This window comes from Choloepus didactylus, chromosome Y, assembly GCF_015220235.1.
Source record: "Choloepus didactylus isolate mChoDid1 chromosome Y, mChoDid1.pri, whole genome shotgun sequence".
NCBI classification, from domain to species: domain Eukaryota; kingdom Metazoa; phylum Chordata; class Mammalia; order Pilosa; family Megalonychidae; genus Choloepus; species Choloepus didactylus.
The window spans coordinates 5,628,521-5,700,609 of record NC_051335.1 but is presented as its reverse complement, the minus strand read 5'-3'; the positions used below and the strand labels follow the sequence as shown (position 1 = coordinate 5,700,609).

At 36.2% G+C, this 72,089-nt stretch overlaps 1 long non-coding RNA gene across 2 annotated transcripts; it reads left to right on the top strand.

Moving 5' to 3' along the window:
• The first annotated feature begins 39,787 nt into the window (after positions 1–39,787).
• On the top strand, positions 39,788–45,549 carry LOC119524200. 2 transcript variants are annotated; one of them, XR_005214767.1, is made up of 5 exons: positions 39,788–39,853; positions 41,486–41,591; positions 42,275–42,352; positions 42,507–42,637; positions 45,282–45,549. It is a non-coding gene; the product is annotated as an uncharacterized LOC119524200 (long non-coding RNA). The 2 variants fall into 2 exon arrangements; XR_005214766.1 differs by having other exon boundaries at positions 45,295–45,547.
• The last annotated feature ends 26,540 nt before the right edge of the window (positions 45,550–72,089 follow it).

The following is a 72,089-nucleotide window of genomic DNA, read 5'->3' as shown; positions in this document are numbered from 1 at the left end:
ATCATGTACTGCATTTAATTGTCACTGACTTTTTAGGTGCCCCTTTTTAAGAAACTGTGGAAACTTAGAAACAATATAAACTTCCCTGTCTCAATCACTCCCAGCATACCATTCAGTGGGATTAATTACATTCACAATGTTATATTACCTTCACCATCATCTATCATCAGAACCTTCCCATATCCCCAAACAGAAACTCTATATCCATTATCCTTTGCCCGTTTTTCAACCAGATTGTTTGTTTATTTTTTTTGTTGTTGATGATGAGTTGTAGCTATTTTTTGTATATTCTAGATATTAAACCCTTCTCAGATATATAGTTTCAAAATATGTTCTCTAATTCTGTAGGCTATCATTTCACATTCTTGATAATGTCCTTTGAGGTACAATAGTTTCATAAATTTTGATGAAGTCCAATTTATCTGTTTTCTTTTGTTGTTTGTACTTTTGGTATAAAGTCTAAAAACTCATTGCTTAATACAAGGTTCTGAAGATATTTCCCTATGTTTTATTCTAAGATATTTATAGTTTTAGCTCTTTTTTTCAGGTCATTGATCTGTTTGGGGTTGATTTCATATTTGGTGTGGGGTAGAGGTCCACTGCCATTCTTTTGCAAGTGGATGTCCAGTTTTCCTAGCACCATTTGTTGAAGAGACTCTTCTTTCCCATTGAGTGGACTTGGCACCTTTGTAAAAAAATTGACTGTAGATGTCTGGGTTTATTTCTGAACTCTCAATTCTATTCTATTGGTCTATATGTCTGTCCTGTGCCAGTCCTGTTTAGATTACAACTTTGTGGTGAGTTTTGAAATTAGGAAATGTGCAACCTCCAACCTTCTTGTTCTTTTTCAAGATTCTTTTGGTTACTCAGAGCCCTTTGCACTTCCATGTGAATTTGATGACTAGCCTTTCCATTTCTACAAAGAAGGCTCTTGGAATTTTGATTGGGACTGTGTTGAACCTGTAAATCACTTTGGGTACCATTGACATCTTAACCATATTACATCTTCCAATCCATGAATATGGGATATGTTTCCATTTCTGAGGACTTTAATTTCTTTCAGCAATGATTTGTAGTTTTCCTTGCATAAGTTCTTTACATCTTTGGTTACATTTATTCCTAGATATTTTATTCTTTTAGTTGCTATTGTAAACAGAATTGTTTTCTTGATTTCCTTTCTGATTGTTCATTGCTAGTGTAGCAATACCACTGATTTTTGTTGATCTTGTACCACACCACCTTATTGAATTCAGTTATTAGCTCTAGTAACCTTCTTATAGATGCTTCCAGATTGTTATTCATTCTTTTGACAATTATTTGAGTGTCTATCACGTGCCAGACTTTGACAAGTACATGAATATCTACCACATGCCAGAGACAGTTCTAGACCCTCAGGATACAAAAATAAACGGGGTGGGGGGATAAAACTACAATTCCCAGAACGTCTTGTTCTGCTCCTCTTTCCTACTGGGTGCTTCTTTCCACTAGTCTCTTCCCAAGATTCCAGTTGTGCAGAGAAGCCCCATCCCCTCACCTGCCATTTCCTGTTCTCTCCTTAGAAGATGTATACTACAACTCCCACAATGCCCTCGTAGGGCACCCTATAAAGGGGCCGTCTCCCTCTAGGCCTTGCCTAGGACGACTACAGTTCCCTGAATGCCCCTCTTCTCCTCTTGGGTGTTATTGCTCCTTTTCCCGTTCGGGACGCGGTAAAAGCCAGCAAGAGTGCCAGGCTTAGGGTCGTCTGTGTCCTTCCCCGGGGCAGAGACGAGGCGGTGACTTGCCACTTGGTCGCTGAGCCCGGGAAGGAGCGTAAAGGCCGCCGTCCCTCCTGTCCGGTTCACCTCACCATTCCTTCCTGTCCTACTCTTCCCGCGGCCGCCTGGACGGCTTCGGGACTGACTGTCTGGGGCAGGGGCGAGGCCACGGCCCTCGGGGCGGCAGTAGCGGTGTCAGCGCTGGGGAAGAGGAGGGAAATGGCGTCGGAGCTGGAGCCGGAGGTGCAAGCCATTGACCGGAGTTTGCTGGAATATTCGGCTGAGGAGACCGCGGGGGTGAGTACCGGGACCTGGGCGTGTAGGTCGGGCCCTCGCTGGTGGTGCCGGGAGGGAGGAATCGACTCCTGGATATCCCAGAGCAGCCCGGCCCTGACTTGGTGTAACGACCGCTCCGGCCTCTTCGGCCTCCTTAGTGTTGTCTTGTGGAGTAACGGCCCGAGGAGGCCACCGACCCTTACCCTCTCCTTCCTTTCCTTTTAATCCTTAAATGGGCCCAGAGATGCATAGTGCTCCAGCCACTTTTACTTTCCCCTTCTGCCCAGGCCAACAAAGAGCTCTTGCAGTATTCTTCCTTTCCCCGAGCTTCCCATTAAGTCGCCAACACACGGGCCTTTGCCCTTTATTCCAGCTCCTGGAAGATGGGAGGGAAAGAGACGATTCCTAGTGATTTGGTGTAAATGCCCTACTTTGACTTCCTGATTCCTTTTCCTGAGGTAAATGGAGCAGTGCCTCCTCCGCTAAAACATGCCACATTAAGCGGGCCCCTCCTCTTTTTTTTCTGGGGCTGCCCTTGGTAGGCACCAAGGATGCAAGCGACACTGTTCTCCCTCATTTTTCTCTACTGTGCGTTTTTGTACCTGTTTGGTCAGCCGACAGTGTCCTTGAAGGTTTGGGAAGTAGTATCTGGACACATTTACTGATTGTGTGAAACTAGTAGTGGAGGCTAGGAGATTTAAAAAATAATTTCTCTAGAATTTTGGGGTAGTTGGATGGAGAAAAAGTGCTAAATAACTTTGAGCGAGTAGCCTTCAACAAATAGAAGCTAACAGTGAGAGGGTTGGCCACAGCATAGTAGTAGTTATGCCCCAAACTTAAACCATTCAAATCAAGAATTGTACTGAAATTTGAAATATGCTAAATATAACCAGCAGAATTGTAAAATGATTACTTTGATAAAATTCAGTGACATCTTTCCCCAAAAAGGACAGGGAACACCTATTAGAAAAGATTGTCTAGAATGTTTTTGAATGGACCAAAACAACTTAGGCCACACTCCTAAGGCCTGCAATTTAGAAAGCTTCTAGGAAGGGAGTGACCTCTGAACACAAGTCAATAATCTTAATGTTATGAACAAAATTTGAGGGGAGGTACAGTGGGGTTATTGGTCAGTGACAAGCTGTCTTAGGTGAATTAATGACACTAAAGTCATGGGGGAAATAAAAGACAGTAGGAGTAGAGGTGAAAAGTGTAAAGAAATAGACTGCCAGTTCAATGATGATGATTTTTCTTTAACCATGTCCTGACATACATGTTTAGTCCAGCTCTGTTTTCATTTACTTTCTGTGTAATATTGTAACAGCTCAAGGATTTTCAGCCCCCATCTGCCTTTCATTTACTAGAAAAATTTGAAAAAGGAAATGAAAACCGTGTTACAGGTAAACCGTAAAGTAATAATAACAGCCATTCCTTATCCATGATCTCTTCTATTGACATCTAATCATTTACCTCAGAGTTTTTTGGTGTGTTTTCACTCTCACTGAATTTTGTGGCGTCTGTTGGCCCAGTGGTGTAGGATACTTACTCTATTATAACTAGTCTAAAAGTGCTAATTATTGAGTGAAGAGAGCTTCTCCAACTTGTTGAGGATCCTGAGGAAACCAGTTATAAAGCCAGGGCTGAATGCCAACACTCCTGGTTTTTGTGCAGTGACATTCTCAAGCAGATGCAGTGGGGAAAATAAAGGAAATGTAATAACAGTTTATTAATTTGGACTTTAAAATTTGAGTCTGTGAAGATCAACAAACTGATACACATTTGATGTTTGTTTACTTTTTAAAATGGCTTTCTGAACAATAACATAAAGGAAGAAAAATGTTTAGTCTGAAGGCCAACAAATTCCTTCAAATAAAGAACAGACAAACTAATATTAAAATATAAGGTCTCCTCACCCAGGGGAGTGAATCTCCCTGGCAACATGGAATATGATTCCCAGGGAGGAATCTAGACCTAACATTGGGGGTGAAGAACATCTTCTTGACCAAAGAGGGGATGTGAAAGGAAATGAAATAAGCTACAGTGGCAGAGAGATTCCAAAAGGAGCCGAGAGGTCACTCTGGTGGGTACTTTTACGCACAATATTGACAACCCTTTTTAGGTTCTAGTGAATTGGAGTAGCTAGCAGTAAATACCTGAAACTGTCAAACTACAACCCAGAACCCATGAATCTTGAAGACGATTGTATAAAAATGTAGCTCATGAGGGGTGACAACGGTATTGGCAAACCGTAAGGACCATACTCCCCTTTGTCTAGTTTATGGATGGATGAGTAGAAAAATGAGGGAAGGAAAACAAACAAACAAACAAAGGCACCCAGTGTTCTTTTTTACTTTAATTGCTCTTTTTCACTTTCATTTTTATTCTTGTTATTTGTGTGTGTGTGGTAATGAACATGTCAGGGATTGATTTTGGTGATGAATGCACAACTATGTAATGGTACTGTGAACAAGTGAATGTATGCTTTGTTTTGTATGACTGCATGGTATGTGAATATATCTCAATAAAATGAATTAAAAAAAAAAGGTCTCCTCCTCGGCTAATGTAACCTGTCTTTACTTTGTGAAGAGTTTACTGTCTGTATCGAGTTATGATAGCATAACACTTAGAACTAAACTCTCAGCTTAGGTTCCAGGACTGCCCTTTTCACAAATAAAGATGAATTAACAAAGTTTCCCTCTCAGGTTGAAAGTAAATTTTAGAGAAGGTAAACAAGTAAAGAAAACAGTTATTGCAGCCGTTAAACCTCTGTTACAGATAATTTGTTGGGATCACATCCGTTTAAAATTGAGCACTAGTGTTGTTTTTCCAAACTTTATTTACATAGTGTCTTATTTCTAGTATGAAGAGGAAGGACTTTTTGTGATCCTATCTCTCCTAACTAGTATGCTTCGGAGATAAAAAGCTTCTAAGCTTTGGATATTGTGGAGGTTTGGATGCATTATGTCCCCCAAAATGCCATGTTCTTTAATGAAATCTTGTGGAGACAGATGGATTAGTGTTGATTAGGTTGGAATCTTTGGATTAGGTTGTTTCCATGGAGATGTGACCTACCCAACTGTGGGTAATATCTTTGATTAGATTATTTCTATGGAGGTGTGGCCTACTCATTCAGCATGGGTCTTAATTAAATCTCTGGAGCCCTGTAAGTGCTCAGACAGGAGCTCGGTACTGTAGCCAAGAGAGACATTTTGAAGATGGCCACTGAAAATAGATTTTTGCTAGTCCAGAGTTTGCCTTGGAGAAACCAAGAGAACACCCCCAGATGCCTAGAGAGAAACATCCTGGGAGAAAACCATTTTGAAATGCAACCTGGGAGCAAGCAGATGCCAGCCACATGCCTTCCGAGCTAACGGAGCTGTGCCCCTCTTCTTGGGACACAGCTGTCTTCTAGTATTCTGAGCTCAGCCATTTCTAAAAGCCTCTTTTTATTCATTTATGTAGTTTTTTTTTTCTTTCAGCTCCACCTCCTCTCTGCCAGGAGCGACCTCAGGGTACTTCCCTGCTTGCTCTAGGTTTATCTGTGCTTGTAGCTTGTATTCACTAGTCCACATTTGTTAATTAAAACTGCATTTGGAGCTTGATTGAACTACATTCCCTTGCTCTGACAGGGACCACTTTTTTCTCCCATAGCAAAGTTTTGCAACTCAGCCTGCCATGCCAGTAGGGAAGGGGCAGGGGCTCCAGCTTCACAGTTTGGGGAGCTTTACTTATAGTTGTATGCTGCGATCTCAGCTGTTCCACCCATTCCAGACTGGTGTATGATGTGTGCTCAGTAACGGATGTCCCCCAACAGTTGTTCCAGACTATTTACTAGTTGTTCCTGGCTATTTACTAGTTGCTCTAGAGGACTAACTAAATTCCACATGTCTCTATGCCGCCATCTTTCCCTGCCTCTTCTTGTATCTGCTTTTACGTTAGAAATTTGTTTCTCCATGTACTTTCTTAAATTTAAGGTTAAGGACTTTCTTTTCCTTGTTACTGTGCCTACCTCAATCTTCCCTTTTGCTTTTAAGTCTTACCAAGCTTGTTAAATTGTATTTATAATTAAGGATGAACACAAGCTGGAGTGGCGGTCTGCAGGTCATGTGGTGGTGTTTCTTTTTTGCTTTCTCAGCAGTGTTCAGTTGAGTTAGGTGCTTTTTGAATAAATGAGTTGTTACTGTATCTCCCTTTTGCAAATGTTGAAAGTGACTTAGTGCCTCATGTGCTTGTGGCCATAGAGAATAGAATAGTTTTGTTTTTCTGTCCTGTTGCAGGTTCAGGGCCTCTGGCATGGAAGGAAAAACAATCTAACTTGCTTTTCTTATAATGTTTCCCATTTTAGGAAATGGCATTCTGTCTACTCAGAAACCTGAATCACCCATACCCATTTAGATACTAAGTCCAGCTGGTTTGCCCTCTTATAAACCTATCAAATCATTCTACTTCTGCTCATCTCCATTACAACTACCCTAGTTCAAATGACCTTGATTTCATCCCCTGACCTCCTAACTGGGCTCCCATATCCATTCTCACCCCTTCTGATTCATTCTCTAAATGGTAGCTGAAGTGAGCTTTGAGGCAAATCTAATCATATCTCCTATTTTGGAGCCTTGATTGCCCCTAGGATGACAAAAACCAAAATCCATTATGAGGTCTTCAAGATTTCTGTCTACCTCTCTAAGCTGATCTCATACCAGTCTCCTCTTTCTCCCTGTGCTTTAGCTCTTGTTAATTACCTTTTCCACGTCTGGGCCATTGCTTTCATCTTCCTCTAACCTAGAGTTTCTCAACCTCAGTGCTATTGGCATTTTGGGCCAGAAAAATTCTTATATTCTAGAGGCTGTCTGGTGCATTATAGAATGTTGAGGAACATCCCTGGCCTCTACCCAGAACCCAGCCACCACCCACCCAACCACCAGGTGGTGATAACCCAAACTATCTCCAGACATTGTCTAATGGTCCTCAGGTGGGGAAGGGAGCCCAAATCACCCCCAGTTGGAGCTACTGATAGCCAGTTCTGACTTTGGATCTCAGGTTACTTCTCCAGCAATTCTTCTGAACTCCTTGATCTGTTATTCCCTGCTTTAGCACCCTGCTCTTCTTGATAAAAGCTAAGGCACATAGAATTTATGTCCAATATCTGTCTGCTGCACCCGACTGTAGCACCATAGAGCACAGGGATCATGGATGACTTCTTTACAAATATGTGCCCTGTTCCTAGCATGTTGCCTAGAACAAAGTGTAGGCTCTTAATAAAAATTAAAAGTGCATAAAGTAAGAAAATGTGCACATAGACAATCCAATATATAATTAATGTTTTATCCCACAGAGAGAAGAGTGATACTTACTATTGAATGCTGTTTAATGATGAGGTTCACACCTATGAACAAGTTATTTATACTCTTCAGAAAGCTGTTAACTGTACACAGAAAGAAGCTATTGGCTTTGCAATTACAGTAGATCGAGATGTAAGTAATTTCATCATATTGATAATGTGTAATAAATCAAACTTTATCACATATAAAGTATCCCAGAAAATTGAGTTACAGGCATGTATATCTAGGCTATTTTTAAATTTCATTTCAATATTGACCCAAATGTATATTTAGTATAATTGTAAGCTGTTGCCAGATAGAAAGTTTAAGAGGAAATATAGATTCAGTTGCCCATGTTGTACTCAGTGATTAAAAATATTCAGTTATGAAAATGTAAATTATATCAGCCTAGAAAATAAATGTGGAATTCAAGGAAATATACTTACTAATGGCTTGAAAGAGTTAAGATAGCTTTGAAGGAAAATATTTTAATTTACTTTTCATTGATGAATAGGATGAATGTTGTAAATATTAAAAATTGAGCAGAGTTGTTATATGCTCAAGTTTGTTTAGTAGTTTAAAACTTATTAATATTGAATGCATTATTTTTACAAATTGATTTTAAATATCTTTATTTACAGGGACATAGGTCTGTTCTATATGGAGACTTCCAGTATTGTGAACAAGCAAAATCAGTAATTGTGGTAAATAATTTTAAAACATGCCGTTATTATTTTTTATTATTTGAAAACTTACTTCCATATTTTGGCATCTGTGAGCCCATTTTTCTGCCTTCATGAATGTAAAGCCAGTATCAACCAAAAATCATATTTAAAGATGTTTCCTGAGCATTGCATTATTGAGTTACCTAGTTTTTTAAGCTGTGTAAGATTGTTAAAGAAAATTAATGTTTATATAAGACATATTCTTTGTCTTTCTGTTTCCGTATCAGAGAAGTTTTAGGTTTTTGCTTTTTGTTTCATTTTGTTTTTAATTGATAGGGTTCACATTACTTTTTATGAATTAAATTGGTCTTTAGCACCAAGATTAGAATTCATGGGAAGCTAGAATTAATGAGATAACTACTCTCATTAATTCATTTTTTCATTTCCATGTGTGCTTTTATACTTTATATATACTATATATTAAGTATCTGTCAACATTATATATATCCTTGGTACCTTATAACAAGGTATATAACATATCCTTGTAGCATTTAGAGGATTATTTCTCTAAAAGAGAACTGTTCCTCACATTTACACTTACTGTGGTGTTAGAATTTATTATTTTTACTGTTCCATGTAACTGAATTTTATGTAAAATGTTCCTTTTAAAAATAATTTTATGTATTGTGAATTATTTTAAATATACAGACAAGAATAGAGATAACACAATGAATGACACCTGTGTGCCCACAATATACCTTATTTTCTTCATATTTATTTTAAATGAATAAAATAATACAGAGACCCATGTATTATCTCTTCTTAATCCAATTCCTTTTCCTCCTTCCCTAGAGATAACTACTCTCATTAATTCATTTTTTCGTTTCCATGCATGATTTTATACTTTATATATACTATATATTAAATATCTGTCAACATTATATATATTGATTTGGAGGTTTTTGAATTATGTAACGATTCATATGAATATATTGTACTGAAATTTGCCTTTTCATTTCAGTGTTTTACATTTAGTTATGTTCATACATGTAGTTATAGTGGTAGTGTTTGCATAGAAATGGACAGATATCTTATTGAAACAGACTAAAGTCTAGAAATAGATGCTATGAATAATAGGAGATTACGGTTGCATTCTGAGAGAGAAGAGCATCTAAACCAAGACTAGAACTTCAGGAGTTAGAAAAGAAATCATGCACATTTTTTGGCTACATAAAAAAGCTGCATAGCAAAATATATAAAACAGTCAATAGACAAATAGTATATTTGGAAAGCTATTTCTGACACAGAGGATAGTTAATATTTATGATAAACAGAGGGCTCTTACAGATTATTTAGTAAGGAATAAACAACAAAATAGAAAAATAGACAAAGGATATGAGAAGGCAGATCACAACAGACAATCCAGGTGGCCAATATTCATGAAAAGAGGCTCTAATTCACCAGTAATCAGTAAAATAACGATCTACTACTCCTAACAATTTACTGCATAGAAATATAAATACCAGTAACTATAAAAGTATATTTACAAAGATATTCAATGTTGCTTTAGTTACAGAAAATTAGAAACTGATTATGAATGCCCTTCTCCAGAGAATGTTTGAATAAATCCATACTACAGAATATAATATAGCCATGAATAGCAATGAGAAAATTAAAGCTGTATGGGATGGTTTAGGAGTATGGTTATGTATTGTATGTTTTGTTAGTTGAGAAAAGCAAGATACTAAAAATGTGTATAATATCCCATTTTGTAAACCAAATTGATAAAATAAAAATTTTTATAAATGTGTACCTATTTAACATATATATGGAGAAAGTTTGGAAAGATGAGCTTGGTTAACATGGGTTAGGGAGTGGAGAGAGGATCCAAGCAACAAATGTAAAGGGGAAAACAGAAAGTATTCATACATGATCTCATCTATAAATGGGATAAATATTTAAATAATTTTATTGTAATTGCACTAAGGAATTAGTTTAAAGACAGAGCACATTTAGCATTTAAAAATCTATAGTTGTGATGAATAAAAAAATAAATAAAAATAAATTTTAAAAAATCTGTAGTTGATAGAGCAGATTTTCAAAATGGAACCAAAGATTCAGGTTATTCATAAACAGTCTTCTTAATTTTTTGTAAGAATCCTAAGAAATAGTTACAGCCTTTTCTTCTTGTTATTTTTTTTAATTTAATAAATTTTATTTTGAAATAAATTCAATCTTACAGAACAGTTGCAAAAACAGTACAAACCCCATACATAGAATTCCATCATACCCTGACCCCACCCCCACCGATACTCTGATCCACCACCTTTAACATCCTGTCACACCACCATTTCTTTCTTCCCCTCCCTCTCTCCCCCTCTCCCTTCCTCCCTATCTGTCAACCATCATCTATTGCTCTGTCCTCTGAACCTATGAGAACAAGCTGCACATATCTTTGAACAAAAATATAATTCACATTTACCTTTCCCATGGACAAGAACATTCTTTTCTGCAGTCTCATTAAGCGCAGCTAAGAAGTTCAAGAAATTCAACATTGATATAAAGCTTACATTCTATATTTCCTTTTTTTTTTTTACTTGTTTCCCATCTGTGTCCCTTTGAGCCTCCTCTCCTCCATCCTCAGATCCCATCCAGGATCATCCTTGGCATTTAACTGTCATCTATTTAGACTTTTTCTTTTTCAATTGTGGAAACATATATATAGCCTAAATCTTCCCATTCTACCCCCTCCCTAGCATTCCATTAGTGGGATTAATCACATTTAGAATGTTGCAATGCTGTCATCTTCCCACCATCCATTTCTGGAAGTTTCCCTTCACCCCAAACAGAAACCCTACTCTTATCTCTTAACTCCCCATTACCCCTTCCCCCACTTCTCAGAACTCCTACTCTGATTTTCATCTCTATGGTCATATTTTCTGATACTTTCTTTGTGTTTACCATGAGGCTTAAATTTAACGTCTTAAATCTACAACAATCTTGTTTTTCTTTGATACCAACTTAATTTGAATATGACACATAAACAATGTTCCTATACTCCATCATTCCCCCACCTTTATGTAGTTCTTGTCAAAAATTACCTATTTTACACTGAGTCCAAAACCACTGATTTATCATTACAGTTTATGTATTTTAGATCCTGTAGGAAGTAAATAGTGGAGTTATAAATAAAAAATACAGTAGTATTGGTATTTATATTTACCATGTGGTCTTTACTGGAAATCTTTATTTCTTCATGTAGTTTCAGTCAATTGTTTAGTGTCCCTTCCTTTCAGCCTGCTCAACTACCTTTAGCATTTCTTGTAGTCCTGATTACTGGTGATGAAGTCCCTCAGCTTTTGATTATCCGTGTTTTCATCACCTCCTCATTTTTATCCTCCAGGTGTTTGTGAATTCTCCAAGTCTCTGATGGTAATTGACTTCTATTTGTATTCCATTGTGGTCAGAGAATGTGCTTTGAACAAACTCATTTTTTTTTAAATTTTATTGAGGCTCATTTTTATGTCCCAGCATACGGTCCATTCTGGAGAAAGATTCGTCATCACTAGAAAAGAATGTGTGTCCCAGTGACCTGGGATGTAATATTCTATATATGTCTGTTAAAATTCTCTCTCTCCTTTCTTTGTTTCTATGTCGGTAGGGCTGACTTTAGTATCTGAAGTAGAGCAGGTCTTTTATTAGCAAAATCTCTCAGCGTTTGTTTGTCTGTGAAAAATTTAAGCTCTTCCTCAAATTTGAAGGAGAGTTTTGCTGGATAAAGTATTCTTGGTTGGAAATTTTTCTCTCTCAGAATTTTAAATATGTCATGCCTCTGCCTTCTCGCCTCCATGGTGGCCGCTGAGTAGTCACTACTTAGTCTTATGTTTCCTTTGTATGTGGTGAATTGCTTTTCTCTTGCTGCTTTCAGAACTTGCTCCTTCTCTTCAGTATTTGCCAGTCTGATCAGAATATGTCTTGGAATGGGTTTATTTGGATTTATTCTATTTGGAGTTCACTGGGCATTTATGCTTTGTGTATTTGCATTGTGTAGAAGTTTGTGTATTTGCATTGGGAAGTTTTCCGCAACAATTTCTTTGAATACTCTTTCTAGACCTTTACCCTTTTCTTCCCCTTCTGGGACACCAATGATTCTTAAATTTGGATGTTTTGTTTTATCTATCATATCCCTGAGATCTGTTTCTATTTTTTTTTTATTTTTTTCTCCATTCTTTCTTTTGTTCTTTCATTTTCTGTTCTTAGTTCCTCAAGGAGGCTGAGTTGTTGTTCAACTTCCTCTAATCTTGTGTTATGAGTATCCAGAGTCTTTTTAATTTGGCCTACAGTTTCTTTAATTTCCATAAGGTCTTCTATTTTTTTATTTACTCTTGCAATATCTTCTTTATGCTCTTCTAGGTTCTTCTTTATGTCTTTTATATCCTGTGCCATGCTCTTCTTCATGTCCTTTATATCCTGTGCTGTGCTCTCATTGCCTGTCTAGTTTTTTGATTAATTGCGCCAAGTACTGTGTCTCTTCTAATCTTTTGATTTGGGTGTTTGGGTTTGGGTTCTCCATAGTGTCTGGTTTTATCATATGCATTAAGATTTTCTGTTGTTTTTGACCTCTTGGCATTTGCTTTACTTGATCTTTAATTTGTCAGAATTGCAGCTTGGTGGCATACACTTTCTCTAATTAACCAACAGATGGCTTCCGTGAGTTACCTATTCCCCTCAAGTCAGTTCTCCCCAACTTTGTCTTTGTGGTGTGTGGTGATCTGATTCTTGTGGGGTCCAGTTGGTGCACACAATTTGGGTGTGTTGTTGGTGCTGTACGCCCTGAATGAGGGGCATGTGTCTGAGCAGTTAGGGAGGAAGTGCAGCTTTAATAATCAGACCTCCCAGGTATTCCCGGAGATTTAAGGCTGTTCTCTGCCACTGACCCAAAAGTCCTTGGTATTGGCATAGGTTCCCTGGGATTTCCGAATGGTTCCGCCTTCCCTGCTGTGCTCTTTCAGGACCTCTGCTGAGGGAGGGAGGGCCGTGCAATGTCACAGGTGTGCGCTGGCCTCCAGGGAAGCCCTGGGACGCCAGGTCATGCAGGGGCATTCCCACCCCACTTCAAAGATGATTGAATGGGACACGTTTACTTCCCCCTTTCCACACAGCTCCTCCCTCCCAGCTCCAGGACAACCATCCGTGGGTGTACGAAAGGCCACTGTCCACGGCGGATATTGTGGCATGTGCACGGTGCTGCAGGAAAGACTCCCTGTCACACTGGGTTTCTTGGCACAGCTCTGTACTGTGGATTCAGCCCGAGGCAAGAGTGCCCCCACCTGCCGGGGAGATGGCTGCAGGTCATGTGTTTTTTTCTCCTTTTGGCTCCCCTTTGCTTCCCTGGGCCCGAGACAGTCAGCAGTGGGTGTGGGAAAGGGTATCCTCCACACCAGACACCGGGGTGTTAGCCCAGCCTGCTCCCGTCATATCTGCAGCTGCTCCTGGACTTTTTTTTTTTTTTTTTAAAGAACTAGTCTGTCTCCAAATGCCAACCCACTGTTTCCCCACACCACAGCATGGCTGAGGGACTTTCAGCCGACTCACTCACTCATTTCAGAATACAGACTCCTGGTTTCACCAAATGCATGGTCCCTGTAGATTTAGCAGACCTTGTCTGGCAGGTGCTGCTCTGGAAGTGGTGTTCTGGGTCACTTTCTGGTTTTTATCTAGTCTTTTTCATGGAGGTGTTTTTTTGCCCTGTCTCACCTAGCCACCATCTTAAGTTCTCCTCAGTTATAGCCTTTTATAGGATCTATAACAAGTAAGGCAAGACAAGTGATGTTTTCCTTACACACATGCATGAAAAACTCTTCAATGATGGTGATGATGTGTTTATATTAAATTAAAATGTAAGTTTTTTTCCTGCCAATAAAATAGACTTTTTAGGTTGTTTTTTCATCCTGCCATTTCTTTTTAAGAGTAATACCAGTCGGCAGACAAAGCCACTCAAAATTCAAGTTATGCATTCATCTATTGTTGCACACCAGAATTTTGGTTTGAAATTTTTGTCTTGGCTGGGAAGTATTATTGGATATTCAGGTATGTTCACAAAAGCTGGTGATGATATTGACTGTTCAGAGATGTTTGCTGCCTTTCAGATGTTTTTGTAGTTATTTTTCCTGGTTCCCTTTTTTTTAGTTTTGGTGTTTTCCATTGGGCACATGGTTGCCAAGTACAGTATTAATGAATGGAATCATGGAAGCAGTTTTCTACCGAAAATTTTCTTTAGGATACTTACCACCAATAATTTAAAGAATTTAGCATCTATTCTTTAATACTTATGTATGTAAGCTTTTTCTTTAGTTTTTAAATGATTACTGTTTGGTGGCCTAATTAAATTTAAGTTATTCCTTTTTTTTCTGATTGTTTTGTATGCTTGAAGAAGACTTAAATAGTGATTTAAATTATAAAGTATGGAATACAAAGTTATTAATGTTTTGGTCATTTTAATGCTTATATTAATATTTGAAGAACTTCTTTTCAAGTTTAGCATTTGGAAGATAGAGGAACTTGTCTTCCAGGGCTCTCAAGTGATTGGTGCTTAGTGAATTTTTGTTTATGAATAAAGAACATTTAGCATAGCATTAAGAAAGTACACTGGTAAATATCATAGTAAAGAGGTCATGTATTCTTTCTTTTGACTTTTAGCACGATTTTATATCATACTTACCTTTTGTTATCATGAGATATATAGTAATTTACAATAATCTGGTTTAATTAGCAAAAGTACTTAGAGAAAGATATTTATTTCAATGGTTTTGGGTGCTTTCCTCTTTAATTATATTCTTTAAAGATGAGAGGCCATCACTTTTCTGATAGGCATATATTTCAGCATTCTGGAGGAAGATTTGGTGTGTAATGCAAGATTTTTCTTTTTTTCTGAAAATATTAATAAATAGTAAAATATTTTTTGTGAAGAAATTTGACCTTTAATAAAACATGTAAAACTCTATAGACCAAATAGAATCACTATATTTTAATTTTGAAGTTGCTATTTCATGACTACTTTTCTTCCTGTTCTAAGATGGTCTTCGCTGGATTTTGTGTCAGGTTGGTTTACAAGAAGGGCCAGATGGTGAAAGCTCTTCTCTTGTGGATAGACTAATGCTTAGTGATTCCAAACTGTGGAACGGTGAATCCTTTAACTACTTTTAAGATATGTGGGAACCTATTTAGGTAATTGTGATGTTAAATTTTTTTGTTGTTTTATGTTTGTTTTTGGGGGGAGATATTAAATAAATATATTTATGTTTTCAAAAATTAACAAAGTTATTGTGTCAAATATGTATAAGTAGCATATATTATTTCAAAAGTTAGCAATCTCATTCTTTGAAAAAAATTTTGGGGGTCCAAGAACTTAAATAACCTTTAAGGGTAAGACATGTAACAAAGTGAATGTATTTCATGTTTTTCTTTCATATTTTGTTAGGAGATTATATTTTTTAAAAAAACGATTTTATACGTATACAGACTGCAAATATTTTATACTAAGAACACTGAAATATTTCCTCTTGAGACTTAAAATATAATTGATTTTACAAAAATTTCAGAAATGTAATTTTTTGCTTTTTGGAATATTCCTCTTATATCCTGATCTTTTTCTTAACAGATGCTAGGAGTGTGTATCATCAGTTGTTCATGAGCAGTCTGCTTATGGATTTGAAATACAAGAAACTGTTTGCTATTCGATTTGCAAACGTGTTTTCTCAATTTTGAAGATTAACAAAACGGTTGGTATATTAAGAGGACCTGTAGCCCATGACTGTATCCAGGCTTCATAAAATGAGCAGCTAATAGTAAGGTGTCTTGATTTTAAATTCTAGTAAACTTCGTAAATGACCTTTTATCTTTGATCAATGTCTTGCCCATCACCTCCCGTGATAATATGATCTCCATCTATGCAGCATACATTTCCCTTTATTTCCAAAGGTGACATGAAATGATAATGAACAATTTAAACTATGCTATTATGAAATTATGGTATTGTTCCTATTAAATTTTGTGCAAGGAAAAGATAATCTTATTTAAGCTGACATTTATATATAGATTCCAATTCAGTAATCATGAAACTCTAGGTTGATAATATGGTTGAATTATATTCTTCTCCCTTTGTAGCAGCATGCGATTAAGCAAACTGCTTATTTGCCTGAATTAGAGGTTCTTAACCAAGAAACTATGTGAGAGTCATTTCGGGATCTCTTTCAAAATGCATATGTTTGTGTTGCATTCTCAAGCCTGCTGAAGCACATTCACTAAGAGGAGCCCAAGCATGTACATATTGAAAGAACCACCTATGTGATTCTGATTTGCATCCAGAAGGCTGAAAGTCTGGTTTCATCAGAGACAGTGTAACAGCTCTGGTTTATTCCCTCCAGTGTACGGTGTCATCCCAGGATTTTAGTAGCTGTTACTTCCTATTTGGTCTCCCTAAATTAATGAATATTTATAGAAGATTCCATTGTTAGAAATAATTTCAGTTATTCTTGTCATAGCAGTGTTATCTCATTGACTTCCTCCAGCAGTGACTTTTCATTATAATCCTTAAACATTTGGTCAATGTGGATTAGAGGTGAATCTCCCCTTGTTGTTCAGAATTACCAGCAGTTGCAGAGAGATTTCATGGACGATGATCACGAGCGAGCAGTTTTGGTGACTGCTCTGTCTGTCCAGTTCTTCACCGAACCTACTCTGGTGAGTAGTGCTTGCCTTTTCTTTGTAACTGATAGCTGGCACTCCTTGCCTTTTTTGCCTTCTTAATAGAACTATGAGTGTTTGCAGAGTAATTATGTGACAGATGACCACGACAGAGAGTTTTCAGTCACAGACCTCTCAGTACAGATATTCACAGTTCCTTCACTTTAAGTACTGAAATACTAAGAAGAACTTTTCTTGTTTTCCATTAACAGAAGTAAATAGAGAATAATAAAGAACTAAGATCTGTATATTCCAGAATAGAGTGACATTTCCTTAATGGGCAGTTAGACTTCAGATACCTTCAGCCATGCTAGAAAATATCCTTGAATATCAAAGTAATCTGAGGAAAAATTCCATTTTAGAAAAACAAAAACAACTGGGTAAGGCTTCTTGTTATTAAAACTACTGTTAAAAAGCTCTTAATCCTTACTTTTTCATGATATTTCCCTGAGGTTTTGGACTAAGTTAAAATTAAACTGATTGGTTTAACAAATTCGATCCATGATGTTAGACTCAGCATATTGTATACCATCTCACATATTGAAGAACTACCACTCCACCACCCCCACCCCACCCCCAGGAAGGAAAGAAGTAGCTAAGGCAATTGAATCACAATGATTGAGTAGTCTTTTATACAAATCACTGGTGGCTCCTGAAAGCATCACTATGTTTCAGTACCATACAATAGTTAAAATTCATATTTATGATTTATGATACTGAATGCCTGTTATTTATCGGGCTTCGTTCTAGGCTTTAGGAATGCAATGGTGAATGGAAACAGACATGGACCCTGCCCTCATGGAACATAAAGTAGTGGGAAAGACTTAGGTAAATGAATCTAATATTATAATGAAAACTGAAAAAATAGGGTGATTTAAGAGAATATAATAAGTGCTTCATTCAGGAAATGGAGAGAAGGAAAAGGAGGGGTGTCCATGCATAGGGCCAGTTCTTAAGAAAGTCCTAAAGTAGGGAGGACCACTACCAACATGGGAAACAGCAAGAAAGCCAGTAAGGTTGAAGATCCTCAAACATGGAGTAAAATGAGACCAGAAAAGCAGACAGGGGCCATATCTTATAGGTAAGAGCATTGTACGGTTAAGAGCTCTTAAAACTTACGAACATTAAGTTTTAGTAACAGCTTTAATTTCCAGTTTTTTTGTTTTTTTTTTTAATGACTGGTTTTTCACAAGATTATTTTATGCTCAAGGATGTGTTCTAGTACAGTTGAAGCTGTTTGAAGCCTATTTGCCCATAAATGAAATATTATTATACTCCAAATTAAGGATTTTGGTTTTATCTTAACACAGGAAGTCATTAAAGAGTTTTAAGTAGCACTTATATCATAACTTTTACCATTTTAAAAGATCATACATTTATAATTTGGGGAATGAATTGACAGAAGGTAAAAGTGAAAGTGTGGGGAAGCTAAATAGAAGCTAATACAAAAATCCTGACAATAATTGATGGAACTTTAAACTGGGATGGTGGCAATGGTTCTAAGAGTTGTGAGAGGTATTTAGGTAGTAAAATCTGATCAGGTGTGGGGTTTGAGGGACATAAAATTTGGTGATTGAGTGGATGTTTGGTTTGACAGAGAAGTACAAGGGTAATTCTCAGGTTTCCGTCCTGCAACTGAGTGTGTGTTGTGCCAGTTACAGGTAGTGCTGGAGAATAAGTAAGATTTGTGAAGAGGGAAAGTGGTGTTTTCAAGTTTAGTCAGGATTGAGTTTGAGAAGCATGGGTAGTCGTATTGATCTTTTTGTCCTTTTACATTGCTAGTACCACACTGTTTTAATAATTATAGCTTAGTATTCCATTTTGTTATTTTATAGAGCTAAATCTCCTTTCATTATATTCTTTTCTAAAATTTCTTATTCTTAGGCCCTTTTTTTCTTTAAGATGAACTAAAATCTGTTGATCAATTACCAAAAAACAACAACAACAAAGACCACATTGGGATTTTGACTGGAAAAGCATTGTATTTATAGATTAATTTGGGAAGAACTTTTATCTTTCCAATATTGAATATTGCTATCCAGGGACATAATTCGTCTTCATTTATTCAAGTGTTATTTTATGTTCCTAGTAAAAGCTAATAGTTTTCTTGTTACAAATCTTACACATTTTAAAATTAAGTTTATGTATTTTATATTTTTGATCCTATGGTACATTTTTAAACTGGCTATGGTTAGTATGTAGGAAAGCTACTGATTTTTATATAACCATCTTTTTTTCCCCTATTTATTGTACTAGAAAAGTTGTGGGTTTACAGAACAATCATACATAAAATACTGGATTCTCATTCACCATTCTACTACCAACACCTTTCATTGGTGTGGAACATTTATTACAATTGATGATAGCACTTTTTTTATAATTGTACTTTTTTTTAACAGTAGTTACTTTTGTTATAATTGATGTAATTATTTAAATAGTACTATTAACTATCGTCCATAGTTTACACAGGTGTATTTTTTTCCATATACCACCTTATTATTAACACCTTGTATTAGTGTCATACCTTTGTTATAATTCATGAAGGAACAGTCTTATACTTGTTCTAATAACCATAGTCAATCGTCTACAAGAGGGTCCACTGTGTTATATAGCCCTATGTTTTATCTTTTAATTTTTATTCAGGTAGCATATGCGACCTAAAGTTTCCCCTTTTAGTCTCGTTCACCTATATAATTCATTGCTGTTAATTACACTCACAATAACATGCTACCATCGCCATCATCCATTTCCAAACCTTCGCAATCTATCCCCCAGTAATCTTATGTTCTAGATTCCAATTTTATGAGTTGGCTTATTCTGACTATTTTATATCAGTGAGATCATACAATATTTGTCCTTTTGTGTCTGCCTTATTTCATTCAGCATAATGTCCTCAAGGTTTATCCATGTTGTTGAATGAATGCGTCAGGACTTCATTCCTTTTTACAGCTGAATAATATTCCATTGTGTGTGTATACATGTTATTTATCCATTCATTGGATGCAGGACACTGGGTTGCTTCCATCTTTTGGCAATTGTAAATAGAGCCACTGTGAGCATCAGATTGTAAATATCTGTTTGAGCTCTTGCTTTCAGTTCTTCCGGGTATATACCTAGTGGCTGGATTCCTGGGTCATATGGTTAATCTATACTTAGCTTCTTGAGTAACTGTCTTCTATTGTGGCTGCAACCATTTTACATTCCCACCAGCAGTGAATGAGTTTCCTGTTTCTCCACATCCTCTCCAACAGTTGTAGTTTTCTGTTTTTTTGTTTGTTTATTTGTTTTTGTTTCTGTTTTTAATAGTAGCCATTCTAGTGGGTGTGAAGTGATATTTCATTGTGGTTTTGATTTGCGTTTCTCTAATAGCTGGTGATGTTGAGTATCTTTTCAAGTGCCTTTTTGTCCTCTTTGGAGAAATGTCTCTTCAAGTCTTTTGCCTGTTTTTTAACTGGGTTGTTTGTCTTTTTATTGTTGAGTTGTAGGATTTCTGGTTATTAAACTCTTATCGGATATATGGTTTCCAAATATTTTCTCCCATTGAGTAGGTTGTCTTTTCACTTTCATGACAAAGTCCTTTTTGGCACAAAAGTTTTTAATATTGAGGAGGTCCCATTTATCTGTGTTTTCTTTCATTGCTTGTGCTTTAGGTATAAAGTCTTATATATCCAACTTGTATCTATCTGGTCCTTTTATTAACTTTTCTTTTTAGTTCTCATATTTTGTGTTATTCTCTTTGAATTTCTAGTTACTACACATAATAATTTGTTTTTATAAGTCAAGTGTTAATAAATGCAACAAAGTAGAAAAGCAGGTTAAGGAGATAGGGAGTGGTAGTGGAGGAGTCATATTTTAGATAGGATAGTCAGGGAAGGTCTTTCAGAGAGGTGGTATTTGAGCAGAGACCTGAAGGAAGTGGGAGAGTAAATGATCTGCCTAACTAGTGATAGTCTTCTAGCCAGAGGAAATGGCAAGTGTAAAAGTTCTAAAGTGAATGCACTTGGCATTTTGGTGGAAGGAACCAAAAAAAGGCCAGTATTGCCACCATGAGTGAGACACTACAATAAGTAAGGCAGAGAATGGTCAGTGAGGTCACTGAATTTACAGATAAGGGTGAAGGTGGAGTGGGCAGTGCCAGGCCTCTGGGGCCTTGCAGGCCATTGTAAGAATTTTTTCTTTTATTCTGAATGAAATGGGAGACATTGCTACGTTTCTAGCAGAGGTGTGATATGTGATTTACATTTTTAGAAGGACTGTGTTGAATGACAGCAAATATCCTTGTCCGGTGCCCAATTTGAATGGAAGTCCCCTTTTAGTGTTTCATCTAGGATTAAAAGATATTGCTTTCTTTTGGTTTTAATAAATAATTTATCATACTGAGGATCCTTTTACTACTAGTTCACCAAATACTGTTTTGGTTTTGTAATTTTTTAAGCCTGGATTGGTGTTGATTGTTAGCAGCTTTTTTATTCCATCATGTCTTTTTTTTTTTCTCTATTAATGCAACAAATACATTCATTGATCAAAGAAGGAAAAATTACATCCTTGATCTCTTAATATAACAAATTACATTAGATTTTCTAATTTTGAAGCATCCTGGTATGTTACAAATATTACATGGCAGTGGTGTATTCTTTTAATACATTGCTAAGCCCAGAGTATTATTTAGAATTTTTGCATAGATTGTCATTATTAAGATTGGTCAATGTTTCCTTCTTTTGTGTGTGTGTATGTATGTAATCAGATTTTGGATTTGTAAAATGAATTGAGAGTATTTCTATCTTTTTGCCCTGGAATAGATTAAATAACATAGGAATTATCTATTCTTTAAAGATCTAATTAATTTAAACTTGGAATATTTTGAAAACCATTTAAATCTTTGAAAACCATTCAATTTCTTTTCATCCATTCAGGTTTTGTTCTTGATCTGGTTTTCATATTTTATGTTTTTCTTAATAATCCTTCCCTTCACCTTAATTTGATACCAGCTGCAAACTTAATGAACATACTCTTTCTGTTTCTATAGGGCAGCAGGCATGCTTCCAAATCACCAATGGAACATTTTAAAAGTAGTTTTCTGCTATCCTTACTTGTCTTCTGCCTCCTCCCCTCTTCCCACTCTTCCCAGACTCATAACCTCTAGAGATGGGGCCCAGGCATGTGTAGGTGTGTTTTGTTTTGTTTTATTTTTAACTTTACTGAGGTATAGTATGTACAGAAAAGTGAACACCTGGTAATCAGACAACCCAATGAGTTGTCACATAGTGAACCCACCTCTGTTACTAGCTCCCTAGTGATAGTGTCCGTCCCAATCACTGCTTCTCTCCAAAGTTATACTAATATCCTGTCTGCTAACACCATAGGTTGTTTTGCCTGTTTTTGAACTTTATATGAATAAAATCATATGGTAGACTTTTGTGTCTGGCTTCTTCCACTCAGCTTTATGTTTTTGATATTTACCCATGTTGCATGCACCAGTAAATAATTCCTTCTTATTGCAATATAGTATTAATATACCACCATTTATTTATTGATTTTCCTGTTAATGGGACTTTCCAAATTGTGGCACTTTTGAATAAAGCTGCTTTTAATTTCCTCCAACATATCTTGTAGTAAAAAATAAGTAGTCATGTCATTTGGATACATGCCCAAGAGAGGAATTGTCTAGTTATGGGATATATATTCATTCATTTGGTTGGTTCTGCCAAACTGTTTTCCAGAATGGTTGACCCAATTCATACTCCCATCAGCAATGTATGACTTCCAGTTTAGATCTTCCTCATCCTCACCAACATCTGGTATTATCAGTCTTTTTAAAGTTTATCTATTCTGGCCAGTTGTAGTGGTTTCTCACTGGGGTTTTAATTTGCTTTTCTGTATCTTTTGACCATTTGGATATGGTCAAATCCTCCTTTGTGACTGCCTATTGAATTTTTCTGCTTATTTTCTATTGGATTGGCCTCCTTTGCTTTAGATTTGTAAAGTTTTTAATGTGTTTTGCATATAGATCATTCGTTGATACGTATATTTCAAATACCTTTCTCTAATCTGTGTCTTATGCTTCCCGCTCTCTTAGTAGAGTCTCTTAAGGAGCCAAATTCACAATTTTAATGCATTTGATTTTATCGGTTTTTATGTTATGGTTAGCAGGTTTTGTATCCTGTTTCAGCTATCTTTGCATATGCCATGGTCAGTGTTTAGGTTTGCAAAAGCTGCCGAAATGCAATATACCAAAAATGGACTGGCTTTTAACAAAGGGGATTTATTAGCTTATATATGTACAGTTCTAAGCCATCAAAATGTGTAAATTAAGGCATCAACAGGACGATACCTTCTTTGAAGAAAGGCTGCCGGCATCTGGGACACCTCTGTCACATGGGAAGGCACATGGCTGGCATCTGCTGGTCCTTTTCTCCTGAGTTTCATTGCTTTTAGCTTCTAACTTCAGTGGCTTCCTCTCTCAACTTCTGTGGGGGTGTTCTTGTCTCTCAGCTTCTCTGGGACCTCTCTGAGCAATCTAGGCTTATTCTATGTGTCCTTTTTTTTAAAATACATTTTTTATTATGAAATTTAACATATATATGCAGAGCAATGATAATTTTCAAAGTGCCATTTAAGAAGTAGTTAGCAAATTTCAAAGAATGTTACAGGTTACAATTCCACAATTTCAGTTACTTCTTTATTGTGATATATAACATGTATAGAGTAAAGGTGATAACTTTCAAAGTACAATTTAACAAGTAGTCATATAGGTGATTTCAAAGAATGTTAAGGGTTACATTTCCATGGTTGCAGTTATTCCCTATTGTGAAATATAAGATATATACATAACTTATAATGTATCTTATAATATATAAGATAACTTTCAAAGTACCATTTAATGAGTAGCTATAGAGCAAATTTCAAAGAATGCTATAGGTTACAGTTCCACCATCTTAGTTATTTCTTTCTAACTATTCTAATACCCTAGCATCTAGAAAATATATATTTACATAAAGATTCAGTATTATTAATCCTTTATTAAATCCTATCATGTCTGTTTCTACCCCTTCCTCTTGTTTAATCACTTTCTCAATCTTCAGGGGTGTCCAAGCAGTGACCACTCTAACTTTTTCATATTAAAAAGGGATGTTGACATTATGGGGAAGGGGGTTGTGTGTCCTTTATCCTCTTATAAAGGAATCCAAGGGGATTAAGACCCATCTTGAATGGGATAGGTCACATCTCAATTGACATAACCTAACCAAAGATCCTACCCACAACAGGTCTGCACCCATAAGAATTGGTTGAAAGAAAGTGTCCTTTTCTGGGGTATGTAGCAGCTTCAAACTAACACAGTCATGAAGATACTTTCTCATTTTTTTTTCTAAAAGTTTGCCTTTACATTTTGATTCCCAATCCATCTGTAATTGATTTTTGTGTATAGTATTAACTAGGGGTGTTGATTCTTTTTTTTTCCGCATGGATATCTAAATTGACCCAATACCAGTTATTAAAGAGATCATCCTTTTACCCATTGCACTCAAGGAACACCTTGGTTGTAAGCCAAATTATCTTGATATGTGTGAGTCAGTTTTTTGTTGGTCTGTTTGTTTGGTTATCTATCATTGTACCTGTACTACACTGCCTTAGTTATAGTATAATTTTCTATATAACAGATAACTTTGTTTCTACTGGGACAATACTGGGTCATATTGGTGGAGGTAATTATAGCTGGAGTTTTGGTGACAAAGCATTATCATGGAAAGGATAGTGATTTAGGGAGACGTAGCAGAAGTTTGCTGATTAGGGGAACACTGGCAAAGCATTTAAGGAGAGGAAGGGTCAGTTCATGGTATTATACAATCAGTCTGACTTGCCTCTGTCTGTGCAACAGTATTCCTGGAAAATTGGGTATGGAGAGTTGTGATTACTGCAAATATACTTTTCCATTTTACATAATCATGAGAGTCACCTGGTGGCCTTCCAACCACTCTCTTACATGTGTGTTACATTTAATGAATCATGCTAGCAATGGGGAAATAACTGTGTCTTTTATACTTCCTAAAGTGTGCTAGACTCACAAAATGACATTGAACTATGCTAAAGTATGAATTTTATTCCCATTGGTAAATAAAACAGGAGAAAAAAATGAAATAAGCAAAACCACCCACTTGTGGGGTGCTTAAATGATATATTGAAGCTACAGATAATTTAAATTGTAGGAGAAGAGTATAACTCAATCTTAGACCCACTTAATACACATATATATATTGTATTTATATATATGTATGTATATCTCCTGGAAAAGTTACAAATGGACCCTGCCAAGTTATAGATACACAGTGATTTAATTTCCACATGACAATTCATCTACTTGTGAACAGACCTGTCAGCAACTCCAATCCTTGAACCATTACTACTTTTTTTTTATAGAATTTGTAGATTTAGGGAAATATCATGTAAAGATTACATTATTCTCATATGCATCCTATTGTTGACACTTTGCATTACTGTTGTATCTTTGTTACAGTTGATGAAAGAATATTAAAATAATCGTCTTAACTCTATCCTGTCATTTAAAACAGGGTTCACTGTGTTATACTGTCCTATGTTTTATCTTTTAATTTTTATACTACTAACATATATATGACCTAAAATTTCCTTTTCCAACCATGTTCACATATATATAGTACAGTGCAATTAATTACACTCACAAAAATGTGCTACCATCACCACCTTCATTTCCAAAACTTTACAATTAACCTAAATAATAGAAATCTGTACAAATTAAGCTGTAACTCCCCGTTTTCTATACCTGAACCCCCATCAGGCTCTTAAAGAGTGAATTCAAGTAAACATTTTGTCCTGTTTTCATTGCCCTACAGAAAATAGTGACATCGAGTAGCCTAAACATGAACTTCTGCATAGAATCAGAATAATCAATAAAAAGAAAGCATTCCTTCCTCTGTTTTTATGCATTTTAAATTATGAACTTTAACATATATGCATAACAGTGATAACTTTCAAAGTACAATTTAACAAATAGAGAGAAAATTTCAAAGAATGTTATTGGTTACATCTCCACAATTTCAGTTATTTCCGTTATTGTGAAATGTGACATATATACAGAAAGGTGTTAACTTTTGACATACACTCCAACAGGCAGTTATATAGGTAATTTCAAAAATTGTTATGGGTTACAGTTCCATAGTTTCAGTTCTTTCCTTATTCTGAAATACAGGGTATATACAGAAAGGTGAAAACTTTCAAAGCACAATTCAATGAATAGCTATATAGCAAATTCCAAAGAATATTATAGGTTACAGTTCCACCATTTCAGTTATTTCCTTCTAGCTATTCTAACATCCTAACATCCAATATATACATATATACACATGCACACACGCACATATGTGTATATAAACTTGTATACATGTGTGTGTGTATATATATATATCTGTATGTATATGTTTCAGAATTGGTAATCTTTTGTAAATCCTATCTTGTCTGTTGCTACCCTTTCCTCTTGCTTAATTACTTTCTTGATCTTCAGGGGTGTCTAGGCAGTGAGCACCCTAACTTGTTCATATTGAAAAGGGGTATCGACAGTAGGGGGAAGGGGGCTGCATCTGAAGTTCTTAGAGGCTATTGCCTCTGGGTTTTAGGAATTGTCTGGCATAAGAACACTGGTGGATTTACATTTCTGAGAGATAAAACTTAGTGAGTGAACCTTTTATAGAATATTAGATAAGAACCTAGGTATTTCAGGTCTACTATTGGTAAGGGCATGGCTTTCTCTTATGCAAGCTCCAACTAGAAATCCCAAAGGCCACAGTAAGCCATGCCCTTGTTACTTTTTAACATTTACTTTCTCACCCACAGGATGTCCCCCTTTCAGTGTCCACTAGTCACTTCCTTTCTAAATGTTTAAATAATTTTTTTAAATAAACAAAATATACATTTGTCTCTGTGAGAAATGCCATCTAAAGTTATAACACAAAAATCTCCCCCTTTAAATAGAGATCTCCAGAAGACTATGTCTCTCAGGGAGTAAGTGTTCCACTGAGAAAATTTTGGTGATAAGTAAATGAATTATCCCAGGAAGTATCAAGGTGCAAGTGGGAAAAGGAACTAAAGCATTACACGGGGCTACTTTTCCTGTATTGTGATGAAGGTACGGGCAGGGGTCTGGGAAAAAGCCCCCAGGAAGCACTTCACCCATTATGGGAAATGGAACACTGTGAGATGCTTGGGGTGATTTGCAAAGAAACAGTCCAAGATGTCACCAGCAGACTCCTGTTTTACCACCATCCTCTGAAATTGGGAGGACAGCTCCTGCTTCCTTACCTTAGAGTAAAGATGAAGCAGTGAGCTTTCAGGGGAAGCATAGGATTAGAACCAGTCCAAGTGTCCCTGCGGGAGGTATCAGGTGGAGAGCTCCAGCGGATAGGTGCAGCTCACACAGTGAGGGAAATTCTGATGTGTTTTGGAGGGCAGGGATGTTTCTGAGTAAGGACCATGCCTTTAAAATGGACAGAGAACATCCACCATGTACCCCAATAAAAAGGTGTTTACCACCTAGAGGTATAGCAACACGGACACAGAACTTGTCCAAAGGGTCAGGTCAACATTCCGAGATCCCACTGTGCTGGGAAATACAACTGGAGCTGAGCAATATTTAGGAGAATAAATAAAATGAGTGCTTTAGTTAAGGAGACACACATAGCATATGTTTTAAGTTTCCTAGGATTCTCAAGAAAATACCATGCAATGAGTCAGATTAAGCAATGGGAATTTATTAGCATACGGTTTTTAGTTAAATGAAAGTCCAAATTGAGGCATCATCAGGATGAGGCTTTCTTCCCAAAGACTTGTGTTCTGTGGCTGGCTGCTGGTGATTATTGATACTGAGCTACTTTGTCACATGGCAATGTACAGTGTCCTCTCTTCTCACTTAGGGATTCCATGGATGTTTAGGTCTTTGCTTCTGTGGCTTTCTGTCTGAATTTTATTGTATTACAAAGGAATTCAATAAGAAGATTAAGATCTTTCTTGATGGATTTGGGCCACACCTTAAATGAAGTAGCATCATCCAAAGGTCCTACTTAAAATGGGTTCACACCCACAGGAATCAATTAGTTTTAAGAACCAACAGTTGGCAAAACCCAAGGAATATCAATGACAGATATAATTATGGCAGCAGATAGCTGTGAAAGGAATCTGAAGGGAAAGGTTTCATTTTGCTTCTGGCATTAAAGAGGGGATGCTTTTGGAGTTCTGGTGATTGGCATGAGTGTGAGTAGACATACACGTAGGCAGAAGTATACAGTTGAAAGAGGTTAATTCCAACCCAACACCTAAACTCAGGCTGAAAGACAAGAGCTGGCAAAAACGAATTTGAAAACTGTTGTGCACATTATAGAGCATGCACACACATCACAAATTCTACAGGTATGAAGAGAAAGCTTTCAGTTAGTTTGTATTCTCAAAGTCCACAACTTTGAAATGGGAGTATGTTTTAAAACTATGTGACCAAATTGAGGATAGAAGAATGAGAAAATATTTATAGTCCTTTACCTATTAAAGACTTTGGATATAGTCTTCTGGAGGTCTACCATAAAGTGGTTGGCACACTCAGGAAATGCATCAGTATTTAACCAGACAGCTGTGAACAAAATACAAAATGTAGGTGATATGAATTGACTGACTATAAAGTTTCTTCAGGTCCAGAAGCTTTCAGTACTGAGTTCTGTCAGACATTCAAGGAAGAGAAACCACCAAACTTTGACTAGGTTTTCAGAAAGGGGATAAAGGAACTCTGCCTGACTCATTGTATCAGGCAAGTATAGCTTTAATCCCCAAGTATGGCAAAAACATGTCTAGGTACATGCACACATAAGTTAATATTAAAATATTTCCCATGAAAACTTTCTCTTGCTGCCCCTTGCCAGAATTGAGTACTCTGACACTTTGGTATACATTTTTCATTATAAGTGCACATGGATTTTCATAAGGTATATGAATAACAATATAATAGAATATAATATTTGTTTTAAACATGCACCAAATGAGGTATATAAGATAAATAGAATCATTTCTGTTCTATTTCAGTTAATGATATTTTACAGATTATTCATTTGTCTATGCAAAGAGATCTTATATATCGTAATTATTTATATTAGCTATTTTGAATGTATCACAGCTACAACGTTTTAAATATCTTTAAATGTTTTTATAGCTCAAACTACAAACCAATGAGCCATTTAAGATTTATCAATCATTAACAAGTTCTGCAAAGGTAAATGACCAAGCAAATTGAATGTCCATTTGTAATTTTGATAGATATGTCCTTTCAAAGGTCCTTGGAACTTTCTATTCTCATTGCCGAGCATATTCTCCACACAGATACACAAATAAATTATTCTTCCAACTGTTTTCAGGTCTCTGCCTAAAAACCTTCCCTATGCAAATAATTTCTCCATCCAAGATAGAACTCCCAGAACACTGTGTTCTTACCTTGTTTATTGTTCATCCAAGAACTTGACAAAAATGATATATTAGACATTTTATTCATTAAAGATTAAATGGTTGGTAGTTAAACCACATCACCTACATTTTGTTCACAGCTGTCTGGTTCACGACTCTGTTTCTAGGATGAGAATCTGTTCTGTATTCATTAAATACTGATACTGTGCCTGAGCGTGCCAACTTTTTATGGTAGACCTTCTCCAGAAGATAATTCTTTGTAGCACACACACACATACTTTGGACAAAAGACAATGTTGGCCTGTACTCTATTTTCCAATAGCTTACCTTTCAGATAACAAGAAAGATCATCAAATCATTCCAAATATATAGGCCATTTTTAACATTGTTTTTCTTTCTTTTTCTTGCCTAATTGGTTTGGCTAGCATTTCTGGTACGGTGTTGAATATCAGTGGTGACAGGGGGCATACTTGACTTGTTCCAAGTCTTGGAGGGAAAGATTTAAATCTTTCACTATTATGTATGATGCAGTTTCCATACATGCCTTTTATCCAGCTTAGGACATTTCCTCCTGTTCTTAGTTTTCTAAATAGTTGTATAAAGAATGGGTGCTGTGTTTTGTCAAATACCTTTTCTGTGTCAACATCATGTGTGTTCGTGTGTATGTGTGTTTTCCTTCATTCTATTAATGTGGTGTATTACAATTATTGATTTTCTTTTGTTGAACCACCTTTGCAACATGGGAGAAATCTCGATTATTATATAGAACTCTTTTGATGTGCTGCTGGTTTTGATTTGCTAGTATTTAATTGATGATTTTATCACATACATTCATAAGGGATATTGGTCTGTAGTTTTCTTTCCTTGTAGTATCTTTATCTGGCTCTGGTATATGGATATAGTTGGCCTTAAAGATTTGCTTATAAATAATTTGTCACTGAAAATTTGGAGTTAAATTGCATTAGGATGATTTAAAACACCATGAACCATGGAATGTATCAGTATTGGAATCACTGAGTAGTGGGTAAGAAGAGAGGCTCTCTAAATGGATGCACTTAGGTAATGTCTATATTTCACAATTGGCTCACAAATTTCTTGAAAATTCAACAGTCAGCTCTTGTGAGTTTGTATGAAGTGGCTCCATGTCTCCGTTTGCCATGAATCCACAGGGTTCACATGACTTAAGGAGCTTTACTATCATTGACAGACATACATTGTGATCATATTTAGGAAATTATGAAAGATGGATTAGGATGATGACGGTGGTAAAACAAAGCTCTACCATGCTAGCGTTCATATTTGATTCCAACCTATTTGAGGAGTGTTAATGAGTCAGAGATCACTGTGAAAGAAAATACAGATAAGGCTATGTCTAAAAAGTACATATCAAAATTAGAAAGGAACAAGTAATAGTGAGGTTTGAAATATTTTCTGTCTTTCAGTTGATGGAAAAAATACTTGCAAAGTTGTTGATTCAAGTAGTTTGTATCTGATATTTTATATTGTCGATGTGGATGACAGCAGTAAAACCGTGCATTTCACTGCACTCAAGGGTATGTATTAGTGTGTATTTTTTTGTAGAATAAACTGTATTAACATCACTTTTCTTTTTTTGAGGAACAGAATTATGGGTGGGCATGATTGTATTAAGCACTTTACAGTGGAGAAATGCTCACCCATGAGAATTCAAAATTTGTAGTTCCTCAGTCACAGATGTTGAAAGGTTGTGATACAGCCATGTAGCAGATGTGTTTTTGTCATCCCTATCAGAAGGCTATTCTAACAACACCATGAAATTGCTATGGATATCCAGTAGTACCCTGGTTGGTCCATGACTTTGTAGTCAAATACTACTTACTACTCATAGAGATGGGTTATGCCACCCAAATGAACTGGGATTTTAAATGCAGTTTTGGCATTCCATCTTATCTCCAGCATTCAATGTGTTCATCTCAACCCCAAATATTTCATTGTATCACAATTTTTAAGAATCCAGTTATGATTCTCTTGCTATGCAGTGATAAATAAATAAAAAGAAACACTGAATCAGATTTTATTCCTTCAATCAATTGTTCTCACCCAAGTGGACCATGTATGTCTTTAAATAATTCCACAAAGCCATTGAGAGTTGCTTTGTAGTCTTTCTAATATCAGAACCAAATCTGAAATAGATGGAGAATGATCTTTTCTTTGACAAAAGTGGAGAGTTTGCTCTTATCATGTGGGGCAGTTGGTAGAGAAAAGGAACAGCTACCATTTTGAAAATTCTGAAGGCTCAGGCTCAGTTATAATCAAGTCCCTGTGTTTGATATAGGTATGTTCAAGGTTGCTAGATGATATGCCTGTAACTGCCTCAGTAGTCCTAAGAAAAGGCAAAAAAAGATAAAATGTTTGGACTCCACCCAATTTTACTAACGAAGACCTGATTTCCACATTCTGTCATCTCACTGGAAAACTCAAATACTTGAATATACTAATGAGCATTTCTTCTGCTTATCCAGCAAGAGGCAATGATGTTGCCTCTTGCAACATCATTGCAAGAATATGAGGAGTTTGAAGAGGTGACTTCCAAAAAGGATATTCCAGAAGAAAACATCTTAAAAGTCATCGATACAGGTAAAACCACTATACTTTTCCCAGCGTAAAAATTAAGCTGATATAAAATTACACCATAATGATTTTTGGTTTAAATTTCCTACTCAGCAAATAAGAAAACTCATAAGGCTGGAATCTAGAATAGGGATTAGCTGGAGAAGAGGTGGAGAGAGGGAATGGGAAGTTAAAGCTTAAAATGTATAGGGTTTGTATCCAGAATGACAGAAATGTTTTGGTAATAGATGATGGTCATGGTAGCACAAAATCGTGAATGTAATTAATAGGATGGAAATATATCTGAAAGTGGTTAAAAGGGGAAATCTTAGGTTGTACATATAGTAACAGAACACAATTAAAAAAAATCCATGAAATTGCACAACATAAACAGGGTACCCTAAGTGAAACTTTGTACTATAGTTATAGTACAATTATAAAAATATCCTTTCACCAATTGTAAAAAAAAATACTCCACACCAATGCAATGTGTTAACAGTAAGGTGAGATACGGAATCCTATATTTTATGCTTGATTGTTTTATAAAACCACAACTTCTCTATTAAAAAACAAAATTGAAGAAAAGGAAGACATCCTAGGAGTAACATACTATGAGAAATCGTACAAAATACCTGGCCATTTCTCCTGAAAACCATCAAGGACTTCCAAAACAAGTTAAGTGTGAGTAACTGTGACAGTCTAGGAGAGACTAAAGAGGAATGATGACTAAATGTAAGGTGGTGAAAGGGATGGTATTCTGGGACCAAAAAAAAGGGCAAAAAGCAAAATTTAAGGAAATCTGAATAAAGTATGGACTTTACCATGGTTCATTACTTGTGAGAAACATATTCATGCTAATAGAAGAATAGGAGAAATTGGATTCAGGATATATGTGAAGCCTCTGTCCTATCTTTGTGACTTTTCTATAAAGCTGAAACTCTTCTAAAATAAATTTATGAAAGAAAAGCAAAACAAAAACAAATGGTCAACTAGTAATGGGCCATAAAAAATTCCTGTTCACAAACATCTTTGCAAAAAGTTGTTTCTTAAATAATCCTTACAGATATTGAGAAACCTTGATTTTTTTTTCTGTTCATTCTGTCACAAACACCTGCCCTGAAAGCACTGATTAGATAAGTAGAGATATGCTACTTATGCCTCCTGACTTTTCTGTACATTGAAACTTCCTTGTCCTTAAGGTTACTGATTTTTAGGCATTGAATAACAAATCATGTTACTTGCAGGGTGACAAAGCTTATGACTTCCATACTAGTTTGGTTTTAAATCATCACACAAAAAATAACATTAATCTAAGCTAAACAGAGGGATTCTATGCATCGGGGATGAAGGAATGAAATCAATGGATGGTGACATGATTAATTATTCCTTCAGTGTGCATAAATTACCTTAAATTCGCCTTGTCTTTAGTAACTTCAAATAAGATTATCAAACAAGTGTGTCATACAGAAATAAATTGAAAATAATTTATATATTCTGGAGCCCTGAAGAAGTAGACTAACTCCAGACAAGCACACTTATATTGGCCCTACACATGCACAAACATGGAGGGAGTTCTTAGCAATTGCGTTTTTTTTTGTTTTTTGTTTTTATGACACCCTCATCCCTATCATTTCAAACACTGGTTAATCTATACTGTTAAATTGTTTTACATGGTTGAAGAAGATAATGACATGAAGTATAGAAGCTACACCATCTTCTCCATGTCCTCACAACCGTTAATGGGAAGATAAACAGCCTTTGCTTTCAAATCATATATTCTCTCATCCAAGGAAGCCATGATATTTGCCTAATGTCTTTTCTTCCACTCAACTTCTAGGTTCTGTTTTCTTACTTGATATCTACGTGATTAAATGAACTGACTTCATCCATATTCTCAGATGTATCTTTTAAGAATGGGACCTGGTTTGCAATGTACAAAAATATCTATTTAAATATAATCATCCAGAAAAGCATGCTTATGACAGAAGGAGAAACACTTCTAATTAAGACTAACAGCAGGATTATTAGGAAGGTCATAGAGGAGAAAAATTAGGTATGGCACCATGGGAGCGATTTATACAACATGGTGTAAGCATTCATCCAGTGATATTGATGGGATGAGGTAGGATGGCCAGAACATGTCTGAAGAGTGATTCTGTTTTCCTAAGGGACACCAGGCAATGTGTTAATCATGTCATGGTTGTAGAGAATGGACATGCTGCCTGAGTATTAAAGACTGGGATTTACCAGAAGATATGATAGGTCCCAAGTCATAATTTAGAAGAAGTCACTACTGCTGTTAATCCACCAGCATTCAGCCTCATAGAGCTGCTGCTTTGGTTGGGGGACCTCATGTTTCCTTACATTATGATCATCATTCATCACAATTGAGGGATGCTGTAAGATCTGATAAGATGCTGACATGGAGGAAGCAGATCCAATGAAGATACAAATGAAAGATTTGTCTTTGCATTCACAATGCATAATCTCCGGAGGTCACATTAATGCTGACAGAATTCAGAGAGCCAGAACCACTAGGATACCTACAGAAACTTAAAGCCTGCTTTTTGTTGGACAGAATACGTAAATATCTACCCATGCTGACCCAAACATTTATTGTGCACTTTCTCAATGCAATTCATCCACTAATGGAATGAGTCAAAGGAGCAGCTTCAGTTTGCAGAACCCAGAGGTTGAGGTAGGGCTTCCAGAGTGGTGAAATGAAAAGCTTGGCAAATTCTCTACCCCAACCAACAATTTCAAATCTGAGAAAATGGCAAAAGACAACTGTTTCAGAAATCTGGCAAGTTACCAAAAGCATACAATAATTTGATAAATATTCATTCAAGATAAACTGGACCTTGCTGAGAAGACCGAGGTCCACAGTGTTTTCCTTGGAGCTGCTATCATCCCACTCAGCTCCGCAGCTGGTACCCATGAGCCAGCCTTCTCACTGCCCTTGACAAGGGCTATCTTTAATTGGCATGCTGCAAAAATGCCCCAAACCCAGAGGCACTGTCAAAAACAAGGGCAATTGACTGTTAGCAAAGGGTAGGGGAGGAGAATGTCACAGCCCCCTAAGACTACGTTAGTATTGGAACAAGCAAGAGGGTAGTCACCAATGTAAATGGGAGGTATGGAAAATGAGAATTTCATAGGAAGCTTTGGAATCCTCTGATTTATTCCTGAAGGTCTGGAAAGCTGAGCATACCTGCAAGGGTTGCAGGAACTGAGGAAAGACCCAGGGCTCCTGTTAGTGACCCATCCCTGGCCAATTATAACCTGCCAGAGATTTGAGAGTCTGCCTCAATGCACACTGAAGTCCATTTGTTAACTCAGGGTGTTTAAGGAAGAGTGAGAAATCATTCCATGAATACTAAGCTGTGCTGGCTCAGGGATGACTCCTCGGGAGCCAGGACTAAAAAAGAAGATAAAGGGCATTTTTAAAAAATCCACACACAGCAGAGACTGCATACACTCTCTAGAGTACAGATTGTAAATGGAGTATAAAATCTGAAGAATTCCTCAAGCATATCTACAGAAAATAGATACAACAAATAACAGCTACAACAACAAATCACGTAGGAATCAGAATCCACATTGGTTACAATAGACTGACTAAATCACCCTGTTTTCCGTGAAGGAAAAAAAAAGTGATATCTAAAGCAAGAAGGCATGGCTCATGCAAATAAAAGAGACACTAGACAGGTACCTGCAGGTCACCTGGGACATGTAAATTTCAGCTAAGCCACCCCTCCCCAGGCCCTGTTCCTGAACTTTTTAAAGAAACATGGGAAGAATTGCCCAAGGCTTGCCACATAACTGCCAACCAGGATATGTACTCTCAGTATTTCAAGATGATTACAAACTGCCATGTCCAGGGAGAGATGGTTTTAAAAGAGGCAGAAACTCCCAATCTTCCACCAACCATTGACTCACTCCTAGAGCCTCCAGAAGAGTCTGACATGCCACAAAGATACGAAGATTCTACGGTTGCTTCTTGCACTTGCTCTGGATTTGTGCTGATCAGAAATGTGTATCTGTGGGAGAACTGTCCAGAGGTATGAAGGGCAGGTTGACTGGGCAGGAGGAGTGTCTTCCCCTTTTGTGTTTTTTTTACATGGGCATCTATGCAGGGGGACCTAGTCTAGCCATTTACTTTCCAAACCAGCTTCCCTCATTCAGCCACTAAGTTTCTATTAAACCTGCTTTGGGTTATTAGCCAAAGATCCCAGGCACGTCATTTGAGTTCCTCGTAGCATTTCATAACTGTGCTTAAACTATATCAGGAGCATCTCAATTTCCTGTTACCACTGATTTTGGTTTTTACATTAGTTGCTAATATTATGTTTTTAATGCAAAGATAAAGGTGAAGGGTAATTCTTGATATATGGTCTTGGAAAATAGAGTTTAAGATTTCTTATTGGAGCTTTGTTTATAGTTTTCAGGACACTGGAACATGCTTTTTGTTTCAGGTAGTAACAAAGACGGGAAAGAAAATGTGGCCATTCAAGACTTATGTCCATAGTATTGATTTTAATGACACAGATGACAGAGTCCTCTTCAAACGTTATATCGTGTAGGTAAAGATTATGCAGAACAAACCCCACAGAAATGTTTGACTCCATGTTTGCAGTGAAACATCTGGATTTTGATCAAGAGCAAAATCCAGGAGCTTTTCCTCAGAAGTGTCTTCATGGTTGTGTCCTCTACACTGACGTACGATCCTGGGAACACCAGTGTCACTGGCTTACAGGACAAGGAGCCAAGGAAGCTGAATTTGACTCATGTTACTAGAGTATCAATGGGCAGGTAGCAAAGAATGAGGAGTGATCTAAAACAAGAGTTCTTCACCACCAGCCCAATCTTCCAAGTATGAATTTTAAAAAGTTTCAGAGTTAGGGGAAACATGCTCCAGAGAGTTGTGCATAGAAGGTGAAACACAATATGATCTCTACCATGATTAATTCAGTTGTGACCATTTAAAATTATGAAATTTATTAAAGCTTTGAATTTCTCAATGATTATTAATGAAATGCTCACTCTACTGAAGGCATTTTAGTATGAACGTAAATGAATAAAAAGAGGAAGAGAGTTTCTTCAAGGAGTTTGTTTTAAAAAGAGGAAACTTGCAGGGTGCTACTGTGGGAGAAAACTGATTTGAGGGAAACATTTTTATATTTTGGAAGAACTGGGAAAATGTCCTCGTTGGAAGAAAGGAACAATTAGATTTGTCATTAGGAAATTATATGTCAAAGTATTAGTATAAATAAATGTAAGGGGTTGGAATCAGAAGAGGAATAAATAATCTTGGAGTAATTGGAACAAAAATGTGCTGAATCAAACTAGGAGGTCATTTTGTTTCCTGTTATAAAGGGATTAAGGTCAGGTAGAAATAAGAAGTGTGTTTTAGAAATTGAATGAAGTAGATTTTTGAGGACCTTCATTATTTACTCAAGAAATGGACAATTTGTCTACCTCTCTCTCCTCTTCCCCTACCCTCATACAAGCCCACATCAAAACAAAGCTGCATAGTTTAAGTCACAAAAAGAAAAACATTAAAATCGCTTGTAATGAACTCTAGTACAATCAGCAAAGCAGGTCATGACTTGATCACATTGAGAATTCTCCCGATACAAATTGCTTTTAGTAATTTTTCAAGAATATCATACCTTTCCCATTTTTTATGTTTTTGTTTCCTTCTATGTTTAACTGGTTTTACATATAGCCACTCCTTCTAAAATTCAGTGTATTGAGGTGTAATTTACATGTAATAAAATTCACCATTTGGAGTGTGTAGGTCAGGTTTGAGAAACGCATACACCCCTTTAAACACCTCCCCACTTAAAAGTCTCCCGTTTCCCTTCCCAGTTCATGCCTCCCCATCTACCAAGCACTGCATCTGTTCTCCTTTCTCTCTCCTGCTCTAGAACTTCACATAATGGAATTATGTATGATGGCGTCTTTGGCAACTGGCTTCTTTCACTCAGCATGGTGTTTTAAATTTATCCATGTGGACACATTTCTTAGTGGTCCATCCTGTTTTCATTGCCCAGTAGAATTAGGGTTTGGCGATGCTACAACCCATATATTCTCCAATTAACCATCAGTTAGGAGGTTTCCACCAATACCCTGAGGGTTTCTGTACTGGTTTTTGTGTTGATATGTGTTCTCTTCTCTTGGGTAAACATCTGGGAGTGCAATTGGCTCATCGCAGTTTAAGTGCTGATTAAAAGATGAGAAACTTTCAAATGAATTTCCAGGTGGCTGAATCATTTTACATTGTCATCAGCAATGTATGATAGTCAGGAACTCTATGTTCTTTCTCAAACCTGGTGTAGTCATTTTTTGAATTTTTATCCATTTAGTGGATGAGAAGTGGCATCCCACTGGGGTCTTAATTTGCATTTACCCCATAACTAATAATGGTGACCATTCTATAGGTCACCCTTCTTGGTGAAGCATATGTTCCAATAACTTACAATTTTCAGTTTGGTTGTTTCTCATTTTATTTTTATTGTATACAGTCTTCATATATCTGAACACAAATATTTTGCATATATACACACACATATTAAGTATTTTGTCACATAATTATCTTGAATGTTTTATGTGTCTATATATATGTATAGATTTGTGTATATAAATATAGCCATATATAATGGGCAGATATAATCTATCTTTATGTCTGTCAATTCTGGATACATATGTGTGAGTACATGAGGTTTGGTGTTTAAAGCCCTAATGGTGTTTTTAGAAGTTTGTGTTTTTTATGAGATCAGCGTTATTTTTTTCCAGTCATGGTTTATGATTTCTGTCAACTAAGAAATCATTGATATTGAGAACCATAAATACTTATCTTTACACCTATATACCTAGTTTAAGGACATTTTTTAAGGAAAGGAAGATTTTTTTTTCTTCTTCTTTTCTGAACTTTTACATTTTTCCTGTGTTGTTTAGCTTTAAGCATGTCTTATTTGGTGGCTGTTTTTCCTTGGGACCAGTGCTCTGATTCCATTAGTAGAAAAACCAACATTTCTACTTTTTTTTTTTGAAGATCCTATGGTAAAGACACTCAGATTATACCTACCCTGGGTTTTGTGAGGGTTGCCTAAGGAAAAAATTTATATGGTCATTGTATTATGTATGTCAGTTAACATGAGGCTCTTTGTTTTCAAGTGTTCATGGAAAATATAAAGGAAAACTTTCAACTGGAACAAAAACAAAAGGAAATTTTTCTGAAATTGAATGTCAGAATTGAATTGCTGGTCACATTTTCACAAGATCTTCATACGTCTGAATTCCATATCAGCTGACAATTTTGTTTAAATACCAAGGTCTGTTTTCTATAATCAAGAAGTCTTAACCAATAATCTTAAAACATCTTAATAAATCTATTTAAGGAATCATTTGATTAATTTAAACTAAAGAAATCAGAGTTATTATAAATCAAGCACATTTGTTCATAATCTTAGCTTCTCTTCAAGACCAAGGAGGTATTCAGAATTTTATCTTGTTCTTTTCAGTGCCCATAAATAATACCCCAAATTTTAAATGGCACAGTGTCTAAATGTTTGTTTAAAATTTAATTGCATGACATGTGGTTTCTAACTCTTGCCTCACAAAAGATTTAGCACAATGACTATGCAATGAACATATGAGTAAAAAATATATATTCCAGATATACTGCTCTACAGTTCATTAGCTTCACTGTGTGTACATCAACAGTACACACTTTCCAATATGTTTCTTTTGGTTTTTATTTATTCTGTTTTGTATTTCTCATGAATGTTGTCTAACATCTTTATTTTTCTGCATTTTCTGTCATATTTCATGAGGGTTTTGATGCAACAAAAAGTGTTAAGAATGCAAGGGGAAAAACAGAGGCTGACATGGGTCCCTTGTGAATTGGAACAGCTTTATCTTGGAGAAAATAAGATGGAGTAATCACAAGCAAATTGCCAGCAGTAGCTTTCCCACACATCCTCTGAGAAGACTGAGAAAACATACTTATATCATGGAATCATAACCATTGGTACATTTATATACCTATTTTGATAGCTTTACTGTAAAACCTCTCCTTTGCACATTGTATGAGTTCTTTGATGACTAAATATATGAAGAGATTATCTTGTCATCCAGGATCCATGGGTCTACAGTGAGATTGTGCAAGATTGCTATACATGTTTGGGGCTATAAATTTTTGCAGTTCTTTAAGGTGCTGCTGGGATTTTTGTTGTGAAGAACTAAAGATATTTCTGGAAGGGACACATTGGTGTAGTTTTAAAAACATATCCTGATAAGTTATTTAATTAAGGATGTGGACTATATTATGACTAGAAGATAGACTGTTACAGGGTTCAGTGATTCTGAAAAGTAGATCAAGGTTTATTTTCCTGGCTCAATAGGCAAAGCTGTCTGGATGCATGGCCAGATTCCCTAGTGGGATGTGAAGTAATTGTCACATATCTATCCCCTTCCTCTCCTCACAAGTAAAAGTGACTTTATCCCATGTTGGTTTTGTTAGTGACAGAGTTCAACCTGAGACATTATATTCCTGCACTGTGGTACAAGGAAAGGCAAGAATTGCTGTCGAGTGTCCAGAACCCAGTGTGGTCCAGGGCAGGCATACAGTACACATACGTGTCCCTTCAGCCATGCCATGCTGTGAAGAATTTCATTGCTGTTATAAGGGATAATATATATATATATATATATATATATATATATATATATATATAAAATGGTGGGTTCATGTTGTTTAAACATTTTGGCAACATTATATCACATGTTTAGAGACATTGTAGTAAGAATGTAACAGTAACTTTTAAAATATAACCGAAAACTGTAACAGGCAGGAAATCATAAAATGTAACCTTCAAAGCTGCAGGCTCTTGTTCTCACAAAGGAGCAATTTTTAAATGTAAGTCTACAAACATATGAAAATGAAAGTTTGCACCTTGTCTCCTAGCTCCTGAAGAAAACAGAAAAACGGGAAATAACTAAATGACTGAAGTTCTCCAAACCAGTTACATGATGTGTAAATGTAAAGTTTGCACCTTTTGCAAATGCCACCTGACTCCTGAAGAAAATGGGAAATAACTAAATTGATTCCCTTTGTCTCTAATGGGTATAGCCAATTAAAGAATCACTGGGAGACTGCCCCAAACCTCCTAGATAGATGGGCCTTTTGTCTATCATTCTGGTTGCATGTTAGCTGCATAATTATCTCTCTTTGTCTCTAAACCTGGGTATAAAACCAAATTGGAGAAACACTTTGGGGAAGTAGATTTGGGAAGATTTCCCCTGCTTTCTGCCGGCATAAAATACACCATCTTTTCCTCTTCAGCCGGGTTCGGTGTGACTTCTATTAGCTGTGCTGAGCAACGAACCCATATTTGGTAAGTGCCCCTTCTTCAAGAAGAGAAGATCTGAAATGTGGGCCTGTATTTGAAATGCCCCTAAGGAAAAGCCCTGCTACCGTATGTAAGACTTGCTTCCTTGGTTTTGTAATAGATGATAAGATTTTCTACAAAGACGGAGTGAGATAGATAACATTTACATGGTAGATATTGTCAACAATTTGCTCAATAAGCCAGGATAAAACTAATCTAGAATAAACTAATTAAGGTGAAGGTCAGCTTTTTTTTCCCCTTTACATATGCAGGTAAACCTTTTTTGCTAAGTTATGTATGCAACACAAGATATTATGATACCAGAGGCTATCAGTGTGGAGGAGAAGAGCTTCGTCACAAAGATGACTGCAAATTTTGGTATGTATCACATCCCAGTCTCAAAGGATTAAACTGTCTAATCATGGCTGATTTCATGCCATGGCTAATTCAAGTCAACCTCAAGTTATTCCCTTTTTATAGTTTATATATCGTTTCCAGAGTTTCGAATAAACCTTCAAATATTTATCCATCAAATCCAATGATCTCATACAGACTGACATTGTCAAATCCAGAATGAATGTAAAGCTATTGAGAGGTGTGCTGTATTCTCTGTGATATGAGGTTCAGATTTTCAGAACAAGAATTTGTCAGCAAGGAATGTGATTTGCTAGTAAGTTGTCTCTGATAGAAAGAATAGAGCATGTTCCAGATTATTTGGCTTCAGAACAAGTCAAGAATATCGGGTATAGATTCCACAAATAACAGCAGCAAAAAGTAGAGATTCTAGAAGTTGGGTTCAAAGTTCATTGAGTTCTTGATGTATCTTTGGAGGCCTGCCAATGACAGGGCAAGTAAATGTTCACAGAGTTGGATTGTGTTTAATTTCCATTATGGACTGAAGTGAGCAATTGATATCTGTGATGTGGTACTTGTTAAATATTGAGACATTGTTAAATTCTACCACATGAGAACCTGATTTTGACTTCCATTCATCTCACATACTGAGAATGTCTGCTGGATATTAATGAACAACATTCTTCCTTTTACATGATGATTTTCAGGCAGAGAAATGTATGTTCATGAAGAACTCATTGAGAACTTCATACTTCCCTAGGCAACGGGTTTCCAGAAGAAAACAGGTAATGTGACTCTACTTTTTCCCAAATGGCTGGTCTATAAATGTACAATCAGGAAACAAATTTCTTTCTTTCAAATTCCTTTTTCCAGAAATTACCCTCTCTATAAAATCTGTACTGATGACTTCCTTTTTCCTCTGTTCCTATTTTTTCACAGATACCTTTCCTAAGAACTCCAGTTAATTAGGTGATTGGAAGCAGTGTCTTCAAAGCCTGTTATATTTTCTCAATAGGTTAAATGTTACTCTTATTGGAGCCATGAATAAAGAAATTCAACAAGCAAATATTGTGACTGAATAGGAACCATATTTTTGAAAGTAATTTACATTCTTGACCAATAAGTGAAATTATGTCACGATAGAATATTTTCTGTATGAGAGGTAACTTTGTTTCTACTGGAACCTTACAAAGTCATAATGGATGAGGTAGACAGGGCAGAAGCAGTTGTGACAAAGCGTTATCATGCAAATGATGGTGATTAGGATGAAGTAGCAGAAGTTGGCTGAGTAGGGGACACTGGCAAAGCTGTTTGTGACTGAAAGGTCCAATTCATGGTATTATACAATCATCCTGACTTTCCTTTGTCCAGGCAACACTCATCCTGGAGAATTAGGTATGGAGAAGCTGTCATTCCTGCATACTTACTTTTCCAATTTGCATAATCATGAGATTTACATATGGCCTTCCAGCCATTCTCTTGTATGTATATTAATAAATTTAATGAAATCATCCTAGTGAGGGGAAAATGAGAGTATGACTTTCATTTGAAGGACCTTGGAGCTTTCTATTTCATTGTCTAGCATGTTCTTCACATAGACACACACATAACTTGCTCTGCTTAAAACCCTTCCCTATGAAAATAGCTTCTCCATCCAAGATAGAACTTCCAGAACACTGTGTTCTCTCAGGGGCGTAATCAGGCACTGCGTCAGTATTTACTGAGTGCAGACCAAACAGTTTATGGTAGAGCTACTCCAAAAGATACATTCTTTGTAACACATGCTCAGAAAAAAGATTGTGTTTTCCAATAGCTTCTCCCTCAGATAACAAGAAAGATCATCAAATCATTCCAAATCTGTAGGCCATTTGTTGCAGTGTTTATTTTCTTTTTCTTGCCCAATTGATTTGGCTAGAACTGCCAGTACATTGTTGAGTATCAGTGTTTACAGTGGTCATCCTCATCTTGTTCCAAGTCTTAGAGGAAAATATTTTAGTCTTTCATCATTGAATATGATGTTAGCTGTGCAGTTTCCATATATGCCATTTATCATGCTGAGGAAATATCCTCCTGTGCCTGGTTTTCTAAGTATTTTTATCAAGAAGAGGTGCTGGATTTTGTCAAATACCCTTTCTGCATCAATGGGAATGTGATGTGTGATTGTGTGTGTTTTCCTTCATTCTGTCAATGTGGGGTATTAAATTTATTGATTTTCTTTTGTTGAACCATGCTTGCACACTTGGGATTAATCCCAGTTGATTATGGTATATAACTCTTTTGATGTGCTGCTGGATTTGATTTGTGTTTTGTTGAGGATTTTTTCACAGATATTCATTAGGGAGATGAGTCTCTAGTTTTCTTTTCTTGTTGTATCTTTCTCTGGTTTTGGTATGAGGATGATGTTGGCTTCATAGATTTCATCAGATAGTGTTCTCACATCTTGAATTTTTTGGAAACACTACGCAGGGTATATGTTAATTTTTCCTGGAATGTTTTGTAAAATTAACCTTTGAAACCATCTGGTACTGGACTTTTCTTTGTTGGGTGGTTTTAGATAACACTCATTCTCTTTACCAGTTATTTTTTTGTTGAGATCTTCTATTTCTTCTTGAGTCAGGATAGGTAGGCTGTGTGTTTTTAGGAATTTGTGCATTTCATCGAGATTATCCAATCTGTTGTCATACAGTTGTTCATAGTTGTTATTTCCTTATTGTAGTTACTTGCATCCTCTCTTTTTTCTTTATCAGTCTAGCTAATGGTTTGTTCAGATTGTTGAAGTTTCCAGAGAACCACCTTTTTATTTTATTGATTGTATTTCATTTAATTTTTGTGATTTCCTTCCTTATGCTTATGTTAGCTTTCCTTTGTTCTTCTCCTGGATGCTTTCGTTTTGAGGTTATGGTCTCTGATTTGAGATCTTTCTTCTTTTGTAATGTGAGCGTTTAGAGCTATAAATTTTCCTCATCTGATAAGTTTTGCTATGTTTTGGTTCATTCTTATTTCCCCTGTGATTGTGTTTTTCACCAACAGGTTAAGAGTATGTTTTATTTCCACGTATTTGTGAATTTTTCATATTGCCCTCTGTTATTCATTTCTAGCTTCATTCCATTGGGATCAGAGGAGATTCAGTGCATAGTTTCAACATTTTTATTTAGTTGAAATGCATTTTGTGACCTAACATACAGGTCTATCCTGGGGAATGAACTATGTGTACTTGAGAAGGATGTGTATTCTGTTGGGTGAAATTTTCTATATGCCTTTTAGGTTTAGTTGATTTATCATATTATTCAAGTCTTTTCTTTTCCTTATTGAGTCTCTTTCTAAATGTTTTATCCATTATTGAAATTGGTGTATTGGAGTCTTCTACTATTAATATAGAACTGTCTATTTCTCCCTTTAAATCTTTCAATATTTGCTTCATATATTTTGGAGCTCTGTATAGGTGCATCTATATTTATGATTGTTGAATGTTTCTGTTGAACTGACCCCTTGATCTCAGTCTACTTTATCTGTTATCAGCCCTTTTTGGGTTACACCTTGCATGGTGTGGTAGTTTGAAACTAGATGTACCCCAGAAACTAGATGTATCCCAGAAAATCTGGTTTTAAAAGCTAATCCATTCCTGTTGGTGTAATCCTTTTGGAAGTAGTACCTTTTGATGAGGTTACTTCAGTTAAGGCATGACCCAGAGTGAGTCTTAATCCTCATTCTGAGGTCCTTTATAAAGGGGATGTAATTCAGACAAAAAGAGAAAACCATGGAAGCAAGAAGCTGAAATCACCGCAACTGGAAGGAAAGGAAAAGATCAGCAGATGCCACTATAAGCCTTACCATGAGGCAAAGGAGTCCAGCATCACCAGCAGCTGTTTTTCAGGAAGAAAGTATCATCAGGTTGCCTTGATTTGGACACTGTCCTGTCCTGAAAACATAAGCCCATAAGCTAATAAATTCCCCTTGTTAAAAGCCATCTTATTTCATGGTATATTGATTACAGCAGACTTGCAAACTAAACCACATAGTATATACCTTTCCATCCTTTCGTCTTCTCCCTGCTGATGCCTTTAAATGTAAGGCACATCTCTTATAAACAGCATACCGTTGGATCATGCTTTTTTTTTTTTTTTAATCTAGTCTCTCCATCTCTGCTTTTTATTTGGGGGGCTTAATTATTTATATTTTGAGAAACTACTAACAATGCCAGACTTTGTTTTGCCATTTGGTGTTTGAAAATTTTATACCTTTTTTTTTGACACTCAATTCTGATAATGTCTACTTCCATATATGTCTTTTTTATTGTACCATTTTGAGTCCCCTCTCATTTTTTTCTGAACATACATATTTTATTTATTTTAGTTTTGGTTAGTATGAGTTAAAATTTAACATCCTAAATCCATAGCAAGCATTTAAATGCTACCACCTCATCTTCAATAGCATATTTATACACTGTGCCTTGACCCCTTCATCTCCCCTTGTTTGCATGCTTGTTACAATTTATATCCTTTGACATACAATGTACAAGACCATTGATTTATCATAGATTTTATGCATTTGTATTTTAATACCAATATGAAGCAAGAAGTGAAAGTACATAACAAACAAAATACACCAGTACAGATGATTAGAATTATCCATTTGGTTCTTTTACTGGATGTCTTTATTTCTTTATGCTGCTTTGAACCACTGTCTAGTGTTCTTTCATTTCAGTCTGGAAAACTCCCTTTAGCATTATTTGTAGGGTAGTTCCAATGGTGATGAATTCCCTCAGCTTTTGTTTATCTGGGAATGTCCTAAATCTCTCTCACTTTTTGAAAGAAAGTCTTGCTAGATATAAAATTATTATGCATCTAAAATTATCGGTTGATAATTGTTTTCTTTCAGTAGAAAAACCAGCACTTAATCTAATGGAGATTTCCTTGTACATGGTTAGTTGTTTGAACTTCCTTTCAAATGGGAAAAGACACAAGCATCTTCAGGACCTTGTGTTAGGCAATGGTTTCTTAGATTATGCTCCCAAAACACAAGCAGCAACAAAAAATAGATAAGTGGGAGCTCCTCAAGATTAAAACCTTTTGTGCATCTAAAACTTTGTTATAAAAGTAAATTGACAACCTAAAATATGCATGGAAATATTTGGAAACCATGTGTACCAGTTTGTATATATTATGCCCCCCAGAAAAAGCCATGTTCTTTGATGCAACCTTGTGGGGGCAGGTGTATTAGTATTGATTAATTTGGAACCTTTGGATTAGGTTGTTTCCATTGAGATGTGACCCACCCAACTGTGACTGACACCTTTGGTTAGGGTGTGACCTCTTGATTGAATATTTCCATGGAAATGGGGCCCCACCCATTCAGTGTGGGCCTTGAGTAGTTCACTGGTATCTTACAAAGAGGCTCACAAACAAGAACCTCAGAGCAACTGAGAGAGACATTTTGAAGAGCAGCTGCAGCTAAGAGAGGACAAAATGCCCCAAGAGCGACATTTTGGAAAGTGCCATTTTGAAACACAACCTGAGAGCAAGTGGACGCCAGCCACGTGTGAAGGTACCCAATTGTTAATGCCTTACCTTGGACACTTGACAGCCTTCAGACTGTAACTTTGTAACCAAATAAACCCCCTTTATAAAAGCCAATCCATTTCTGGTATCTTGCAAGATATCAAAATTAGCAAACAGGAACACCATGGATCAGATTACAGTTTAATAACCAAAATATATAAAGAAATACTACAACTCATCAACAAAAAGACACTCAATTTAAAAATTGGCAAAAAGCTTGAATAGACATGTTTCCAAAGAAGATATATACAGATGTCCAAAAAGCATGTGAAAAGATGCTCAATATCATCAGCCATTAGGAAGTTGCAAATCAAAGCCACAATGAGAAACCATTTCACACCCATTAGAATGCTTAATATTAAAGAAATGAAAAAGTAGAAGTGTTGGAGAGGGAATACTAATTCTTTCATGGTGAGAATGTAAAATGGTACAACTACTGTGGAATACATTTTGGCAGTTTCTCAGAAAATTAAGTATAGACATATCATATGACCCAGTAATTCCAGTTCTATATATATACTCAAAAGAAATAAAAGCAGGGATACACACAGATATCTGCACAGCAGTGTTCATAATAGCATTTTTCATAATTGCCACAAGGTGGAAGCAACCCAAGTATCCAACAACCAATGAATGGATGAACAAAGTGTGTATATATACGATGGAATATTACTCACCATAAAAAAGGAATGGAGTTCTTATACATGCGACAACATCAATGAATCTTGCAAACATTATGCTGAGTGTAGTAAGCCAGACACCAAAGACAAGTATTGGTTGATCTCACTGATATGAAATAATTAGAATAAGCAAACCCATGAAATCTGTATGGGTAGAATATAGATTGCCGGTGGCAAGGGTGGCAGAGGGGAATGGGGAGTAAATGCTGTAATTGTACAGAATTTCTGTTTGGATTGACTGTAATGTTTCAGTAATGGATGGTGGTGATGGTAACGCAACATTGTGAATGTAATTAACAGCAGTGAATTATATATTTGAATATGGTTAAAGAGGAAATTTAGGGTTGTGTGTGTTACTAGAGTAAAACCTTAAAAAAAAATCCATAGGACTGCACGACACAAAAAGGGAAGCTTAGGTGAACCATGGACTATAGTTAATAGTGTAACTATAAAAATTTTCTTTCACCAGTTGCAACAAATGTACCATGCTAATGCAATATGCTAATAATAGGGTAGTCTGTAGTTTATGCATGATTTTCCTGTAAATATACAATTCCTCTAAAAATTGTTTTAAAGAAACTGGAATTAGCTGCAGATAAATCAGAATTCAAAACAAGGAAAATTGTCAGGGATAAAGTAGGCCATTACATAATGTTAATGGGGTCAAATCTCCAAGAAATGGTGACAATCCTGACAGTGTATGTACCTACCAGGACATCAAAAATTGAGACCATAAAAACAAAACAAAAAGACAGAATTGAAAGGAGAAATAGACTACCATAGTTGTAAGCTTAAGCATACCTCTTCCTGTAATTGATCAAACAGGCGAGGAAAAAAAAAAAGAAATACGTCAATTTGACGTGATATTTTTAGAATATTCTACCCATACTTGCATAGACCACGCATTAAGATACATGACATTCTAAGTTGTGAAACAGAACTCTCACCTAACTTAAATCAGGAAATCCCACAGAGGATTTTCTCAGTCCACAATAAAATTAAACTCAAGATCCAAAACAGAAAACTGGAAATTCCACAAAAAATATTTTGAATTAAATTAAAATGAAAAAAAAATGTGGAATTGAGTGAAGAACTTGCTTAAAAAGAACTGTATACCATCAAGTGCTTGTATTTGGGAATGAGGAATACCTTTCATCAAAAACCTAAGCTTCTCTAATTTCTCTGTACCCATTTAAAATGTTTTACTTAATGACCTTTTGCTAATTCTCAAGCATGTTCTTCAAATATACAAGTGACTTTTAGCAATGATTCTTTTGTTTTTTTTCTTTTATACCCCAGTGGGTCTCTTCTCTGAGATGGTTTTATGTTGCTTTTATTTGAAGTTTTAGCAAACTCTGCCAAGTCAGTTTTCCCTTCTCTCAACTTAAGATTTCTTACTTGTATAGTTGTAACTGTACTTTGAAGTCCTATTTAATAACATTTTTTTCAGTTTCTTTTCATCAGTCCATTCTTATGTTAATAAATGTTGGAAATTAGTATCATCTCTTGGTAGCACCAATGCTTGGCAAGACATTGTCTTGTCTTGTTGAAGAGGGATCATTGGAGTTAAGAGCATGACAATGGCGTACAAGTAGCCCAGTCTCTGTACAGTAGCACACGAAAAAATTACAGGAGGCTAAATCCATGACAGTGCAATCCATGTGCCATTAATTATAATCCATCCTTAAACAACATGACTGTACTATCATGGTAGGAACCCATGTCTGTAGTTACCTATAATAGAATTCAGCTCTCTCCCAAATTTGGCATGTGCAAGCATAGCTCAGAGTAGGGAAAATTACTAAACCAGAAAACTAGATAGGAAAGTCTACGAGGAGCAAACTCTAGAAGAACAAGAGTAATTATTCCATGAAAAAATGTGACAAATCCTTTGCTTACAGAGCAATGTGTGGAAAATGTGTGAGGTTTCACATCGTATAAAACAAACTGTGTATAGAATAAAGAGTCTTCAGTGGTTTTGAATTTTTTGAACAATGTTAAAGTTCTCCTGCTGAGGAAATGTTGACCCTAAAATCAAAGTGGAAAAGCCTTCAGCTAGAGCTCACACCAGGACTATCAGAGTGGGAAAAACATCCAAGAATGCTTTACCACACAGTTCAACCATGAATTCAGAATTTTGCCTAATCCCTTCTTAATGAAAAATAATAAATAAAATGTAGGCTTGTGAAATGATCTGGGACTGTCAAATGCAGAATTCTGCAATGAGAAGTAGAGAAGGATATCAAAGTTCTTTTCAATAGCTTGGTGTTTGACAACACTTACAAAAAGCTGTGGCTGAAAATTCTATTATGTTGGTCAGTTTTTATTTTTATACCACTTTTAACATAATTATGATGACTAGCTTGAATAAGAAAGTAACTGTGAATGTTAACTGAAAAATGTACAACCCAAGATGATATATAATAATTGACATACAGTGTTAATATACACAGGAATGATGAATTGAGCAGACAACTTGGGGAAAGAAAAGCAAACCTAAGCTTTTGACTCATGAAACTAGGGAATGAATGAATGAGTAGCAATGAGAGCGTAAACCATGGATAAGAAAGGAAAAAACATACAGCAGAAATGAAAGAAATTGAAAATGGGAAAGCAATAGGAAAAATGAAAATCAAATTTGGTCTTTGGAAAGATCAACAAAATTGGTAAGTCTCTAGTCAGGTCAACTATGAAAAAAAAAACATGAAAGAAAAAATATCAGATTTGAAAGCATGGCCTTCACTGTTGATCACATAGTAAGAGGAAAATGCCAGAAGACTATGCCCAATGTAGTGCCTCACCTCTAGAGGCTAAATAAAAAATCATATGTCATTATCACTGATGTAGAAAGAGCACTTGAAAAAATGTCAACACTCATTTACGATAAAAAATCATGGTAAATTATGAAAAGAGGGTTTATTCCTGAACTTAATAAAGAATATATAAAAGAAACTGACAGCTAAAATCATGCTTAATGTTGAGAAAATAGATGCTATTTTCCTAAGCTCAGGAACAAATTAAGGATATGCTCTCAGCACTCATGTTGAACCTCATACTGGATCCCTGGTGAGTACAGTAAAACAAGGAAAAGAAAAGTTATATGGATTGGAAAAGGAACACAAAGCTATGTTCATACACAAGTGCCATGATTATAAATGTAGACGACACCAAATAATACACACACACAAAAATCCTGGAAGTAGTAAGTTAGTATAGCAAGGTCACAGAATGCAAAGGGAAGCATACAAAAGTCAATATCTCCAAGCATAATTCAAAGGAAATATGTGCAGGATCTATATGCAGAAAACGAAACTAATGAAATAAATAGGAGGGTAGTCCATACTAAAGATTTGGAAGATTCAGTAGTAAGATTTCAATTTTCCCAGCTTAATTTATAGATTTAATGTGATCCAAATCAAAACCCCAGTAAGCTAATTTATTGATATCAATAAATTGATTATAAAGCTCACATGGAAAGGAAAGTACATGTAATGTCAACACAAATGCTGCAGATAAACAAAGTTGTAGGATTCAAAACATCCAATTTCAAGGCTTACTATAAACCTTTAGTAATCAAGACAGCATGGTATTGCCACACAAATAGACTAATAGAAAATATTGAACTGAACCAAGGGCCAGAAATTGTCCCACACAAACTTATTCAAACTGATTTTTGACAAGGGAACAAAGGCATTTCAATGGATAAATTAGAGTCATTTTAATTAGTGGGGTTGGAACATACATATTCAAAAACTAATGTAGGCACAAAAGGTCTTTTATAAATAATAATTCAAAATGAATCATGTGCCAATATATGAAATGAAAAATGATAAAACATCTAGAAAAATATAGGAGAAAATACGGGTGACCTTGGAATTGCTGATGAGGCTTTGCATGCAATACCAAAAGCATAGCCTGTGAAAGAAAAAATTGATTTTAGACTTTATTAAAATTAAAAATTTCTATTCTGTGAAAGAAAATTAAGGATGTTAAAGGACAAACCACAGACTGAGGGAAAATATTTGCAAAATACATACCTGCTAAAGGATGTATATCCAAAATATGCAACAAACATTTAAATTCAAAAAAAGGAAAAAAAAATAAATATGTAAGAAATAGCTGAACTGACACCACCAAAAAAAGAAAAAAAAGATACAGAAGGTAAATAAGCATATGAAAATATGCTCAGCTTCATATTTTATAAGCTCATTGCAAATTTAAACAATGAGATACCACCAAATAGCTATTAGAATGGCTAAAATCCAGAAAATTGACAGTATCAATTGCTGGGGGAACAAAAAATGGTCTAAGCATTTTAGACGACATCTTGGTAGTTTCTTATAACACTAAACAAGGCCTTACTATGTGGTCTAGCTGTTAAATTCCTAAGCATTTGCCCAACTGATTTAAAAAGTTATAACCACACAAAAACCTGCATGTGAATATTTGCAGCAGTTTTATTCATAATTTCCAAAAACTTAAAGCAATCAAGGTGTCCTTAAACAGATTAATGGATGAGTACACTATTTATATCCATACAGTGAAATAGGATTCATGGAGAAAAAGAAATGAGCTTTCAAGCCACACAGAGAGATGGTGAATCTTAAATGCATATTGCTAAGTGAAAGAAGGCAGTTTGAAAGGCTGCATCCTATAGGATCCCAATTAAATGACATTCTGAAAAAGATACAAGTATAAAGAAGGTAAAAAGACCAGTGGTTGCTAAAGGTTCATGGGGAAGAGGGTAAGTTTGAATAGGGGGAGCCTAGTGGATATTATTGGGTGGTGAAACTTTTTATAATACTGTAATGTTAGATACATGGCATTATGCACTATCAACACCAATATAATTTTGGCATACACAGGCTGAACCTTAAAAGAATTCAGGTGGTAGTGAGGTCCCAGAATAGAATATAGAATGTGACAAAACAGTATTACAATTAAGGAAACCAGATCACTGAAGAGGGTAGAAGAAAAAGGTGCTAACCCAAAACTTTAGAAGTGAGTGGGGACTTCAAGCCTAAAGGCAAAGAAACTTACAGTATGGCCCTTTAATAAGGTTGTTTCCCACATGGGTATAGGTTAATAACTCTGAAACTTATATACACACACACGCATACATATATATATATATATATATATATATATATATATATATATATATATACACACACACACATACAGTAGAAGCTTGTCTTACATGAACTCAACACAAATTCAGGTATATATGATCAAAAAAGAATTAAGATTTCAAAAAATTTCTATGATTAATTTTATTTATTGTTACTAGAGTGTGTTTGCCTGCCTTATTTAAAAATGTGTGATAGGTATGTTTCTATAAGAAAATACATAATAAATAATAGGATTTGCTTTTATGTGTAATTTTCAACTTAGGAGAAGGGCCTTGGAATGTATTGGTTGAACAATTTCATAAGTTGATGGTAGATGGTGGGTACATGGATTCTCAGTATTGGAATAGGGAGTTACAAGTAAGCAAGGTATAAAATAAATATCTGGTTTCATACAGACACAATGCAAATAAGTAATTGAATTAATAAATGTCTGGTGAGAACAGATAACTCTTGCAGAATAATTCCAAGTGAATTATGTAGATAGTTGACCCGTAAGAGGTACAGTATAACTCCCGCTCCTTAACTGTGGGCTACACATAGTGACTTTCTTGCAATGAAACAGAAAGCCAGAGGGGGAGTAAATTTGTAGTGGAGAAACCTGACAAACACTGCCATAGCCAGGTGATCAAGGTCACCATCAACAGTGATAAATCACCTTGAGAGTTTGTTCCCTTGATAAGATGTCATGAACATGGCAGTTTACCTGTGTTGTCTTCCTCCCCCAAAAATCGTAACCCAAGGAAATTATGAGAAAAGCATCAGAAAAATAACAGTTGAGGGACATTCCATGAAATATCTGAATGCACACCTCAGAACTTTCAAGGTCATCACAAATAAGAAAAGTCTGATAAAATGTCATGGCCAAGAGTAGCCTAAGGTGAAATGATTCAGTGTTTTGTGGTATCTTGGATAGGATCCTAGAATAGAAAAAAGATCATTGTTCTAAGAAAATCCAAATGAAGTATGGACTTTAGTTAATAATGTATCAATATTGATTCAATAATTGTGATAAATACACCAAGCAAATATAAGATGTTAATAATAAGGATAATGGTGAGTGGGGTGTATGGGAACTTCCCCTACAATTTTTGCCTTTTTCTTTAATCTAAAACTGTCATAAAATAAAGTTTATTTTAAAAAAATAAGCTCATAGCTGGAGGCATTACAAAAGTGATGGTCGATGCAATCATGTTACATATTCCATTGCTGAGGGCAAGAAGGTAAAACAAAGAAATATCACTGTCTTTGAAATACTTTCAATGTGCTAAAATCTATTACTTAGCTAGAGGATCCAGTCTTGTTTATGCTCCTCTTACAAGTAAAGCTTCATTAATAAAATGACAGACTGTCATCAAAAGAATAATCCATGCCAACCAGGATGTTTACTGATGAAGTTAAGATTATTTATAAACTCATGATCTTATGAATAATGACCAAGCAAACTGCTGTTTGTATACTGCCCCATAAACACGCACTAAACAGGGAAGTCAATAACTGAGAATACCTCGGAGAGCAGCCGAGTCTCAGCTCCTTCTGAAGACACTCTGGCAATCCTCAGTGATATACAGATTCATCTGCTACTTTTCATTTTTAGAATGTGCTGACCAGAAACATCCCTTTGAGGGAAAACTTCACAAGTACCAATTATGGCTGATATGGGATGAGTTCCTGTTTTACTGTGTGTCTGAGAGAGAGAGAGACTCACCCTTCTATTTCTCTTTAGGTACAAATTTATGCTTATATGACTGCATATACATTCAGGTCTATTGATCTCTTTATCTAAAGATATTTTTTTTATATATTATTTTTGTCTAGGTGTGAAAGTCAAAGTACCAAAATGTTGGCCCAGAGTTTTTCATCCTGTTTGATAATGATGTTTAAGCTCTCTATCCCATATTTCACCTTTTACTTTGGGGCATCAATTTATTTTATAAATCTTGCAGATTTGAACTTGAATCCTGCTGAGTTCAAAAACTACCATGTTTACCCCTTTGAAGTGAAAAACAAGGTATAACCTTGATGGTGGTTGTGGTAAAAAGAAAAGACACTAACTAACCTTTTGCATGGTAACATGCCCATTTGTTTTTAAATTACAGGATAATGCATATTGATCACATGACAGCCAGTAGCAAAGACATCAGAGAAAATGGCTCACTGAGGATTTCTGTTCACAGGTCAGGGTAGGGTTACAAAATCATAACTCTCCTTTCTTGTCAAGTATGTAATGTTTATATTGACTGTGCCAGTTTGAATATATTATATCCCCCAGAGAAAGACATGTTTTTCAATGCAGTGTTGTGGGGGAAGACATATTAGTGTTGATTAGTTTGGAACCTTTTCATTGAGTGTTTCCATAGAAATGTGATTCAACCAACTATAGGTGATAACTCTTATTGGATGATTGCTATGGAGGTGTTACCCTATGCATTCAGTGTGGGTCTTAATTAAATCACTTGTGCTGCAGCTGCGAGAGACATTTTGGAGACGGGCATTGAAAGCATACTTTTGCTGATGCTTTGGAGATGCCAGCCCAGAGTTTGCTCCAGAGAAGCTAAGAAAGGACAAAATGCCCATGAGCAACATTTTGGAGAACACTGTTTTAAAACACAACCTGGGAGCAAAGGAAGAAGATGCCAGCCACATACCTTCCCAGGTATGTTTGGATGCCATTGGCTTTTCTTCAGTGAAGGTATCTTCTTGTTGATGCCTTAGTTTGGACACTTTTATGGCCTTAGAACTGTAAATTTATAACTTAATAAATTCCCTTTTTAAAAGCCAATCTATTTTCTGGTATTTTGTATAACAGCAGCTCTAGCAAACTGGAACATTAATCCACAGTAACAGTTGAATAAGAAGCAGTACATAGGGAAGCAACATATTTACCATTGCAAAGAATTACCAAGCATCCAAGCGTATAAACTTAAATAAAGTAACTAGTGAGGAGTTGAAAGTAAAGGGGAAAAAATATGAAAATGTAAAGAAGTAGGAAATAGTTGAAAATGAGAAAGAGCAGTACCACTTACTATGAGAAAGGAGTTAAGAACAAATGCAAATAAAACTTTCATTATGATGAGTTTACATCCTGGTTTTCCGAGAAAAAATTTTCAACATGGAGATTAGAATTCCAAAAGTTTACTGAGGAGTGTTTCTGTGATCAACAGTTAGGAGAAAAGGGGTCTGTGGGAATGAAAGATGCAATATTGGGCAAAGTCGGAAACTGAACTGTGATGCAGCTGAAACAGAGGCTATAGCCAAGCCCACAGCAAGCTCTAAAGCTGGAATGGTCTTTTGTTCATCCCAAGCCTGGAAAAGGGCTCTTAGGTGTTGAATGGTCTATCAGTTCATATAAATCCATTCAAAGGAAAGGGCACATGGCCTCAGAAAGCCTGGTTGTTGTGGTTTGGGATGAGGGTAGTACCCCTTGTAACACTTGGATGTGCTTGCTACATTAGCTCTAGGAACAGCTCTTCCAGCATCCCCACCATCCTCTTTTCCTGTGATGGATTTGTAAGACTAAGGAAAGTGGAAAAATGTAAAGCCCCAACTGTTGTCCTGGCGAGTCCAAATTTGGTGGAGGATAATAAAAAATCCCCCCAGTAAGTAACCGGAGTTACGGTAAGCAGGATCACTATTAATTCCCATCTTGCTTACAAGACCCATGCATTTTATGATTTTTGAAAGAGTGGATAATTGATTTGGAAGGCTTATTTCATGCAATCACATGGCATTACATTCCCACAAGGTATCCTCTCCACATTAGAGCTGTGACAGTATGTGTTTGACAGAATTCAACTCATGATGGACAGCACTGTCCAGAAGTTCCCTTGGTGCCCCAAGTTCAACTATCTTCTCTAGAACAGCCAGGAAGTACAACAGGAGCTAACTTCTGGAAGGTGTATAATTCCCCAGTGTCAACGGCATGTCCTTAGTCCATTCTCCCAAGGCTCTGTGTAATGGTTCTCCATTTTATGCATGCCATCAATTCTGGATAGCTCTTTTTCCACCAAAGGTAGCATTAGTACTATAGCAACATAAGATGTAGCAAGCAGTATTTCTCCAATAACAAAGCAACATGCATCACAGCTCTGTCTGCCACAGAGCCCTTTCCTCTTTGTTCTCTGCTCAAAGCATAAAGTCTTCCTTAACTCCTGGCACGTGAACTAAAATAATATCCTAATTGTTAAATTGCTACCTCCAGAAGCCTAGTAGGTTTTTGAGTTATTTTCATAAAAGTTAGAATTGTGTGATGCAATTGCCTGCCTTTTAAGTTTGGAGGGGGATATCCTAGAATGCTGCAAGCAATTGGATCAATAAAAACATTGCTGGGTTGTTGCTACATGAAATGACTTTCACGTTTATTCTCTCACACACTGGAGAGTATCCTAACAAGTCCCCAGTGTAGTTTTCACCTCTTCTGCTCTGGACTTAATAAAATTATGTCATGAATATTATGACAAGGTAGGTTCTATAACAATGTGTTACAGACACATTGAATATAGTGCTTTCTGCTCCAGGTGAATGCAAACTTTTAAATTATTTATTCTGATAAGGAAGAGAAAATGATACATTCCACAAATTAGCATTTATTACAGTGTACCCACGTGTATGTTAATATGCTCTCTGCAAAAAATATCCCTTTCAGTATGGCCTTTGCAATTAGGTCTGGTGTGTGTTTGGATTTGCAGTAAGTTGTCCTAAGGATTTGTCTGGGGACTTCTGGAAAAATGGCAGAATAGGAGAGGCAGAGCAAACCTCTCCTCCATGAAAAAACTAGAGAAAAGGCAGAAAACACCTGGGACAGCAGTTCCCAGGATACAAGTGGTCAGAGAAAGACCTCTACAATATATAGTGGGAACTTAGAAGAAAAAGCAGAGAAATGATGTCTAAAAAGGTGGGGTGAATTTATTCAGCCAGGACCAACATTGGAGAGCAGCTCTCCACTCCCACACACACATCTAAGCAACTAGCTGGGGAGATAATCCTTCTCAGCCCCTGTGGACCTGTGCTGACCACACACAGAAAACCCATTGCATTTACTCTTCCACCATGGGCAAGTGGCAGGGATAAGTGAGGGTTCCACATGGAAGCACCAGGAGCCCCTCCCCCTCCCAGAGGCCTGCAGGCACATGGCAGGTACAGATTGGGGCACATTAGAGCTGAAGGGTGAGACACACAGCCTCACAGCCTGAGAATGAGCCACTCAGGGTCCTAGGAATCACCAGACCCACTGTGCCATTAAGTGGACTCACTGCAGAACTGCAAAGCTCTTGCCCCCCATCTGCAGGGCGGGCAGTCCCCAGTGTACAGAGAATGGCTGCAATGATTGGATTTCTACCTGATTGGAACCCCACCCAAAGTGCAGCTGCAATTAGGGAAAAGCTGATTTGAGGGTAAGAGGTGGTTTAAGAGTGCCATCTGCTGGGAAGACAGGGAAAGTGCACTCCAGCAAGCTGTGGTTCTGCCAAATTCTACATAAAGGTTCAAATAATCCTGCATTTCCTGTAATAACCTTATCAAGATAAGGAAATGCACTGAATCAACAGAAAATAATGACAGGACAAACCAAATGACCAAATTAAAGAGTTTCAGGAGACACAGAACTTGGAACAATTAATCAAAGAATACACACAAATCTCCAAAACAACTTCAATGGGTTGACCAAAAATGTAAGGGACAGAAGATTCTAGAGGAGCACAAAGAAGAATTTTAAAGGGTAAATAAAAAATAGCAGATCTGATGGAAATAAAAGATACTGTAGATCGAATTTAAAATATACTGGAGACACACAACAGCAGATTTGAAGAGGCAGAAGAAAGAATAAACGAACTAGAGGACAGTAAAATTGAATGCAAGGGCATAAAAGAACAAATATTTTTTAAAAAATTGAAAATTTGAAATGGATATCAGGGATGATTGTCAATATGAAGCATGCAAATGTAAGAATCATTGGTGTCCCAGGAGGAGAGTAAATGGCTAAGAAGAATATTTGAGGACATAAATACACAAAATCAAAGCCCAACAAACTCCAATTAGAAAAATCTAAAGAGACACACTCTGAGACATACTAATCAGATTGCCAAATGCTGAAAAGGAGAAAGTCCTGAAAGCAGCAAGAGAGAAAGACTCACCACATACAAGGAAACCACATGAAACTCAGCACTGTCTACTCAGCAGGTACCATGGAAGCAAGAAGGCAGTGGTATGACAGATTTAAGATAATGAAAGAGAAAAATTGCCAGCCAAGCATTCTTTATCCAGCAAAGCTCTCCTTCAAAAGTGAGGGGAAGTTTAAAATTTTCACAAACAAATGTTGAGACCTGCCCAGCAAGAAATACTAAAAGAAGTACTACTAGTCGAGAAAAAAAAAAAAAAGGAGAGAGTGGTCTGGAGTAGGGCATGGAACTGAGGAGTATTAGTAAGGGTATAACCTAAAGGGGGAAAAAAAAGAGAGAGGGGAAAAAATAGATCTGACAAGTAAAAACCAAAGGATAAGATGGCTGATTGAAGGACTGCCTAAACAGTAATAACTTAGAATGTGAATGGATTAAACTCCCCAATTAAAATATAGACTGGAAGAATGGCCTAAAATGTATGATCCAATCCATATGTTGTTTACAAGAGACTCAGACCCAGCAACACACAGAGATTGAAAGTGAAAGGATGGAAAAAAATATTTAGGGCAAGCTGCATCTGGGTAGCTATACCAATATCAGCAAAATGGACTTTAAATGCAAAGATATCATAAGAGACAAAGAAGGACACTATATATTAATAAAAGAAACAATGCATCACGAAGAAAGAACAATCACAAATGTTTATGCACCAAGTCAAGGAGCTCCAAAGTACATGAGACAAACATTGGCAAATCTGAAAGGAGCACTAGACACATCTACAATAATAGTGGGAGACTTCAATACACTACTCTATAGATAGATCAACTAGGCAGAGGACCAATACTGAAACTGAGAACCTAAACAATGTGATAAATGAATTAGACTTAATAGAATATGTAGATCATTACATCCCAAATTACCAGAATATACATTCTTCTATAGTTCTCAAGGAATGTTCTCCAGGATAGATCATAAGCTGGAGCACAGAACAAGTCTCAATAAATTTAAAAAGATTGAAATTATTCAAAGCACATTCTCTGACCATAGTGGAACTCAGCTGGAAATTAATAATCACCAAAGAACCAGAAGTTTCACATACATATGGAGGTTTAACAACAGACTCCTAAACAATCAGTGGTCAAAGAAGAAATTGCAAGAGAAATCAGTAAATATCTAGAGACAGATGAAAATAAGAACACAACATATCAAAACCCATGGAATGCAGCAAATAGCAGTGATGAGAGGGAAATTTATAGCTCATTAAAAAAAAAAAGAAATCTAAAACCAATGACCTAACTGAACAACTGAAGAAGCTAGAGAATGATCAGCAAACAAATCCTAAAGAAAGTAGAAGAAAACAAATAACAAAGATTAAAGCAGAAATAAATGATCTGGAGAACAGAAAAACAATAGAGAGAATAAATAAAACCAAAAGTTGGTTCTTTGAGAAGATCAACAAGATTGACAAACCCTTAGCTAAACTGTAAAAGTAAAAAAGAGAGGGGGATATTACTATGGATCCTGTTGAAATTTTAAAAAACCTGCGAGGATAATATGAATAATTGTATTCCAACAAACTGGACAACTTAGAGGAAATGGACAATTTCCTGGAAATACATGAACAACCTAGACTGACCCAAGAAGAAATAGAAGACCTCAGCAAACCAATCGCAAGAGATCCAATTAGTCATCAGAAATCTTCCTACAAATTAAAGCTGAAAGCCACATGTCTTCACAGGGGGAATATTACCAAACTTTCCTGAAATAACTGAGACCATTCCTGCTCAAACTCTTTCAAACAGTTGAAGAAAAAGGAACATTACCTAACTCACTTTATGAAGCTAATATCACTCTAATACCAAAACCAGATAAAGATAGTACAAAAAAGGAAAACTACAGGCCAATTTCCCTAATGAATATAGATGCAAAAATTCTCAACAAAATACTTGCAAATTGAATCCAAAGGCACATTAAAATAAGTGTACACCATGACCAAGTGGGGTTCATTCCAGGCATGCAAAGGTGGTTCAACATAAGAAAATCAATCAATTTTGATCAAAAATTTCAGCACCCTTTTTTGATGAAAACTCTCTTTTGATAAAAACTCTTCAAAAGGTAGGAATTGAAGGAAACTTCCTCAATATGATAAAGAGCATATATAAAAAACCCACAACCAGCACAGTACTCAATGGTGAGAGACTGAAAGCCTTTTCCCTAAAAAGGGGAATGTAATAAGGATATCCAGTGTCACCAGTATTACTCAATTGTGTTAGGTGTTCTAGCCAGAGCAGTTTGGCAAGACGTAGAAATAAAAGGTATCCAAAGTGGAAAGGATGAAGTAAAATTTTCATTATTTGCAGATGATATGGTCTTATATTTGGAAAATCCTGAGAAATCAATGACTACTTGAGCTAATAAACAAATTCAGCAAAGTGGTGGGATACAAGATCAATGTATGAAAGTCAGTAATGTTTCTATATACCAGTAATGACCTACCTGAATAGGCGATCAAGAAAAGATTCCATTCTCAATATCAACTAAGAAAATCAAGTACCTAGGAATAATCTTAAACCAAGGATGTAAAGGACCTCTATGCAGAAAATTACAAAGCTTTGGTAAAAGAAATCAAAGAGGACCTAAATAGGTGGAAACATATTCCATATTAATGAGTAGGAAGGGTAAACATCATTAAAATGTCAATTCTACCCAAACTGATCAACAGATTCAATGCAATTCCTATTAAAATTCCAACAATTTACTTTGCAAAAAAAAAAAAAGCTAGTTATCAAATATATTTGAAAGAAAAACAGGACTCAAATTGCCAAAAGTATTCTAAAAAAGGAGAAGAAATTGGGAAGACTTACTCTTCCTGACTCTAAAGTCTACTACCAAGCCACAGTGGTCAAAACAGCACGGAAATGGCACAAAGACAGACATGTTGATCAATGGAATTGAATCAAGAGTTCAGAAATAGACCCCCAGATCTATGGTCAACTGATTTTTGCTAAGGCCCCCAAATCCATTGAACTGGGATGTAACAATCTCTTCAACAAATGTGGCTGGAAGAACTGGATATCCATATCCAAAAGAATGAAGGAGGACTCCTACCTCACAGCCCATACAAAAATTAACTCAAAGTGGATATAAGATCTCAATATAAGAGACAGTACCATAAAACTCCTGGAATTTAATATAGGGAAACACCTTCAAGATCTAGTAATGGGAAGTAGTTTCTTAGACCTTATACCTAAAGCACAAGCAAGGAAAAAAAAAGTAGATAAATGGGAACTCCTCAAAATCAACAGCTTCTATACCTCAACGTAATTTGTCAAAAAGGTGAAAGGTAGCCAACTCAATGGGCGAATATATTTGGAAGCCATGTATCTCATAAGTGACAGATATCCAGCATATAAAGAAATCCTACAAGTCAACAACAGTACAAACAGCCCAATTACAAAATGGGCAACAGATATGAAGAGACAGTTCTCTGAAGAGGAAACACAAATGGCTAAAAACCATATGATAAAATGTTTATCTTCACTAGCTATTAAGGAAATGCAAATCAAAACCACAATGAGATACCTTCTCATACCAATAATAATGGCTGCCATTAAACAAATACGAAACTACAAATGCTGGAAAGGATTTGGAGAAATTGGAACTCTTATCCACTGCTGGTGAGAATACATAATGGTACAGCGGCTTTGGAAGATAGTTTGGTGGTTCCTCAGGAAACTAAATATCAAGTTGCCCTATGACCCAGCAATTCCTCTAGTCAGTACATACCCAGAAGATCTGAAAGCAATGATACAAACAAACATTTGTACACCAATGTTCCTAGCAGCATTGTTCACAATTGCCAAGAAATGGGAACAATTCCAGTGTCCTTCAACAGTTGAGTGGATAAACAAAATGTGGTATATTCACATGATGGAATACTATGCAGCAGTAAAAAGGAGTGAGCTCCTCAAACATGAGACAACATGGGTGAGCCTTGAAGATATAATGCTGAGTGAAATAAGTCAGAAACAAAGGGAGAGATATTGTACATTATCACTAGTATGAACCCCCTGAACAATGTAAAATCAGTGTCTAATGTAGAATATAGAGGACCTAGAGATAGAAGATAGAGAAGGGGGGGATGATTACTTAACATGTATAGACCTGTTAATGAGGTTGAACATAAAGGTATGGGATGGGAATGGACAGGGGTAATGATAGTTTGTTAATGTGATTATATGTATCAGTGCCACATTGAAGCAAATATGATTGAAAGGGGTTATTTAAAGACATGTATCCCACACATTAGCACTACAAATATAAATAAGTGCTAGCATGATCAACTTCTGAGGTATGACACCGGTACAAAGCATTAACAACAGAGTGATATATGGGAAAACTACCTATGTCCTACTGTGGGCTATATTTATTAGGAATACCTTACTAGTACCACACTAATACTAGAGATAAATAATTAGGGGCTGATAAGAGCTTTGGGGTGTTTGCGGTCATAATTGTTTAAAATTGAGAGTGATGATGATTGTACAACTAAGTGAAGATAATGTGAGACAGATTGTTCATCTTGGAAGAATATATGCTATGTGAAATTAGGGACCCCCTACTTAATAAGTCAAGGCCTTGATCTTGAAGCTTGCTCTTATGAAACTTATGGCTGTAAAGGGGAAGCTAAGACTACCTATATTTATTCCTAAGAGTCACCTCCAGGGAACTTCTTTTGTTGCTCAGATGTGGCCTTTCTCCTTCTAAGACCATTTCTGCAAATAAATCCATCACCTTCCCCACTACGTTGAACATGTCTCCCAGGAATGAGCCTATCCCTAGCATCAAGAGATTGAGAATGGCTTCTTGACCAAAAGAGGGAAAAGAAAGATAACAATATAATGTTTCAGTGGCTAAGAGATTTCAAATAGAGGTGAGAGGCTGTCCTGAGGGTTACTCTTAGGCAATCTCCAGCTAGATAGTCCAATTGGCCACAGTATGCCAAGCCCAAATCAACCATTGTCCTGAAAATCCTGAAGAATACCCAAGTCCCCATTGGAGACTCATATACATGTTTCACTCACTAAATTTATTTCTCATAAACTTAAATCCTGTAGAGTGTTCCTATGGAAGATAAGTCCCAAAACCCATAGCCAACCAGTCTTGTCAAGAACATCAACCAGATGCATCCCTGACCCCATAATTTCAACACCCTTTTCAACATGACAAGGTAGGGTTGTCACTGCCCAAAATATCCCTGAAGATTGAGACAGTGATCAAATGAGAGGGAGGAGTAGCCACAGACAAGATAGGATTTATCAAAGAATTACAAATACAAAATATTTATCTGAATACTTTTTTTTTAGTCTCTAGGGTATTAGAAAAGCTAGAAGGAAGAAACTGAAATTGTGGAACTGTAACCCGTAGAGTTTTGAAATTTGCTCTCTAACTACTTGTTAAACTGAACTTTGAAAGTCTTCATTTTTTGTTTCATGTTATATTTCACAATAAATAATGTAAAAAATGATTCATCTGGATTTCATAGGTTAAAAATGGCACTAATTTATTTTCCAAAGATGCATTGATGCCTTTTGTACTATTTTGACAGTGTTCATGGGAATAGACACAGAGGAAAGGAGGACAAAATTAATCATTAAATAAGTGCTATCAAGAAGTTGGTTTACATTGTTTCAGACTCATTAGCTTCAGTAACAAAACTGGCTTATATCATAACTGCCTTATTATGGGTAAATTACATTTGTAAGTAATGAGACTGGGTTTTTGAACACATAGAATGCAAAAATACATAAACATTATCCAAAATGGTGCCTGGAATAGACTGAGCAGTCAGTTTACAGAATACTTAAGCAACATTTTGATTTTCTAAGTTTGAACCAAAAGTCAGTGCAATTTGATTAAAATATGTACAGATTCAAAAATGTAGTTAAGAATATATAATATTCCATGTAACAAGGAAGATCATGCTACTTGAAAAATATCATGCAAACATTTGAAAACTTTTTATGGAACTATTTAGGTAAGATTTTCTGCCTTGAGATATTTTCCAGTGTCAAAAGTCATTAATGTGTTAAACTCTTCTCTGCATTCCCGACTCTTGGGATGGATTCGTAAGGTGTGTGAGACATAACTCTTTGTTGAGAAAAGTATTCTAATGGTATGTTAAAGAAAAAAAAACATTATAAAGTTAAAATGGAATGAATAAATTCAACTGAAATCCTTTTTTTTTCTCCCTCAGATTCAGGCACCAAATGTTTCAAAATATTTCATTCAAAAACAATGTCTTTGAAATAAATGCATCTGATGTGGATAAAGAAGATGAGATTGCAGACATGACAGAAATCTTTGCTATGTTTCACTGCCCATCTAAATCAAACATTATTTGCACTGTCAGTATAATTAGTAAGACCAGTGGTTACTGGCCTTATTGGCTCTTAAGGAAACCAATGTACAAGATGTGTAAAAAGAGGTAAACCAAGAATTTAGAAATATTACACCCAGAATCCCAGATGGTAGAGTACTGAGAAAGGTGGCATAAAGTCATGGGCGCTCATATTAGAACCTCCCAAAAATCTTTTTTAAAGTTACACAAACTTGCTCTGGAGATTCCAAAATACACTCTAAGGAAGCCACATTTCCTTATCACATAGATTATTCTTCTAAAGTACCACTGTTATAGAGGGAAGTGACTTGTATGATTTAAGTGAATTGGGATTGAAAAATGCATGGCACTGAAAATAAAAATGGACCCTCTGATTTCCTGATATGACTATATTGAATTCAACTCAAATTATTTATTTTATCACAGTTGTTACAATAGTCTAGGGACTGGCCATGTGACACCACATGAATCAGATTTTATCCTTCAAATACAGTACTGTTATATAAATCAACAGTTTCCACCTCCAACTAACATCCACATTCATGGGCAGATGTATTTAAGCCTTCGTGACTTACGATACGTAGGCAGCAGAAAAGGGGGTGGAGACTTGTCTTTAAAAGAAAACTAATATGTTATTTCATCGCCATGTGTGAGAGCACAGTTATTCTTGGTGGAATATTCAGTTTTTAATAGTGTGGCTGGTTGAGAGCAAAGCCTAAAATGGATTCTAGGAGCAGATAAATGACAAAGGAGTTACAGAATCTTAAAACTAAAGACCAACCTCCGTGAAGCCCCTTAGAGCTGAAACTGATTTACAGAGGACAATGGCAGACATTTAGCTTGTATTTAATTTTCCTTGTAGTTCGTGCTCTCAGAAACATGACCACACAGACACTAAAAGAAAAACAAGGGGATATGATGAAAAAATCTATGTGCATAAACTGAAATCCTGTGTGAAACAGATCAATCCCTTGAAATCCACAAATCACTAAAATTCATCCAAGATGAACTAAGTCATCTGAATAGTCCTAAAAGTAGTACAGATATTGAACCCATAACTTAAAAGCTTCCAACGAAGAAAGACTGAGGCCCTGATGATCTCACTGGAGAATTTACCAAACGTTAAAAGAATTAACACTAATTGTACAGAGCCCCTTCCAGATAATCAAAGAGGCAAAACTTCCAACTTAAAAGTCCAGCATTACCCTGACACCACACCAGATGAATAGAGTAAAAAAAAAAAAAAAAAGAAACAAAATAAGAAAATTATAGAGAAGTATCTCATAATATACATATTAAAATCCTCCACAAAACATATTTTTATTTTGTATGTATGTATATGGGTATTCTGGGCATACTCTTTTACTTGGGGGAACTATTTGTATGATAAAGGCTTTTGAACATAAATCTGAAATCAGATACACACAGTCAAATCTTAGGGAAGAGCATTTAGGAAGGGGGATCAGAAAGTGCAAAGGCCTGAAGGACAATTTAGTGGCATGAATCAAGATGCAGATATAAACTTACACTTGGATAAAGAGTTTCTGATTGAAGCCTAGCACAGAAAGCTAGTTAAGAGTTTGCTTAAATCTGAATGAATTTTAAAGCAGAAGATCATAAAGCTCCTCAAAATTTTCTAAAGAATTACTGATTTTCAAGGAGATACTGGGGCAGCAGTCCAGAAAATATGTGGAGTTAAGATGCTAAGAGAAAGTCTGTACAAAATGTACCAAATAGGACAAAACTTGAGTACCTGTGTGAGATAGGCAAATCTGGTGATTATCACCAGTTTAGGATGGTAAGGGTGAAGAACTGTTGTGGATCATCATCTCATGCAAATATTTCAGATATCATCTTTCTCACCTTTTTATATTTCATCTGTGTGGTCACCTGTGGAATGTTTAAAAAAATCTGGATGCAACAGGAAAGAGCAAAACTAAAATCTGAAAGGACGCAATCAGAATGAACATCACTCATGGCCTTTTGGGTTGTAAAAAGGCTAAGGACAGAAAGTAGGTGTAAAAGGTATCATTTTAGTTTATTTATTTTGGGGGCTGAGCCTTCTTGAAAGGTCAGAGAGCAGGATGAGCAAATGATTCTGAGGGTTTGAAGGCCTGTTGGGGAGAAGGCCCCTTATATGAAGACTGTGGGTTTTTAGGCTCATCTGACTTGGAACTTATCTATCACACAACCATTTTTCTTTCTTAGGGAGGAGAAAATTGAAAACAATTCTTTGATAATATACTGCTAAGCAATAAATAAATACTGTACATAGGAAAATATGTCTAAAGAAATTATTCTCTGGTTGTTTTATATTCCTTGATCCCAACTGAATCTATACAGGCAGCAGGGTATTTTCCCACTTGCAACTTCCAAAAGTTGGTGGGAAACTGTCCCCTTCTCCATAGTTGTCACTTTGGTCGCCCAAAAGTGTTGCTTTGGGAGAAGAAAGAGAATTTTAAATCTCTTCTCCCTCTGAAGTCATAGCCTCAGATTCATGAGAAAATTTCCAGGATTCTTTCATGACATCCACAAACTGGAGTAAGTTTCCAAGCCGTTAGCTAACATGCCATAAAGGGAACATAGATAATGTAGAAATTCAGGGGATGTCAGTCCAACATGCTGGCACTGGAAAACACTAATTTTGATTTTTTTTTGTTAAAATCACTAGCTATTTAGCCTGAAAGTCTCCACCCTTGCCTTCTTCCTGTAGACTCTAGAGTTCTTTCCTTATATTTAATACTTGTCAAAGCTTGAGCAAATGGTTACAGAGATGCTTTTGTTATGATGAATAGTAATCTCATTCAAATGTGAGAAAATTGGCATTCTCTGGGATAACTGAGCTATTCCCATAATTTATCCATTTGCTATCCTAATAGATAAATACAACAGCAAATATGTTACTTCTATAGGATGTTCTCTCTGTTCAGCATATAAGCTATATATAAGCATTGAACATATGCTGTATACAAGCATACAGCACACTGTATATATATTAAGTCACTCAACAAATTTTTGAGGAACATGAAATGGAGAAAAAGAGTCAAGAGTTAACAGAGGGACAAAATGTAAAAAAAATAAGGCTCCTCCAAAACAACGTTCCCCAGGAGACCTCCCAAGCCACCTGCTCTCCTTTGAGCCTCAGAAAACCATGGCCTCATTGTTGACGTCTTGGCATCTTGGCAAGGCTGCCTTGGAGCTAACTTGTCCTCTCTGTCCTTCACCAAGGAACAAAGGGAAGTGATTCAGGCCAGACTCTTATTTGCCTTAAATTCTTGTTATTTGCCTTGATGTGTTTACCATGAATAGGAGACTGGGATGGATTTTAAATAATGGAGTTTGCACATCCTAGTGAAATGCTGTTTGGTGAGGTAGGAACAGCGGGTGTTACCTGAGAAAGGTAGGCTTGTCCCCAGCTTATTTTAGAGATACGACAACAGAAGACTTCAATAGGGAGTTGGCAAAGGTCACGTGACGAGTCCTTTTGCAGTCAGATTCACACACATTCTGTTAGGGTTCAAGGTCCGTTCAGTGGATCTCAGATCCCAACTCATCTGGCTAAACACACTGATAAAAGAAGTGATGTGGCATCAAAGCAGAAGACTAAACTTCTAGACCAGCATATTACCTTCCTTTTGCTGGTGTAACCCCTTACTGCACACTCTGTGGCTTAAAACACAGATTTATTATCTTACAGTTCTGGAGCCCAGCCTTGGATCTCACCGAGCTAAGATCAAAGTATTTAGCAGGGCTGGGTCCTCCTGGAGGCTCTAGAGAGGAAGATTTTTGTGTCCTTTTCTGCTTCTGGAAGCTGCTTGCGTTCTATGGTTTCAGTCCCTGCTCCCACCTTCACACTCCCTGCCTTGTTTGCGCCACACTTTCTCTTACAAGGTCCCCATTGATTCTATTGTCCCAACCTCGATAATCCAAGATAATCTCCCCATCTCAAGGTCCTTATTTACGAACATCTGCAAAGTCCCTTTTTTCCATGTAAGGCAACCTCTTCATAGGTTCCAGAGAGCAGGGGACAAATTTGCCCCAAGTTGATGACCAGTTTTCTACTTACTCCCTCACCTGGTGGCCTGTATTCTGGTGAATTTGTAATTGAACCAATTATTAGAAAATAAAATTAAAAAAAATTCTCAGTGAAAAAAAACAAGTCACAAATATATAGTACTATGATATGAATGAGAACATAGCCACACAGATTGTTGTCTCACAGTTTTGTTTCTGCCTTTAAAAGCTCTCTTCTAACTAAATTATTTGGCTAATTTTGAGCCTCCAGGCTTCTGAATAGGTAGCTGTGTTTCTGGCTGAAGAATGTAATAACTAAAAATCCAAAAATGGTGGATTTTTGATGCCTCCTTTCTCATCAATAAATCTCATAATTCTAATGTGCACGTGCATCTTCATAAACACTCAATCTGACCATTGATGTTCAACATTTCTGTAGTGCACATTGATTTGGCAGATACTCATTGAGATTTCTACAATTTAGCCTACTTGAATACCGCTGGCATTTCTAAAGCTAGTATCTTTGAAGCTGCTCACTTTCAAAATAAAAAATAAAACCAATCAAGCCCATCGTTTTGGATCCTCATTGCCACAATGCTGCCATTTAAACTCTTTATCAATCTACACAAGATCTCAACAACTGGATCTTTCTACTTTACAGCTATATCACTACAGACACTACTCCAACAACACTGATAAACTTCTCTGGGCCTGAACACCACACAGTATATGTATCTTAGTGCCTTGGAATTACCTGAAAACTTTTTTCATTGTTACAACCTACATCAAAAGACTCTTTCACTCAAAATGTTTCCTGACCGATTTGACACATTATCAGTCTTTTCTTAACAACAGTGAGAGTTGCATGTCACAACACCATAATAATAGTTATCACTATATATTGCAGTTATTAGTTTACACAAATGTCTCTCCCATGTAAGTCAATCTATGCTGTATTCCTGTCATATAATATCAGGCTGAATAACAGGTATGTTGTAAAACATACTATGAAAAAAAAGAAATTTTTAAAAATTAAAATGGAAAAGCAGATTTACAGTTCTGACATTTTTGTAAGTGATCAAGACACAGTCTCCTAACTGGGCAAATGTTCTTGAAAGAGGATCAATTTCTTCCAATCAGCCTAGACTACATGAAGAGTAAAATGAACCTGTAAGGTATTTAGCAATCACAATTGTTGAGTGAGGCAGATGTAACAAAACCAAAAATAAAATAACTTGGAATATACATTTATCTGTACAGGCATGTGTATCTGCACATGTACATGTATATAGAGAAAGAAATAAAATTTCTCGCTGAAATGTCTTTTGCATATGTACATGTACATAGGGAAAGAAATACGGTTTCTAGCTGAAATGTCTTGTAAACTTTCAAGAGCTTTGGAAGCTGAGTTCCAAGCATATTCTTTTCGTTTTCATGGACTTGATTGGTATATTATCCTCAACTATAGACTGTTTGAGTAATTAATAGCAGGCTTACTGGTGTTGACCATTACAGAAAATTCATGACTTCAACCATTATTTCAGATCTGCTACTCATGTATTCTTGATTGAATGCTATGTGGACAGTTTAAGTTAATTCCTCAAGAAAATAAGAATTCCATGATATCTGGCATAGAATATGCAGGGAAATCATAAATGATACTGAGTTTGGGTCTTCCAGTTCTGTCAAACCCTCACTGGAATATTAGGGTTGGGAGAATTCTGTATTCAAGGGAGAAACTCCCCTATGGATTTTCCAGAAAAAAGTCTGTGAAAACCAAGTGTTGGCCCCTCAGACGAATGTCCCAGTAGCTAAGTTACCATATTGGGCTAGTTGTCCCACAAAATATTAAAGGTTATTCATAATTTAGGGTATCTTAATCAGTGGGCTAAAGGTACAATAACTTAATTGGGTGATGAATGTCTTATATTGTATTCTCCATGTCTCAGGAAGCCTAGGTGAGCAAACAAACACCGCACTCCTTAAAATGCCTCCTGTAAATGACAGCCTCTCACTCAAAGGTCAAACATTCAGTCCAATTTAAGCTGCTCTTTAAACTAATCTCATTACGACAACGGCAAAAGGGTATTTACAATCTTTCATTGCCAACCAGGATGCATGATGTTTCAAGATTATTTCTAGCTCCCTGTAGTATTATTTTTTTTAATCATCATTTTATTGAGATATAGTCACATACCACGCAGTCATACAAAACAAATCGTACTTTCGATTGTTCACAGTACCATTACATAGTTGTACATTCATCACCTAAATCAATCCCTGCCACCTTCATTAGCACACACACAAAAATAACAAGAATAATAATTAGAGTGTAAAAGAGCAATTGAAGTAAAAAAGAACACTGGGTACCTTTGTCTGTTTGTTTGCTTCCCCTACTTTTCTACACATCCATCCATAAACTAGACAAAGTGGAGTTTGGTCCTTATGGCATTCCCAATCCCACTGTCACCCCTCATAAGCTACATTTTTATACAACTGTCTTCGAGATTCATGGGTTCTGGGATGTAGTTTGATAGTTTCAGGTATCTACCACCAGCTACCCCAATTCATTAGAACCTAAAAAGGGTTGTCTAAAGTGTGCGTAAGAGTGCCCACCAGAGTGAC